The sequence below is a fragment of the Lycium ferocissimum genome, chromosome 1, assembly GCF_029784015.1.
Source record: "Lycium ferocissimum isolate CSIRO_LF1 chromosome 1, AGI_CSIRO_Lferr_CH_V1, whole genome shotgun sequence".
Taxonomy (NCBI): Eukaryota; Viridiplantae; Streptophyta; class Magnoliopsida; order Solanales; family Solanaceae; genus Lycium; species Lycium ferocissimum.
This window is the reverse complement of record NC_081342.1, coordinates 7,852,101-7,921,981: the sequence shown is the minus strand read 5'-3', so window position 1 is coordinate 7,921,981 and position 69,881 is coordinate 7,852,101. Positions and strand designations below refer to the sequence as shown.

The 69,881-nt window shown below is 34.3% G+C and overlaps 5 protein-coding genes across 7 annotated transcripts in view; 1 reads left to right on the top strand and 4 right to left on the bottom strand.

Annotated features, from left to right (window-relative positions):
* Positions 1-709, bottom strand: part of LOC132061593 (S-protein homolog 5-like) — a gene marked incomplete at its 5' end in the record, with an annotated part of 1,769 nt that extends 1,060 nt beyond the window's left edge. Inside the window, one exon of the mRNA XM_059454371.1 lies at positions 504-709. Coding sequence (XP_059310354.1) covers positions 504-709 — 206 coding nt within the window. The remainder of the gene's footprint in view (positions 1-503) is intronic.
* Positions 710-13,814: 13,105 nt separating this feature from the next.
* On the bottom strand, positions 13,815-22,121 carry LOC132045016 (retinoblastoma-related protein 1). 2 transcript variants are annotated; one of them, XM_059435639.1, is made up of 18 exons: positions 21,783-22,121; positions 21,048-21,152; positions 20,360-20,499; positions 20,172-20,268; positions 20,024-20,070; positions 18,828-19,026; positions 18,252-18,318; positions 17,958-18,134; positions 17,694-17,887; positions 16,741-17,599; positions 16,450-16,612; positions 16,278-16,350; positions 15,642-15,818; positions 15,440-15,559; positions 15,212-15,350; positions 14,981-15,093; positions 14,280-14,395; positions 13,815-14,198 (listed from the first exon to the last, which is right to left on the bottom strand). In XM_059435639.1, the coding sequence occupies exons 1-18, from the start codon at positions 21,858-21,860 to the stop codon at positions 14,045-14,047; spliced, it is 3,018 nt and encodes a 1,005-aa protein (XP_059291622.1). In that variant the 5' UTR covers positions 21,861-22,121; the 3' UTR covers positions 13,815-14,044. The 2 variants fall into 2 exon arrangements, with proteins under 2 accessions (XP_059291622.1, XP_059291553.1); XM_059435570.1 differs by having other exon boundaries at positions 20,360-20,502; positions 21,783-22,120.
* A 6,419-nt stretch (positions 22,122-28,540) lies between these two features.
* LOC132044881 (uncharacterized) lies at positions 28,541-30,344 on the top strand. 2 transcript variants are annotated; one of them, XM_059435440.1, is made up of 2 exons: positions 28,541-28,817; positions 29,354-30,344. In XM_059435440.1, exon 2 carries the CDS (start codon positions 29,398-29,400, stop codon positions 30,007-30,009), a length of 612 nt encoding a protein of 203 aa, XP_059291423.1. In that variant the 5' UTR covers positions 28,541-28,817; positions 29,354-29,397; the 3' UTR covers positions 30,010-30,344. The 2 variants fall into 2 exon arrangements, with proteins under 2 accessions (XP_059291423.1, XP_059291479.1); XM_059435496.1 differs by lacking the exon at positions 28,541-28,817 and adding an exon at positions 28,912-29,086.
* Positions 30,345-32,087: 1,743 nt separating this feature from the next.
* On the bottom strand, positions 32,088-37,224 carry LOC132044794 (probable leucine-rich repeat receptor-like protein kinase At2g33170). Its single transcript, XM_059435356.1, has 3 exons — positions 36,504-37,224; positions 33,316-36,290; positions 32,088-32,606 (listed from the first exon to the last, which is right to left on the bottom strand). Exons 2-3 carry the CDS (start codon positions 36,254-36,256, stop codon positions 32,227-32,229), a joined length of 3,321 nt encoding a protein of 1,106 aa, XP_059291339.1. The 5' UTR covers positions 36,257-36,290; positions 36,504-37,224; the 3' UTR covers positions 32,088-32,226.
* Positions 37,225-68,781: 31,557 nt separating this feature from the next.
* The window catches only part of LOC132044728 (GATA transcription factor 1), a 2,455-nt gene continuing 1,355 nt past the window's right edge, over positions 68,782-69,881 (bottom strand). Inside the window, exon 2 of the mRNA XM_059435263.1 lies at positions 68,782-69,717. Coding sequence (XP_059291246.1) covers positions 69,064-69,717 — 654 coding nt within the window. The 3' untranslated portion in view covers positions 68,782-69,063. The remainder of the gene's footprint in view (positions 69,718-69,881) is intronic.

The window sequence follows — 69,881 nt, the reverse complement described above, 5'->3', positions numbered from 1 at the left end:
CTTCTTAGTATGCGGAAGACTTGCGGCCGAGAGCTTCTCTGGTGTATTTTTTCTTCTCCTCCTCTTGGCTTTGGCGAAGACCCCTATTTATAGTTGCGGGGGGAGAGCTAGGGTTTGTATATGATTGGTTGAACTATGTCATTTGAACACTTGGCAACATTTGATTGGTTCTTCTATTGACTTGACATGTCTTTGCGTCAACATGCATGTGGCATGATTTTATTGGTCCTTGACTTGACTTGGCGCGCCCACGTCATTTGACACGTGGCATGGACCTTGGGCTAATAGAGTGGGCTCATCATGTGAAGTCCGACAAGATAGACTAGCTAGCCCAATTGAATTGGTCTTTCAATTAAATCCATACCAATTGGACTTAAGCAATTAATCCAATTATATTAGCCCATAATATTTGTTCGGACTAATATACCTTGGATTTAATATAATTCGAATTTCTTGTGAATTTACTTTTAATAAAATTTCATCATCTACAATGACAAAAGTACAAAGCTCGATCGAGAAATGACTCGCAAAACGACCAATTAAAGTCTTCGTCTATGGCAAGATATTTCTTTCCAAGTTCTTTTTTCGACGCACAGTGAACTTGCAGTGATGGAGAATTAAGAGGGAGTTTGTTAATAACATGTACCTCAAACTTTTGGGAGAAGATACATTTTTTTGCTAACGAAAGGTCAAAAGGAGTGATCAATAAAAATGTTGATGAATGAGAGAGTCATATTGGAAAGAAGATAAGTATAGAAAACAAAAGGGGGGCAGGAGATTTTGGTGTTTTATACAAACAAAAAAAAATCTGAATTTAGTTAGATCTACAAAATCTTGATTTGGATTCCAATAAATTGTACTTTTAAAAAATTATTAAATAACCATTAATGTACTTAACTTTTTTTTTTTTTTATATATATTCAGAATAATACATAATTACTCTTATTAACTTGTCCCGAAATTTTAGTTACATACTTGAATTTTATGGGAGACGTATCACCCCGGCCCCTCCGTCTTTTTGTAATTACATTCCCAAAGATCTACCCCTTGATGTAAAGTACATGTCGTTGCATGTAAAATTATTATTTTTTTGCACGGATTTCCCTTCAACGGTGCTGGTCTTTAATATTTGCCCCTGAAATTGCTGGTCTTTAATTTTGCCCTACAATTTAAAGAAGTGACAAAAAATACCCCTAGGTTTTGAGTTCGAACTCCCGCTCAGTAAGGAAAAAAAAATTCGCAAGGCAAGGCTTTGCCAAAATTCTACCATATTTTTTTTTAAGGCAGAATTTTTTTTTTTTTACTCTGCTGGAATTCTGCAGACCTAGTTTTGCTAAAAAATTCTGCCCGGTAATTTTTTTTACTGGGCTGGGGTTCGAACCCAAAACCTCAAGATATTTTAGGCGAAAGGCAAAAATTTAAGACCAGCAATTTGAGGGGCAAAATTTAAAGACCACCCCAAATAAGGGAATCGTGCAAATTGCCCCAAAATTACTAAAAAGATATGACCCGATTGAAAGTTGGTGGGAAAAGAAGAAAAAGAAAACAAAAAGTAAAGGAAAATGTAAAATTTTACTTTAAGGCAGAAATTGCAAATTCTTCCCTTGTGCAAATTCTGCCTGTAAGGCTCAAATTCTGCCTAAAGGGCAAAAGTTAAAGACCATCATTTTAAGGGATAAAAATTAAAGACCACCCTCAGCGAAGGCCAATGTTGCAAATTTCCCGACTTAGTTCAATAAAACCCGTAATGAGAAGGCCCATTACCCATACCTTCGAGTAGGGGTGTACATGGACCGGGTTGGTTCGGATTTTTTAAACACCAAACCAAACCAATCGCGTCGGGTTTTTTAATTTATACACCAAACCAAACCAATAAAATTCGGGTTTTTCAACCTCGGGTTTTTGAGTTTTTTTTTTCCGAATAGTCTTGATACAATACATATAACTTTTACTTCAAATATTTCTGTCCTAGTAAGATACAACTATATAATTAAGGTGTTTCTTAAGAAAATAACACAAAATGTGAGAAGAGTGATGACATTGTATTAAAATATTCAACAAAAACTAATAAAATCGATTAAAATAAATATTGCTAATTAACAAGCCATAAAGAAAATGACCATAATCTAAAAATACTAAGTCATGCTAAAATAAGCACGGCTAATAAGTATTAATTACATGACAAAGAAATAAAACTTAAGTTATGTATTTTCACTCTCACTAAACTAATTATGTAAAACTAAAGAATAGATATCCAACATTATTGTCGGTCACCAGTGGTAAATTGAACTTTTGTTAGCGTTAGTGTTGAGCTGGTTTTGGTTTGAACTTTATTTGAGTTACAAATATCCATAGGATATAAAACTTATTGACATTCAAAATTCTAAGTTCAAGTTGAATAATATGATAATAGATAAAAAAAAAAACTACGAAAAAATAAAAAGAAATATTTATAAATTCCATTACAAATAAATATTTTTATGTATAAAATATTTTAAAAATTGAATACATGTAATATACGGGGTTTTTGGTTCGGTTTGACTTTTTTTTAGTTAAAACCAAACCAAACCAATTATGATCGGGTTTTTTTTCTCAACACCAAACCAAGTCAAACCAAACCACTAGTCGGGTTTTTTTTCTTGGTTTGACTCGGTTTATCGGTTTGGTGCGATTTGTCGATTTACTTTGTACATCCCTACCTTCGAGTAATGAAATATGATTTTGTTGTCGAAAGGTCAAGAGGACTTATCAATAGTATTAGGAAGATGTCCCTTTGGGATTGCAACTATTTGTACCTTTGCAAAAGCATTGAATTACCATTAAATGTCCTTTATTTTTTATTTTTTTTTGTTCTCTCTTTATATTGTTGTATTTATGTGAAAATTGTTAAACCTTGGATATCGTGTACATTATGGTCAATGTTGCTAGACTCGTAAATTAGACTACATCTAAGATAAAATTTAGTAAATCAATGTCTACTTTTTAATCGTTCAAACTTTTAGACGAGATTACTTACTGAATTTAACATTGTAACAATGTAGATCGTGATCCTCGGTTCAATCTTGTTGTCCCTAGAAGTGATTGCAATCGAGCAACATCAAATTGATGACTAGGACTCCAGCGTAGTGGTCATTAAACCGTGAAGAAATCTAACTTTGCAAAATTACAAGCGGTGCAGGTAAGTATTTGCCTATTTTCGTCATTGATCATTGCCACTTGTAACTACAAGATACTCCATCCAATCATTTTTTTAGTTGTTTTGACATACCGACAAATATCATATTAATAGAATTAATCACAAACGCTATTTGACTAGATTTATCCTTTATTTCTCATCAAATTACATTTTCTCTCCTCGGGCTTTTTAGATCATATACTTGAGCAAAGATATAGTTAGAAGAAAACAATTAATTTCTATATGTGACGAGGTAAGTGCCCCGAAAGTCAAGCTGTAAAACTGATTTCTGGGAGGAAAAATGAATAGCATTATATACTATCAAGAGAGGAAGTTTATATGCCACTTTTAAGTGATATTTCATTGTTCTGAAAGTTAACGAATAAAAATACAAACATAAATGTTGGTCCATTAGTGACTACGCGCAATTTCTAGCCATAACAATAAATTTGGACCTTTTCCCTAGATAATGTAAGTCAGTTAGTAATTAAGGGAAATTTCGAGTCAAACTCATAATCACGAGAATATGGATGAGCCAAACCTATAACGAAGGGCAAAATTAAATTTCTTAGCAAAGTATAAGGGCAAATCCGGATATTTTCCCAAATTATAAAAAAAAATAAGAAAGAAAACCACACTAAATTTTTGTCTAATTCTTCCTTATTTAAACAAGAACATATATTCCAAACATCCTATTCCCTAATACCAATCATAATAGCGATCCATATAATATATTTGATTAGTAGCGTTATACTGCTCCAAATAAAAACCATCTGGCCTCACCTCCCATTTACAATATTCCAAGTAATTTCTATTTTGTCCATGTTTGACACAATAGTATGGGTCGTCAAACACATTAATAGACTTATTATATATCGAATCCCACCAAAAGTGACAAAAATATAAAGTTCTATAGAAAATTGTCTCACAAAACGACCAGTTAAAATCTTCGTCTACGGCAAGACAATGGTATCCAAGGTCATCGTTCTTCGACGCACAATGAATTTGCAGCTGTGGAGAATTAGAAGGAAGTTTGTTAATAATGTGTACTTGAAACTTATCAAAAAAGATACATTTTTTTGCTAGTGAAAAGTCAAGAGGAGTGCTCAATAACAAGAAGAAGAAGTTGATGAAAGAGAGAGTCATACTGGGGATATGATAAGTAGTGAAAATGAAATGGGGAAGGGTCGGGGAGTTTTTCGTGTTTTATAAGTATATGTATAAAAAATGAGTTTAGTCTAGTCAATAAAATCTTGATTTGGATTCTCAGAATTTGTATTTTTCTAAAATTATTAAATCACCTTTAAAGAATCTGATTATTTTATATGTTTAGGATATAAATAATTACTCTCATTCACTATTGTCCCGAAATTTCAGCTACAACAACAATTACAACATATCCAATAAAAATTCACAAAATGGAATCTTGGGAGGATAGAATATCTCGAATTTCAGCTATATACTTCAATTCTGTGATATGAAAATTCTTTGATATGACACATTCGATCTTTGTTAGCCCCACTAGTCCGTCTTGAAGGTTTCTTAGTAATAGGGGCATAAATAAGTCGATTTTTTAAGGAAAACGGCTAAAATGCACCCCAAACTATGCCCGAATTTGCTGTAAAACACCTAAACTTTAGGGGGTGGGGTGGGGGGGCTATTGCCCTCCTTGACTAATTTAAACTGAAATATATACCTCCCTGACTGGTGAGGTGACACAGAGCGTTTAGTTCACTTTCTTTGAGAGAGTGAGAAACAAATAAAAATATTTAAAAAATATTTTTTCAATATTTTTTTTTATCAAATATATCTTTTTTTAATTCTTAACTCTTTTTCTTCTTGTTCTTAATTTCTTCTGACAGAAGATGCCATGTGTGGTATAGTCCAACCACATATTTTTTTAAAATTGGATGCTTTAAGGAGCTTTGAATTGCATTAATCTTCAACCTATAAATACTCTACAATACTTTTTCAAAAATATCAAGCAAAAATGGCATCGAAATGGCTTTGGGAAATAGTTCATGAAGTGGGTTTTGAAAAGATTGAACTTTATTAATGAAGAATTCACTGGAAAAAATAGCATTATGTAAATTTCTGAAAAAATAAACTGATTAACTTAAATCTTATGGATAACAGACCACCCAACTATGTAAATCAAGAGAGAGCCTCTAAAATAACACAACATATATCTTCCCAAAATTTATTGTGTTCCAAATTTGTACCATTTTCCAGTTCCATTTCCAGGAACTTCTCATTATTGCTATTTACTTGAAAATCTAGATATAGTTTCACTGAAATCCCTTTTCTCACTGGAAAATACGAATTTTTCACATTTAGATGCTGAGGATCAAAAGCAATCCCATGCTTGTAAAATGGGTTTTTATCATAAGAAAATAATTTTATGTGGACACAAGGTATCGGGCTTTGGGAGTTTCCTGGAAAACTCGATAATGGAAAGTCAATCGGATACATTCCTACCAGTGGTGATAGTCTCTGCCGAAATTTTCACTTTACCCATAATTTTCGCCCCGAAAAGGTCATCTCATCCTTGACCCAGAACTCCAAAATACAATAAATGCAAGTGAATTAAAAAAAGGAAAAAACTACAAAACTATTTAAAATTGTGATATATATACGTGGCGGTGCGTGCACATCACCTTCTTAACTCAGATTTGGAAGTGGTCATTCAAGGAGGTAAATATTTCAGTTTAATTAGTCCAGGGGGTGTTAGGCCCTCGTCAAGTTTAAGTGTGTTGCAGCAAATTTGGGCATAGTTTGGGGTGCATTTTAGCCATTTCCCTTCTTTTAACAAGGTAAATTTGCAATTTTTTTGTGAGGATTGCCCTTCAAAGGCACTGGTCTTTAATTTTTGCTCTATGCCTAATACCATGAGGTTTGGGGTTCAAATCCCGGCTCAGTAAAAAAAAATATCATTGTAGCAAAATTAGGCCTATTCGGGCAAAAGTTAGGCCTTAAGGTAGAGTTTTGCAAAACTTCAACTGAGTAAAAAAAAAAAAAAAAAAAGAAATTGTCTTAATGCAAACCTCTACCTTAAGGTAGAGTTTTGCCTTATGCCTGAAGGCAAAACTCTGCTTAAGGTAGAGTTTGCCTTATGCCTAAACGCAAAACTTTGCCTCAAGTAGAGTTTGTAGTCGAACTCTGCCTGATCAGGTAGAGTTTGAGGTAAATTCTGCCTTAAGGTAAAGTTTGAAACTCTGCCTTGTGAATTCAAACTCTACCTTGCGATTTTTTTAATTTTTTTTTTTAATAATTTCTGACTGAGCGGAGGTTCGAACTCGGAACCAAGGGTGTTTAGCGAAGGGCAAAAATTAAAGACCACCAATTTGAGAGACAAAAATTAAAGACCACCCGCGAATAAGGGCAATCGTGCAAATATATAATAAGTTAACGGAGCATATGTTTAAGTTAATCCGTGAATGGTAGAGAAAATATTCAAAATACCCCCAACGTTTGACCAAAATCCCAACTACACACCTAACCTTTGCGTTGGTCCTATTACCCCGCTGAACAATTTTTTCCAGTATTAAAATGCCCCTTTTTTGCTGATGTGGACAAGAGCGTGACTACACCGCTCAGTGGCGCGTTATAGCCTTTAAAAAATAACATCTTACGTGTTTTAAAATGCCAACTGGACTGCCACATAGATGCCACATAGATAAATTTAAACTCCCTCCATTTTTACACCCAACGGCTACTTATCTTCTTCTTCACCCTATTTAATATCTATCTCCATTTTTTTTTGTCAAAAAAGCAAACAACTCCATAACTTCAACCACTCCAATCGTTACAGCTCCAAAAATCAACACCTTAATCGCTCCAATCGTTGAAAAGAGGTTCGTTAGTTAGGGTTTATTTCTAATTTATTTCTCTTTAAATTGGTTCATGTGAAATTTATTGTTTTAAATTTCTTGAATAATTCTTGCTCATATTTAGTCATTTTTCATTTCTTAGGGTTTGTTATGGAAAAAATTGACCTTGATCGATTGTGTATGGATAAGAGTGATCCTATGCTTAGAACCGCTGTCCAATGTCAACACGGGATTGAAAACGGTGTTGATCGTGATATTTGAGTTAGGGTTTAGGTTTTGTGACTATGAGAATTGGGGGTGATTTAATTCAGGGTAATGGGTGGGTTACAGGTCGGGTTAATAAAAAATGGGGGGAAATTAAGATGTGGCACGTGGGCCGGGCGCGGTGGACAAGCGCACATTGTTAATAATTGGGGGTTGGCATATTAGGCTAGCACATCGAAAAAAGGGGCATTTTAATACGAAAAAAATTGTCCCGGGGGTAATAGGACCAACGCAAAGGTTAGGTGTGTAGTTGGGATTTTGGTTAAACGTTGGGGGGTATTTTGAGTATTTTCTCGTGAATGGTACGTACAAATGGACTTCTTCTGTGAAAAGTATACTTTTCCGTCCCAATTTATATGACACTTTTTTCTTTTAAATCAATCCCAAAAAAAATGGCACGTTTCTTTATTTAGCAATAATTTAACACCAAAATTCTCATTGTACCCCTGATGAAATGATTTCTAATTAAAAAAAAAAAATAGTTATTTGGCTTGTTTTAGACCATAAGATTCAAAAAATTTCCTTTTTTTCTTAAAGTTTGTGCCAATCAAATACCCTTATATAAATTGGGACAGATGGAGTACAAATAAACTACAAAATTTTAACTTAGTTTGATTTTTAGCTTCTGACACGTTTCAGGAGTGTATTCACTCTTTATGCCATGTGATATTTCAGGATGACATATAAGAGATACTCTCTCTATCTCAATTTATATGGCATGCTTTTCTTTTAGTCTGTCCTAAAAAAAAGTCACATTTCTATATTTATGAATAATTTAACTTTATGAGATGATTTACAACCACACAAATATCTAAGGCTTATTTTGGACCCCAAATTGCAAAAGCCTTCCTTTCTTCCTTAAACTCCGTGCCTAGTCAAATGGTGTCACATAAATTGAAACGGGGAGCACAATTTACAAAAGAGATTAATAGGTCTCCCACAAAATTATTTAAGCTTGTAATTGGAACTTCGTGATAAGTTGAGGGACATATAGGGATGGAGTTAATTAGGTTCATCTCTAAATATCCAAACACACAGACTTCATTAGGTTTATCTTCAAATGGGTCAAACTGTCTAGTCAAATTTCACAAAATGAGCCAACTTTACTAGTCCTAACATGTTCATTTTGATGTTATTTTATCTTCAGGTTCAAATTCATACCACATCTAGTGACATAGCATGCCAAGTAGGGGGCCAAGTAAAATTGGAGATAAAAGGATTCCAAAAATATTAAAATATATTACACCTACGAGATGAATTCATAATTTGAAAGAAATTTCATTTAAGGACATTTTTGAAGAATTCAAAAATTTAATTATATTTGATCATATGTATATATACATAAACAAATTTCACATGCGGATATTTTGACAAAAGGAATTCAATTGACTTCTTGAGTGAATATGGCTCTGCCACTGATCAAATAATTAAATTCAAGGCAAATAATATTACAATGTGTCAAACTATTTAAGCGATGAGCCAATTCAGCAAAAGTAAATATCAATCAAATAAGCAAGCTAACCACTGTGAATTCTCTCTCTTTTTTTCTTTTCTTTTTCACTTGTACAAGAACAGCTCCAATAAAATTCATAATATATTTTCCCAACATAACACCTATTCGCTAAGACCAATCAGTAAATCGATACATATCAATATTTCCGTTGTCATTATAACGTCCCAAATAAAAACCATCTGATTTTACAACCCATACACATTGCCTTGAAAAATATGGGATTTCTCCACCTTTGACACAAGTTTCTGTATCATTAAAAACATCAAAAACTTTACTTTTTGCATCCCCATCCCACCAAAAGTGACAAAAATACAAACTTTTTCCAAAAAGATTCCCACAAAACGACCAATTGTAATCTTCATTTATTGAAGGAAAATATTCTCCAAAATCATTATCTCCAGATGCACAATGAATTTTTAGTGGCGGGGAATTATTAGGAAGATTGTTGATAATATGCACCTCATACTTTGGGCTAAAGAAACATTTTTTCGCTGTTGAAAATTCAAAAGGAGTGATTAATAAAAATAAGAATATGTAGAACAAGGAGTTGGTCATGATCATACTGAAAAATAATAGTAAGAATTTTTTTGAGTTTAGGCATTTCTTATAGAACCTTATGTAATTTGGATTTGAATAATTTATGCATTGAATTATTATCCCTTTTTATCAGTCTACTTATATGGGAAGATAATTAAACTTTTATAAAGCAGTTTGTAGGGAATGATTTTTCTATACCTAAAATGATAAGGATAGTAATTTATAAAGAAAATGAATCAATAAGATTTAATGAAAAGATCATTAGAAATCAATTAGTTACAGCAAAGGATTAATTTTTTTCCCACAATAGAAGAATTAAGAAAAGAACCTAAATCAGACAATAATATCAGCCTTCTGTCCCATGACTAATTGGAAGGCCCGTGACTCTTTAATGAAGGCTGATTTATGTAAATATCCTTTTTTTCAGTTCACCATTTAGATTTTATTATTATTTTTTGAAATTGTGCATATATAATCCTAAAAAAAAAAAAAAAAACTTTTTGGACATCGTTAGACTCGGATTTAACATTTGCTTATATATTGCTCAATCTTATAGATAAAACATTAGAATGTTGTCGAACATTTGCACTAATTTACAAAATTATAAACATTGTCTAATATTTTCTCATAAAAATTTCAGTTTACTCAAAAAGACTTGTAAACTGTGGTCTAAATGATCCATTAGTCGCAAGAGAAATAAGAATAAGGTCATTTACTAGACAAATTTTCCTAAAATGAGTCTATCGACGAAAAATATACGTTAATAAACAGATATTAATTTATCTTGATCCAACCTATCATGACGAAGATTTTGAAATGAATCGTTTTAGGGAGTCATTTACTCCCTTTTTTTCTCCTCACTCACATGTAACTCAGCACTCTTTTGACAGCAGACATATTTATATTTACGTATGTACTTTTGTGCGTTTGTATGTAAGACATTTGACTCGATACACTCATTTGACAGCCGACACCATTTATATCAATGTGTATCTATATTGTGTGTAGGCCCATTTCGTTACTTAAGGGTCATATTCCCTTTGGCATAGATATCGGATAATTCTATTTATCAAGGCTTAGACACATAAAAAGAAATTATTAAAAAAAAAATGCTCGTTGAGAATTAAATTTGGGACTTTATGATTCTGAACTTACTTCATTGATCACTAGGCAATAACATTATTTGTTAGGCTCTTATTTGCACATTTGAGTCAAATAGATGTATGAGGACATGACTTCTCTAATTGACATGTGGATGGATGGTCCCGTTTGTTAGAGGAAACAAAGGAAGAAAAAGTCCATTAGTTATATACCACGAAGGAAAGAGAGGCAATAAAGGAAGCAATTTTTTTTTCCAGTTATCATCAGTAACAAAGCTAATTGCATCAGCAAGAACAATGCTGATTCAGCAACACAGTTTATTGTTTTGACATCCATAAAAGATCATATTAATAAAATTAATCATAAACGATATGTGACTAAATTATTCTTTATTTCTCGTCAAATTACATTTTTTCTCCTTGGGCTTTTTAGGTCATATATTTGAGCAATGATATCTGGAAGAGAATAAATGAATCCTATACACGTCGGGTAAGTGCCCCAAAGCTTCCGTAAAACTGATTTCTGGAAGGAAAAATGAATAGCATCATATCCTATCAAGAGATAAGTTTTTTATGTCACTTTTGGGTGATATTCCAATGTTTTAAAAGTTAAAGAGTAAAAAAGATAAAGATAAATATTGCTCCATTAATGACTAAACAGGCTATAAGAACAATTTCTAGCCAAAAAGATAAATTTGGACCTTTTTCCTGTATAATGTTAGTCAGTTAGTAATTAAGGGTAATTTCGAGTCAAATCGGTAATAACGAGAGTATGAATGAGCCAAATTTACAACGGAGAACAAAATTAAATTTTCTTGCAAAAGTATAAGAGCAAATCTGGATCTTTTCCCTGAATAAAAAGACAAAGATAAATAAGAAAGAAAATCATACTAAAATTTAATCTAATTTTTCCTTATCTAAACAAGAACACATATTTCAAACATTCTATTCCCTAAGACCACTCAGAATATCGATCCATATAATATGTTCGATTAACAGCAATATACTGTTCCAAATAAAAACCATCTGGCCTCACCTCCCATTTACAATTGTTTAGAGCATTTATATTTTTTCCCTGATCGACACAATAGCATGGGTCGTCAAACACATTAAAAGACTTATCCTTTGAACCCCACCAAAAATAACAAAAATACAAAGTTCTATCTAAAAATGTTTCGCAAAATGACCAATCAAAGTCTTCATCTATGACAAGATAATGGTCTCTAAGGTCATCATCCTTCGACGCACAATGAATTTGTTGTTGTGGCGAATTAGAAGGAAGTTTGTTAATAATGTATACTTCGAACTTTTTGGAAAAGATACATTTTTTTCTAGTGAAAGGTCAAGTGGAGTGCTCAGTAACAACAATAAGAAAGAAGAAGAAGAAGTTGATGAAGGAGAAAGTACTTGGAAGAAGGTAAGTATTGAAAATGAAAAGGAGAAAAGGAGGGCGTGGGGGGTGTTTGGTGTTTTATACCAAAAAAAAAAAAAAAAAAAAAAAAGAGAGTTTAGTCAGGCGACAAAATCTTGATTTGGATTCTAAGAACTAATTTTTTTTTTTCCCAAAATTATTAAAGAACCTGATTTTTAATATTCAGGATAATATATAATTACTTTCATTAACAGGTGTCCCGAAGTTTCAACTATATACTTAAATTTTGTGGTATGCACATTATAATTATGTCAGCCCCAGTAGTCCGTCTTGAAGGGTTGTTAGTAGAGGTGCTTATCGGGCGGATAATAACGCTTAAAGGTTCGAGTTATCGGTTATTGGCCTTTAAATGTACTAATCCGCTAGAAAATAAGATATCGGTTGGTTTGGTATCGGGTAGCAATTATCGGACGCTTGTCGGGCGGTGTATCGGTTAAATTATGTAACAACTATCACTTTACAATACCTCCACAATATCTACTTCATCAATGAAAAATACCCACCTTGCAGAAAAAAGGATTTTTCGTTGTGTTAAATGCAGTGATAACGCAAATGCTCGGGTAAATTATGTATTGAGCATTTCTCGTGCATGATACATTGTTGAGAAAGAAGTCGAGGAAGTGGAGATCTACAACAAACACATTTTCAAGTGAATGAAGGACAAAGTTTCGTAGTACTTATGAAACTTCCTTGTTTTGAGCAACCACGGACAGTAAAAGGCAGCTGATGCTCTTTCAAAATTTTGCTTGAGCTGAGAAGAAATTGCAGGAAATGTTATGTAATCTGACAATAAAGAGCAAACGTAGAACATTTATAAGTTCTAGTGACTCTTAAAGTTAGTGAATGGGGCTGGAGATTTAGCTTAAGACTTTAGTGCTTTAGGTTTACAATACATATTTAATATGTTTAGGGGTAAAAATATAAATATGATAAATTCTTAATGGGTTAACGGTTTACTCGATAAGAAAATTGAGTAATCCGTCCCCGTACCGATAAGCCATAACTATAAAAATTTAATTTGTTCTCCAACCGCTAATCTGATAACCCAATACCAATAAACCAATTCTACTGTTGGGTTATCGGTAACGGTTCGGTTTTGAACAGCCCTAGTTGTTACTGATAGGGGCATACATATTTATGCCGTATAATAAAGTTAATGGAGCGTAAGTTTAAGCTAAAGTGCGAATGTAATGTATAAAGTCGGACCTTTTCCTATAAAAATTATACAAATCAGATAATAAAATTTTACCTTAGTTTGACCACCTTCTTTTTTTCGCTCTTTATGCCTTGTGATATCTCGCGATGACAAATTGAGATACAATTTAAAGAAGGGATTAATAGACCTCCCACAAAATTATTTAAGCCTGTAATTGGAACTTCATGATAAGTTGAGGGATATAGAGATGGACTTAATTAGGTTCATCTCTAAATATCCAAACACAGACTTCGTAAGGTCGAACTGTCTAGTTAAATTTCACAAAATGAGCCTACTTTACTGGTTCTAACACGTGCATTTTGATGTTATTTTATCTTTAGTTAGCCTTGTAATTCTGTAACTTTTGAGGAGTTGAGGGTCGTATTTGCACATTTGAGTCAAAATAGGCAAATAGCTATCAAGTGCAACTTCTTTACCTCTACCTTTATGGGATAGAGAAGCTGTTTCCGATAAGACCCTCGGCTTAAAAAAAATGTAATCGATGTAGAAAGAGAATTAATTATATACCACAAAGGAAAGAGAGGGAAAAAAAGAGAAAACAACTTCTTTTTTTCCAGTTATCATTAGTAACAAGGCTAGTTGCATTAGCAGGAACAATGCAGATTCAGCAACATCAGTTTACATAGTTCTTGGATTTCTTTTTTTTCCTTCAGGCAATTAGCAGGAAAAGAAAAAAAAAAAAAAAAGAAGCAAATGAACGAGCATCGTTGTTCAGAATTCAGAGGAAAAAAAAAAACACCAGTAAGGTGATGCAAAGCTACTACTCTTATTAAGAAGGCGGCCATCTATATATATTCCCAGAATCAGTGATCAACAGGAAAAAAAAAAAAAAGAAGAAGCATCGGGTTGGTGGCGGGCATTTTACATTAACTAACCGCTCATTCAACACCCCTATACATCTCTACCTTAGGATACCTTAAAACTAGGAAAAGAAATGTCCTAAACCGAAAGTTATTTACATGCAAGTTTGTGCAGCATTAGGTGTCAGGCTGCTCAGTCTTCACAGCTGAACGCGGTGATGATATGCAATTTCCGTTTTGAAGATAAAGGCTGTTGGCAACTATAGAGTCACTAACCAAGCCTGCAGATTCAACATCATCAAAATTGAGAGCGCCTCTGAGCTTCCTATTGCTGCAGATGAAAGAAGGTTTAGTATTTGACATGAAATGTACTTGGATAAAGGAATTTGCTGATAGGTAAAGAACCACATACCCATTCAAGCGGTTATTAATTACTGTCAAATCTTTTGAAGGGCTCTGATAAGCATGAGTGCTTTCTCCCACACAAGCATAATAGCTTTTAGAGCTATGGGAAATTAAGGCATCCATCTGAAATCAGAAACAAGAGATAAATGTGCGATATAATAGACAAACTCCTACCACTATATTATAAAATCAATCAAACTCAGATTGTAACGGGAAACTCTAATAGTCCCAACTGCGGGATTGAAAACTGTTGCTCCTAATATTCCTTCAGGCTAGTGAACACTACAACTAGCGTCGGACACGTAGCTTTCTACCACCACAGGGACAAGCAATAACCACAGAATTTAGCAGGCGAACAGAAAATTGCATTACCGGCTTGGAAGAAAAATCTCCTCTCCCTCCTGAATAAGCATCATCTTTCTTTCCACCAATTATTTTGCTTTTCAACTTCAAGATTCATACAGAAGCAGGAGTCCTTACTTACCCTCATTACTAATTAAAACATGCCAGGTAACTTCTATCATAGATATTCTCAGATATGAAGAAGCCAGCAATAATTAGTCAGGCATAAATCAGTATCTGAATTATGGTTTAAATTCACCCTTTTAAATTATACAGGTATATTTCATATATTTCTCAACTCCAAAACACTTGTGGTATACCGAAGTTCAAATCACGTTGCAGAAAGATTGAGAATAAAATCACTACCTTAGATGATCGCAACGGAGAGACATAAACATTATGTACAGCAGATACTTTCTTTGGAGACATGTCAGGGAGACTGGGAAATACAGAAGGTCTGGGGGATGCCGGACCTTGTCCTGAATGAAAATGAAGAACAAAGAAAAGGCCACAGGTTTAACAATTGTACATGAGAAAGGAATCAGATATAGAAACCAAACCACAAGCAAAGCAAAATGCATAATGAAGAAAACGCACCCTCGTTCTTGGTTTTTTCAACATGGTTATTCTTTTGCTCATTTCCAGCAGGTGCAAGCTCGACTAATAATGGCTTAACAGAGGGAATAAACATTTCGTTGTAGAATGTGATGATATCGACGTGATCTGAACCTGTTCTCTGTTTTAAATCCAAAAAAAAAAAATTGGTCAGTTATTCTAGAAACTGTAGGAGACTCATGTCAACAATCTAAAGACTGATCACATTACCCCATTGTGGCGTGCTGATGACCAGTCAACGAAAACACTTCGAAAAACTTGTGGTTTACACTGAGGTTGCTTTCGGTAGTTGTATATAATTTCTTTGAAGGTCAAGTTAAGTTGTGAAATCTGCATATAATTAAGAATCACGGTGAAAACAGATAAATACAGACTATCAGCTCCAATACCCCCCTTTTTCCCAAAAATTTACCTTGGCAACTCCATAGAAAGAGCAAAGGATGATCTGGTCAATATGTCGGTTAAAGAAAAGACTTGTCCTCTGACTGAGAATCTTCTGAAAAAGGCAATATACAGTCTCCCTTATTTGCTGAGAAAGTTGTAACCGTTCAATCAGGCCATTGATTCTGACAGCAGCCAACTTCACAATCTGGGTGGAACGTGACGCAAGAAAAAGAGAGGTCAACTAATCATAGCAGGCTACACCAAAGGAAATCCTAATCGAGAAAAAAAGTCTCTATAGCATATAACAGAATAATCAGAATCCAGAAATCCACATTCAGACTGCTGGATCCCATTATTTGCATCGGACATTTACAGCTTGACATTTTTACATGAAATATTATAAGGAGCTACCAGAAGAAGATTAAAATCAACCTCTCGAATGACAAGAGTTATTCATATAAAAAGTTAGCTGTTACAGAGATGCAAGTTTTTTCCAAAAAGAAGTTGAAATTGCAGACCGTGAAGAGCGCTTTTGGTTCTAAATGGCTAACAGGCATGTGAGCATTCAAACAAAGGTTAAATGTGCCAATACAACTACTTCAAAAAGCGATTGACACCGCACAATCAGCATACAAACTGATAGAATGCTTTGACAGTTTTATACCTTGCCAAAGAATACATTGATTGATGTCTCAGCACATGTTTCCCCTCCACCACCAGGGTTTGGTCTGGTTGGACTGTAAAAGTTCAAAAGATTAACATTTTATAGCAAAATACAAAGCCATGGATTATAGAGCAAATAAAAGTTTAAGAATCCAACTATAAATCGAAAGTACCTTGCGAATGCGGACTGCAAAGGAGGAGGGGGAAACTTTGACTTTATATTTGTGAGGGCCAGAAAACGATCCTTCACAGGTGAGGTGAAGGAATTCCGCTCAACCAACACACTGCGATATTCAGTACACAATCTCTTTGGTGACCGGATATCACCAATATGACCTAGTAAGATTAATAATTTAAGATAAAGTTAGGTAAGTTTTCCTTCTAACAATTTAAAAAGGCACATAAGTCGGGATTAAACTGTCATGGAATTTACGAAGATTTGAGACTAGGGGCAAACAGGATACCATTAGGGGCCAAGTCATGCTTCTGTAGAGATGGCACTGGTGGTAAACTTGCTGAAGATGGGTTAATGTGCATTGCAATTGCATCCAAGGATGGCATTGGTTCAGCCAACAGGCCCTGGCGATTAATTTCTGCAGAAAGTGATGGTTTTGCAACAGTCAAAGAGTTGTACATTGAAGAGCCCTTTTCCCAAACCATGCTCTCCAAGAGTCGTTCTTCAAGTGAATTCAAATGGCGTCTCAGTTCTCGAGGAAGACTTTCTTCATGCCTGATGAAGCTCTCTATCACCTTACTGAGATCGAAAGATGTGATTCCTGTTCTCTCCAAAACAGCTGGAAACAACATAGTGACTGTCTTGTGAGTGGCTAGAACTAGTTCAGCTGAGCAGGCGAGCATACATCTATGAAATCTCTCATTGGTTAGCAACGAAGTTAAATTGGTCGCATGCAAAATCTGGGACTCTGCAACGCACATAGTCTGCAGAACCCTATAATACAACTTCAAAGCCTCAGATCTACGTTGCTCTGCCCATATGTTGTCCATTAAGCATGTGCTTTGAAGGCTCCCAGCTGCATAATGCTCCCCAGGACCACTACTTGGAAATATAGCCTCCAGAATAATATGAGCCCTCCGGATCACGTCAGCTGACACATTTCTGTCACAGGCAGACAAGAACCTCTCCAGCTCTGCTGAAGGTTTTGGCTGTAGTGGAGCTATGACAGTACGCAACCATCTGGCAGTTGTCATCGCTGTGCTTACAGGTGTAGCTGCCATCTTTGAGTTACCACAATTTGGAGAACGGTAAGGAGAGAGTGGACTTGTAATCGTCTTTGTTGGGGAAGCCATTGCATCAAATTTCTTCTGCACAACAAAAGATGAACACAAATGGTGTAACAGAATGTTCAATTTACTGCATGTTGGCTTAATAAAATCAGGAGATATACTGAGAACAAACCTTGACTCCATTCATATTTACTGCACCGCCGGACAAGCTTCCTGACCCCAGCAAGCTATCCTCCTCGTTGATAAAAATCCTCTCATCCAATTCACCCTTGTTCTGAATTGCATCATTGTAATCCTTCTCCAGTATACTTATACTGGAAGATAAAGATGATTCTTCCATTAAATCTTCAAAATAGGTCAAACCATCTGCAACAAACATCCTAACTTTCAGAAAAAGCAATTACTAAAGCAAGAGATTGCTGATATCGAGACAAACCTGTGTCGATGTTGTCTAGGTTCTCTACCCTGCATTCTGAAGCCAAACAGGGTTTCTTCTTCAACTTTCCTATTATTAGATTATTAACTTTGTCCATGGTCTCCCTTAAGTCATCTATTGAGGTCTGATAAATGCTGCTTAATGAAACAAGCAAGTCCACTTTGTCTCCTTTCTTTACTGTAATGAAATCAGCTTTAGTATAAGGTCAACACTATCACAGATCTCCAGAAAAGTTGAAGAGGTAGTGGACCGAAACCTCTACTCTTTTAAAGCAAAATATAAAAAGATAATTACCAAATCGCGGGGAGTCATTGATGCTGAAATTTCTGAAGCGGACAGGTACATGGATTATTAAAATTGCCTGCACCATGATTTATGAAGCAGTAGTCAGACATGTCACCTATTTCGTAAGAGCAACATGGTATCATCCAATCCATAGCATTGCAATGGGAAAGATGATTAGATGCATCGTGTTCAGTTCTTGAATAAATAAATATCACGCCAGTTATCTCAAAGACAAAAAAAGAGTATAATGTGCCAAGCTCAGCTTGTTTAAATGCAAAGTATAGCTGAAGTATGCATTTTGGTGAAGAAAAGGTGCAGATAAAAAACGAACCTATGGCCTCATAATTTATCAAAAAGAATTTCAAAAAAATGATGTTCCCATTGATGTCCACCTTAAGCACCATTGGTGCCTGTACTAAACAACACCAGTCATGCTAAGTACCTAATCTAAAATCACCTACACCTTTACATCATTGCACACAAGTTATACAGAGTCTATTGTCAGCATGTCCAATACACCATGCATATATAACAAGATAAACCACACAGAACCCGAGCAATCAACTAGATGGTATAGAAACTGACCAGCACAGAAACTAAACCATTTGTGCATGTCACGAGGTCCTTGAAGCGGCTGAATACATTTTCACGAAGTGAAAGAAAAAGCAACCAGCCAAAACGATAATATTGTGGCAAGAGGATGGTAGCATTCACAGTAGCAGGGTTCTTGTCTTCATTGCTACCGCTGCACAAAAACAGTTCCTGGTACGCACGCTTGTAGTACCTAAAAGCAATAAATATGTCATCAAATGTACCACAAAAAGCTACACCCTGAGTAGTAAAGGAATGAATACCAGGATCATGTCAGACATAAAGAAACAACAAAAAATTCATTAAGTGGGGCACAATACAATCAAACAGAAATACATTTTGTCTAGACTCATCCTACCAAAACAACTTTAAAAGGCATAAAACAAAGACATAAGAGCATAGCCAACAATTTGGCAAAAAAAATTTTTGATACTGATAAAGTACAATTTGGCAAATTCCACTATAATAAAACACAAGATTCAAGTCATTCATGATCATAAATATTAATAAAGCATCCGCTGACTTGAAACCATAAACACATTACTAAGTTTCTCAATCAAGACAGTTAGTCTCCTAAACTGGTGTTGTGATCTACAGCCAGGAAGATTAAGGCGATTAACTTGTTTGCTGACACATATCATTATTCCAAAAAGGATCACAGATCTGACTCTTTTTTTTTTCTAGCCTGAAGGAAAAAAACAATAAATAAAGGCTGAAGAATTAAGTAGTGCAGCATTCGTTGATAGCAGAGTTGACAACCTAATGCATTAGGCCACTGGTGTAGCTTACGAAATTTAAAATGCTAAAAATTACAAATCACAGAGTTCAACAATGCTCAACATGGTTTAATGAATTGGAGGTCAGCTTGGTTTCAGATATCTGCTCATTCATATTTTAGTCATCGGGGCATGTTCATTACAATAGAGAAGACGCAGAGATGGGAAAATACCATCATTCCCCTCAACAAATACATTTTCTAAGCAACACGAAACCAGACAGGATACTTGACGTACTATGGCAAATATGATGTTCAAGTACTACCTTACTACTGAAGTAGGATAAATCAAAATGTTTCTTATATTGAACTTTGATTAAGATTATAATGTTGAGCAGCAGAAATGCATATAATATGATAAAATATCACAAAGCATCATAAGTAGAGGAAACTAGTGCTTGAAAAGAATACTCACTTGCTTAAAAGGCTCAAATGCACAAAGTTGGTCTGCAATTCCTTTGCCTAGTACAAGAGTGCACATTAATTAAAACCCATGAATAAATTTAAAACATAAAATACTACTAACACATGATTGATTTCAATTGAGCCAACGACATTATTACCTGAAGTCTCTTCTCCCAATCTGAACCATATAGGTTGCTTAATATTGGACCGACTTTAACAATAAACTGTGGAAGTTCTTTGAAGAAGTCTAGGACACTATAACAAACGAAACAAAATTCATAAGAACTAGCTAAATCAAGACTTTTACAAGAAACACAAAGAACATGCGAAAATTAGATAAACCCACTTGAGTTTCGCCCCTCGCAGAATTTGGCATAGATCAAATCCATTTCCTTCATTCCCATTACTCGAATTTCCTGCTTCATTCGCACTTAATCTCTTCACCGAGAAGAGAACAAATGCAAACCAATACCGTTCAACTTCCTCCTGCTGATTAAGAACTCAACTAAATCAATTCTAGTCCATATTAAGACCAACTAACTTAATATTTCATATTGAAGCAACAAACCGCGTATTCATATAAAATCAAGGACCCATTTGATCATGAGAACTATTCACTTTTTTTGAAGGAAAAAAAATTACTTTATTTGAAAATCAGCGTTTGGCCATCAAAATGCCAAATACAGCTTGTATTTATAAAACACTCAAGGGCTCGTTTGGTACGAGGGATAAGGGATAAATAATCCCGGGATTGTAATGTTATTTTATCCTTGTGGGAGGGTGGGATAACTAATCCCAAGAAACTTGTTTCCCAACCAAACGACCCCTTAAAACCCTGTTTTCACTTTTTTCACTTGCAGCACATTCAAACAACCAAATATTCCTTGCAAAAACTATAACTAAACACAACTCCATCTTCAACTCCAACTTCAAAAATTCCAAATAAAGTGAAAAATATTTGGTTTCTATGCCTAAACGCCTACTAAGGCGATCAAACAGATATGGATAACAAAAAGTGCATCGAAGGGCATTACCGTAATAGCTCCAATAGCAGCATTATTTGACAGTAAAAGATGTTTACTGTCCTTAAACAGCTTCATTGCTTCTGTCATAAAGCTCTCACCTATGGATAATCCATTCTGTAAATCAAACAACATGTTAAAAATAATAACACCCCACTTAAAGAAGAAAAAAATTAAAAACACCCATACCACAAAAAGAAAATGGAAAAGAACAAAATTCACATACATGGTAATAATATGAGCTTCAATTAAAGAATGCAGAATACAAGAAAAAGAAAAAAAAAATTGAAAGAATAAAATAACCAAAGCAGTGTTTTTTCCTAATTAGTAAAAAAATACAGATAAAAGGAACATATTTGTAAAAGAAAAAAATTAATTGCGTGTATGGGGTTTTCTTGAAATTTGATCACAACACAAAATTTAAAAAATGAACAATTTTGTAACAATAAACAACCAAATAGAAAAAAGAACAATTTGTGTTCTTTTTAACTGAAGCAAGAACAAATTTTGTATCTTTAAGTAGAGAATACAAAATACAAGAAAGAAAAAAAAAAGTTGAAAGAATAAATAACCAAAGCAAGGTTTTTCCAAATTAATACAAAGTAAACATACAAAGAACAATTTTTACCAAAAAACAAATGTTGTAAGTGAATTAACAAAGGGATTTTTAGCTGAAACATATTAAAATTAAAGAAACTGAAATCAAGAAAACTAAACTACAAAATATTAAAGAGAAAAAAAAAATACCTTGCAGAAATCTGTGAATCTAACTTCAAGAGTATCCACGTCACCAGAATTACAAGATTTATTATTAAGCTCTTCCATAGAATTGCTAAAACAAACCCACAAATCTTGAAATTTGCTTTAAAAAGTCAACAAATTTATCAGATCTGAACAAATTAGATCCAAATTCCACAAACCCTAATTTTTTTCCCTCTTGTTTCTCTCTCTAATTTGTTCTTTCTATCACTATCACTAATTTTACTTTTTTGCTTTTCTTTTTTTGTTTTGTTTGTTGTATTGTAGCTATAAACCCTAACTTTCGGGCGGGAAAATTACACATGAGGATGTCATATGGTTATGTACATACATAGCCGACAAAGGGCCGGGGATCAGCCAATGGTAAATGGACACGTGTCTTGTCTGTTAGGTTTTTTACCGCCAAATTCCGTCGTTAGTTAACGAGTCTCCCGCTCTAAAATCTAACGCCTAATTCTATGTGCCCGTTAGGATTCTGTTATTATGATATTACCTTCTTTTTTTTTTCTTTTTTTTTTAGTTTTTGTGTAAATTATATTATTTTGGTTACTTTTATCTGAAAAGATTTGTTCCCTCCGTCCCAATTTATGTGATATAATTTTACTAGGTACGAAATTTTATTAAAAAAAAATAATTGAAATTTGTAGTCTAAAACAAGATATGGTTAGTTTTTAGTGGCGGTAAATTATTTCATTAAGGTAAAAATGGAAGTTTTAAGTTAAATTATTCCTAAATATAGAAATGTATTTATTGTTTTTTTAGAATGGACTAAAAAGGAAAGTGTATTACGTAATTAGAGACATAGGGAGCAGCTAATATAATTAGGATCTTCAAAATTTGTTTTTTGTTTCTTTTCTAAAGCTTATAATTAGGAGAATTTTTCTTATTATATTTCCTAATGAATCAATAAAAGGAATCATCAAATTTCTGAAAAAGTTTCCTAATGTCAATTGAATAAGTTTTACAACAAGAAAATATAAAACTAGAAATGCACCAAAAGAGTATTATAATTATATGGTCTAGCTCTTATATGATTTGTTGTACGGCCTACGGGCCTAGGACAGATTTGGACTAATATTCCAGGCCCATAAATGATCTGGACTGAGCCTGGTCATTGATCCAATCCAGCAAGGCAAGGCCTACTAAGAGGCATATTTGCAGAAAATGACCAATTAGATTTATTATCGACATGGTAAAAAAAAATTGTTTTACTAATATATAGCCCTAATGAGATACAAATTAGTAGAGTTAGACTAGTACAAAGCTATAAAAAAAAAAAAAAAAAAAAAGTCATCTATGTCATTCAAGCTCCAGCGCAAGATCAATATTTTTCAGTAGAAACAACATTCACCAGTCAATTTTTGGACATGTCTTCCAAAAATAGTCATAACCAGGAGTTTCACACGTAGCATTTGAAACTCGATAACAGTAATTATTTTTCAATAGCTGGGTATGAAAAGTGGCTATTTGTGAATTTATCCTATTTTACATGCTACGAGCCTACAATTTGACACTCATTCGCAGTTCAACCTCAATTTGTCTTGCACAAATATAAAATGTGTCATAGTCTTTTTAACAGGTCTTGACATATTAGGAAACAAAATTCATTTTTCAGAATTAATTGATGCATATATAGCAATATATATATATATACCCTTAAACTAAATTAATGATTTAACATCTAAAAGTTGCACCCCAATCGTCAAGTGTGCCTTTTTTGCTTTTTTAGATGCATGAATAAGAGACATTATCGTTTCTACGAAAAATTGTTATGTGTTCCTCTTCCTCCTTCCCATGCACCCTCGTGCTCCAGAACCAAGTTATTTTCCCCTTTGAAAATATCTTGGGCTGTACAACCTTTTTTACTTAGCATATATTTGAGATTTTCTTGCTTAAGGATAGTTTATTGTAGCATAAGTCACATCATATACCCATTGTAAAACTCATACAAAAATATGGCAATTTTAACTTGAATTCATTTGTTTGTGAAGTGCTTAACATAAACGGAAAAGGGTCGGATATACCCTTCTTTTTTCATTTATTGTTTAATCCTATCCCCGTTATCATTTTTGGATGTTTATACCCCTGTCGTTGGGCAAAGTTCTAAATATGGAATATCCCTAAATATGCCCCTCATTTGACCGAACCGACACGTGGCACATTCTGGACAAAAGACTCAATCCACCACTTAAGAAACCCCATATCCGACCCAATTACATAAAGCTGGATCAAAAGACCAGATTTATTAGCTACTGTATCAGCTTTTACCTTAGCAATCGCGTTATTACAGAAAGCAATGGAAGCAAGAATTACCAATAACACGATTTCTCCTATAATTCTCAAAGGATTCATCACAGGTTATCCATCAAACTCAATTGAAGAAGGTGGTGGACAAAGTAATAATATTTCAAGAACTATTGGTTTTGGTTTGTCCGTATGTTGGGAATACTTTAGAAGTACCTTTTGAGAAGATAATCATGGGAATGAGTTGTGGAGACCCTAATAATAATATAACACAAGACGGGGTTTTTGGTTCTTCTTTCCTTTTTAAAGTTAGTCTCTATCAAAATGTATCATATAAATTGGAATAGAAGTCGTATAAGGTAAGCTTTTTGTTAGTACTTTGAAATTTTTCTAGTCATTTTGATCTTGCTCCATGAATTAGAAAAGAAACTTGAAGTGTGCTCAAGACTAATGATAATTACCATTGGCAAGTAGCTTTTTTGATAGCTCTTACATCACTGACTTCTTTTTCTTCTGTTTTCGCATCTTTTTTTTTTTTTTTTTTTGGGTTTGTTTTTTGGGTTGGACTATTTTCACATCTTCGATCAGGTAAACGTTTTTTTCATAATATTTAGTCGTCAGAGTTGAAAATTATGCATAAGAACTTAATCAATCAATTACAGCTCAAACTCAAATTTCTTAACTATTTCGAGTAAGTGAGGAGGAGATGCACGGATGCCTCAATGCGGAGGTGTGAGAAATTGGCTATGAACGATTTCAAGAGAGATAGAGGTAGGCCGAAAAATTATTGGGGAGAGGTGATTAGACAGAACATAGCACAGTTCCAGTTCACCGATGACATGATCATAGATAGGAGGTTATGAATGGCACGGATTAGGGTAGAAGGCTAGTAGGTAGTTGAGCGTTGTCAAGCTTATCTTTCCATACTTGTAGTCGTAGTATTACTCTTGTAGTTTCTTGTCCTTCAATTATCGTATGATTTTATGGCAGTTGTGCTGTTACTCCTTTTTCTTAGATTGATTTTCATTATTATCTGTTGTTTCTTTACTCTTGTTATTTGTTTGTCCGAATTGCTTTTGTTTGCTTTTCTTTGAGCCGAGGGTCTCCCAAAATAGTCTATCTACCTCCCAAGATAGATAAGGTCTGCGTACACTCTACCTTCCCAAACCTCACTTAGCTTGTGCGATTACGCTGGGTGTGTTGTTGTTGTTGGGACCAATAGTAATTTTATATAATCGAGCGAAAATTCCTGGTTACTTTTATTTTAGAGTTAAGACCGGTTATATAAAATTCATAAAAGCGGATGCATACGAAATCATTTCTAAAACCATTAGACAGTGGAATAGAAAAAGATTTGTTATAAAAATTTGAATTTTCCAATAAAAAAAGGAAAAAATAATAAATGTTAATCAAAACGCGCCTCTTTTTAATTATTTTTATATTTTGTGCCACATCAGCTCTTAGGGAGACATTAAATTCACTTTTAAGATGGTCGGGGGTAATAGGTCGCCCGATTAGTTGGGGCGTAACCTAGACATTTCGGGTATAGTTCAAGGTGCAATCTATGTATTTTGCTGTAACAATTTGTTAGTAACAAATAAATCAAAGAGGGTTAGTCATATGGTGGAGAAGATGTCCTCTAACAGTTTTGTTATCCTTTTTAAATTTCTTTTTTAACAGCATCATCAGTAACAACAGTAGTAGAACTACCAGCAGTGTTTGAAACATCAGTAACAACGTTTGGAACATCAACAGGTGGTTCGTCAAACAAAACATAATTAACTTTGAGACCAGTGTTTAAAATTGTTTCCATTTTTTCATAATTAACTTTGAGACCAGTGTTTAAAATTGTTTCCATCCAAATTAGGTTCAAGCTTTGACAGATCCGGAAGACTTTTGTTCGAAGAAGCAGCTATCTGATCAGTATTGTATAAAATCGCGTTCAAATTGTTAGTAAAATTGAGAACAATATAGATCAAAAGAACAAGTAAAACAAGAAAACAACTTATCAAATCACTGTTGTTACTGATTATGCCGCTAAAAAGAAAATAAAGACTTTCCTCCACCTATGTGAGACATTTGCACTTCATATAGGAGAAAAGTTAATTAAGGAAAAAGAACCCACAAAGAAACTTTGGCTTTGTATTACCAACAAAGAATTGATTAGAATAGTAATACAAAACTCTCACAGTTCAAGATGCAATCTATGTATTTTGCCTTAACAATTTGAACATTCATAAACATCAATTAAAGGAAACCAAGAAATAACTTTAAAGGAAAGAGAAGTAACAACCGAGACTTGTTACAAAATTGACATTGGTCAGGCTGACGCAGGCAGTTGATTCCTATAAGTTCATTTGATAAATCAAGATATGTGATTTCTTGAGTACTCGATTCACCTTCACTAGAGAAGATGGGACCATCAACATCCCATTGCCAACAGAATTTTCTCTAGAATTAGTCCTAAATTTTGTTGTATGTAGACATTAAGTTTGAGTGTATACGTACTGAAATTCTTGTAAGGTAAACTGTAACTGTTAGCAGAAAATAAACAATGCACTCCATACAATGATAGACAGGGAACTGCTTCCACATAACCGACTCGAAAATAATGGATTTCATGGCATCTGCAATATTTTTATGGTCACCATACAATTGCTCCAATTTTTCATGTTACGTACGACATAAAGGGGATGTGCGTTTTGAAACTTTTTGAGCTTTGCAGGCAACGCAAGCTGCCCGACTTGTCACCTTTTAGTGTCACTTTCAAAATGAAAAAAAAAAAAAGGGGTCATCCCATTAATGTTATCTTTCAAGTTAAATTTGAAGAGATCTTATAATTACAAACATGGACCTAAAAAATACAAAAGTTATGTCACTTAGTAATTCCCATTATTTGTATGTCGACCATCCAATTGCAATTAACTCTTTTCCAAGAGAAGAGGCAAATCAAAATCCTAAAATGAATCACACCGAAGGCTATTGTCATTAATTAATACGCATTCTTACCTTTGATTTAAAACTTAATTATGGTGAATTAATATGGTTTAGTGTAGAAATCGGGTGTGAGCAACAAGAATAGACAAGAACAATGCATGCCTACCCACGTGAACTCTCAATTTCGAAGATATGTCTATTTAAGATGTTGATAGAATCGAATCTTTTGGCTTAAAAAGAAATAAAAAAGAGTTAATGTCCTCCATTAAAAAAAAGTGATAACTAAGCTTTAATTCTGATATATAGGTTCATCACTAAGCAAAGAAAAGGAAGAGGGGGGTCGAGGGGGTGGGGAGGAAACGAATAGCCAAATAGGGGACTTCACAATTGAGCATTATATATCTTTTTAGCATGTGTACGAAACTGGAAATTTTATCTAATGCACTATAATATTTCTTTTTTTTTCATATACAAAATGTATATAATCATATAATTTGTGTTCATTAGAGTCTACTTATGTTCTTGATACCAAGTAGCCTTTGAAATTAATTATGTATCTTTTTAGCATGTGTACCAAAGTGGAAGTTTTTGCTAATGCATTTCCTTTTTTATATACAAAATTGTCATATAATTCGTGTTTATTAGCTTCTAATTATATGTTTGATACCAAGTGGCCTTTGAAATTAAGCCTTTAATTTGCACTTTATCCCGCTTTAGATAAAGCAAGAATCTTTCTCCTTTTATTTTTGGCAGTGAGAGTCGGTGCTATACTTTTATAGGTATGGGCATATGTGTCAACCAATAAGAAAACTTATGAGATTTAATTTGAGTTGCTTCATGGAAAAGTTATTGATATGACTATGCCATAAAATGTGTTTTTTTTTTTTACTTGATGATGTGTAGTGAAAGGAGAAAAGATACTGCTTTTGTTTAAGCAAAAAACAAATAATGGAAAAGTTGCTTTGTGGGTGAATTAGCTAGATGCATAGCATGTGGTGAGAAAGTAAAAAAGTGGATGAAACTAATTATGCTTGTGAAAGGTAGCGAGTCGCCAATAAAATAATCGAAATACGCATAACCTGACTCGGAAACTAGTATTATCTAAAAACAAGTAGAAGAAGCTAGGAATTGAAGAGAAAAAGAGTTGTAAAGTATAGTTTTAACCCTATAAAGAGTGTATGGTGGTGAGGAAGTTGAAGATTACGTACGGAAGTTGAAGATTACGTACTTTCCATGAAATATCAAACTAACTATGTATATATTATGTGTTTGTAGAACGCCGGGGCGAAAAGGTAGCCAAAAAATTACAAGTGTATATATAAAGTCAAAATTATGTTTATGAATAAATAGTAGATAGTAAATTCCCAATTTATGAAAATCCTGACTCTGTCATTGAATTGAAGGCAGCAATTAGCCGATGAAATAATCAAAGTACATGCAATGTGACTTAAAAACTAATGTTATCCAGAAAAAATTAGAAGAAGCTACGAAGTATAAAGAAAAGAGTTGTAAAGGATTAGTTTTAAACACTATAAAAAACTAAAGTGTAAAGTGGTCAGAAAGTTGAAGGTTACGTAGTTTCCTAGAAATATCAAAGTTAGCTAGTTATATATTGAAGTTGAGGCGAGCATATACAGTGTCCTAGAAATACTTTTGGATGTGACATAAGAAGAAAGGGAAAGTTGCTAACTAAGTAAAGTGTGAGGCAAGTGGTGAAGAAAAAGCAAGAAGATTTGACTGTTTAAACCAAATCTAAGTGTGAGGTCACTTCTAATTTTGGCAAGTATAAATTGATATTCAAAGGAAGTTTGCTCTTGGGTTGTTGCTGAACTATTTCTTAAGGTAACATTTGTCAAAAGCTCTTCTTATTCCATGCTTTTTTGATGTTTTGCAGTGCTACTTCATCATCGCATGTTCGTAAAAACAGGAACTCTGTGTTGTCTACTTCATCATCGCATGTTTGTAAAAACAGGAATTAGCTACAAAGTTCGTCGCTAAATAGTCAGTAGCTAACATGATTTTTTGGTAATCCATCCTTACATAGGATTAGCGACGGATTTTTGTTGTTTAGCGGCGGAAGTTGTCTGTCACTAATTCCTGTTTTCTTTTAGGTAAGCTCCAAGAATTAATGTCATTTTCTCCCAAACAAGTACCCAACTTGGTCCCTCCCTAGTTGCAAAAAGAGCTTTTGTAAAGGTTGTATCATAGTAGAAAGTTTTTAAAGTTCTTGAAGAAATGGCCACTTACTCCACAGAATATAGCAAAATAATCATATATAAGATCCTCTTACTTCACAAAATAGAGTTATGAGTACGTAATGTTTTTCATATACTTCTTTATATCTTTGACTAAACCTGTTTCATATGGATAAATTTCAGATCACAACTGGTGTTTGATTCCAAATTGAAAGACAAGAGTACACATGAAGAACAATAAAGCAATTAAATTCCTCAAGCATGTCATGTCAGTACTATCCACAATGGCCAAATCAAAATCAACAGCCATCAAAAGCAAAACGGAGGCCATAAAAGCTAGGCTAATGGTCCTATCATTGCTCAAATCCAAGAAACTCTCTCTAGCTGGCCTAGGATCTAAGGCTATTTCTCACAAGATCCATTCACTATTAGGCCATAAAGAAGAAGATGCTCAAGATCGCAAAGACGAAAACAATAAGGCCATTGTACTCTACAACAACGCCCCTGAAACCAGTGAAGATTTTTTACACTATCAGCATAACGAGGCCAATGAAGAGATACTACTATTAAGCAATGGGGAAAATTATGATTATGATGATAAGTATCCGGATTTGACACACTCGTTGTTTGATGAAGAGGACGAGTACTTAGGCGATCCGAATGCATCAGCTATAGACATGGTGAGGAATTGCAAGGAGGAAGAAGGGGAGAAATTTGTGCTAGAAGACGAGATCGATAACGTTGCGGACTTGTTCATTAAGAAGTTTTACAAGAAGATGAAATTGCAAAAGCTTGAATCTTTCAAGAGGTATCAAGAAATGCTTCAGAGAAGCACTTAATTAAGGAGATTGTTGATTATTAATTGCTAATTAAAGGTTGCCTGTTATACTTCTGCATTATTATTATCATTATTATTGAAGCAGTCTTCAAATAGCAAAAATAGATCTAGTTATTTCAACTATGAGTCTTTTTTTGACTTTTGTTGAATAAATTTTCATGTCCCTCGTTGCCTAGTAGCAAATGAAAAGGAAAAAAAGGACTCTTGAACTAATAAGTTGGGATCTTTTAAAGGCAATGGGCATGTATGAATCAAGATTTTGTACAAGTTTCTAACTATGTAAATTTGATTTCGATTATGGGATCTGTATGAGTAATCAAGTTGGAAGTTTGGTTATTTGACTCTCGTACTCTGAATCCCGCCATTCTTTTGCAGAAGGAGGAAGTAATAGTTTTATAAGTAAAACAGTATTACTTGAATAACCAACTTTGTTCTGCACTGTATAATCATTATTTCCTGTACAGAGTAACATTAATCTCTAAAAACCTGTTTATACTATTGTCTATTTATGTTGGCATGGAATTTATGTTTCTTTACATACGTAGGTAGTCTTCTATTTAGGTTTTCAAAAGCTTGGAGAGGTACTTTTACTTGCAGGACAAAGGTTGATGTTTAAATTAGTCTATGACATTAACCTCCCAGTTTCAGCTGAACTTCAGATCTTATTACAATCACAACTCTTTTGCATTTCTTCACATGCAAATTTCTTCAAGATTAGAATTTCAATTTCTCTATAGACCTATGTTGAAACTGTAAGGTCAAAGAGATCTAACTGCCTTTACAAGAAAATGGTGACTAATACAAAAGAAATTAGCTATGTTGCTCAAACTCTTCATAATGCCTTTACAAGAAAACGGTGACTAATACAAAAGATATAAGCTATGTTGCTCAAACTCTTGATAAAAATCGTCGGTGTGTATCGGATCCTCCAAAACCTATGCAATTTTTGGAGGATCCGACATGGGTACGGAGACATTTTTCGATGATCCGAACAACATAGGTTGCAAGCAAGTCAAAGAAAACTGTAATTATCATGTACATGCAGGAAACCTCAAGACTTGGGGGCTAATTGGGAGTGCAACACATCTAGGAAGGCAATAGTTAAGGCTACTAACCTTTTTTTTCACAACGGTGGTATTAAGACTAGCTCCCACTAACACAAGTACCGGGTCCACCAAGGCTGATGTTGATAGAAAGAGATCATCTAACGGTTTTTTGTCTCTACTCAAATTTCAACCTAATCTCCTATGATTTTCATCCACTTCATTGAGCGTCTTTTTTACACATCCTTGGGCGCTTGAATTAGCTACATGCATGCTCCTATACCACTACACTGAACTCTTGGACAACAGCCAAAGCAAATTCATTGAAAAATCAACTTTTAACTTATCCTTGCACACCACTAATAAGGTGCCACAAGTGCTAGAAGCCTAGGAGGTTCAAGACCACCAAAAAGCCACTCCAAAGATCAGTACTGATTTGAAGCAGATCAGTAATTTTGGCGACTCCACCAGCTGAAGCAAATTAACTAGAAATAACTCACGCATAACTGAACTTCAACCAGAGATCTCGGGTTCAAGCCCTGGAAATAGAGAACTTATTGATAGGAGCCGCTTTACTCCCTTAGTGGGTCCACCCAGCGCGAGTCCCGATTAGTCAAGGTAAGTAGGGTTCGGATACCAAATGGTTAAACCAAAAAAGTTTAGAAATAGAAACAAAAGATATTAAGTTCTATAAAACACTGAGGAGAATTTGGAAAAAACACCTAAAAAGATGGGAGTCCAAAACTCAAAAAGCATAGGTGTGCTTAGTACTTTACAACAACAACTATTACGCCTCAATCCCAAATATATGTCAGTACTTATCAGGAAAAAAAGAGGGGGGTGCGTGGGGGGTGGGTGTTGGTTGTTATATTTTCTTCAAAACAACATCATCCAGAAACTAGAATGTAATTATGGTAGATGGATCTAGGTAGCCCTCAAAATATAGTTGGTCCTAAGAGAACAGTGTAAAACATAGTATTATTTTCCATAACCTTCAGATGGAGAACTATTGAAATAGCATCAATCACCTCCAAACTAGTCCTAGAAAGTGAGTTATGAAAGTTTCACTATAAGAAATATACATGGGAATATCTATAATTAACCATAAGAAAAAATACAAGGAGAATTAGCACTAAAAATTTTAAAGTTAATTGAGATATGCTTCTTACATGCATCTAGAAGGAATTATCTTTCAGAGGGAGTTCATAAACTGGCGATGAGAGGAAGTTCCCTTCTTGCTCATCAGATTCGATCAGCATCAGTACAACCTCGCGCATTGAAGGACGATCATGCGGGGACATACTAGTGCACATTAAAGCAACTTTTAGAACTGTAAGCATATGACTAACGGTAGCTTCATCTTCCAAATCCAATCGGCTATCAAGTATTCCCGATGTCAATGAATGGTCCCTAACATAATGCTTCACCCATGTGACGAGATCACCTCCTTGTTCTAGGGGCTGAACGGGTGCTCTTCCGGTTAGCAACTCCAAAAGGACTACCCCGTAACTGTAGATATCACATTTTTCCGTAACTTTCATGGTGTAAGCATATTCTGCAAAAAAGAAGATATCCATTTCATATCACAAAAAGAAGAATAGACTTTCAAAGCGAACAACACACTGTCGAATATCTAAACTGAACATAAATATGTGGGAACAAGAATGATCCAAAGTTCGCCGTAGATACATAGAGCGGTTTGTACGGCATCTCTTGGCATAGAACACATATAAAAGAAGAAGTATACACAGATAAAAGTTAATAGCAGTTCATTATTCATGTCTTGAGATAATCGAAGAAATAGACGTTGTATACAATTCTAACTATCTAATCTCAACAAGAAAATCCTATTCATATCAACAAAAACAGGAAACACTTTCAGAGTGAAGGTACAGATAAACATGTGGGATTAAGAAGGGCCCAGTGTATTAAAAGGAGTTCCATAGTTTACCTTAAATAAAGATACTAAATTTTATCAGAAATTGTATGACATCTCTTGGCCTAGAACAAAATATTATATGGAAACAACAATACCATCATGGATATTATACAAGGAACAAATTACTAGTCTATTCCCTCTGAGCATATATATCAACTAGTCTCATAGTTTACGGAAGGATATTTTCATGTAACACTACTTGTAAGCCCATTGATATTTGCATGACATTTAAACTGATGCAAATAGGAAATATATAGAGCTTATAAGGATCAAGTGGCAGTACATTTCACGACATATTTGTGATGGAGAAAATAGAAGTACATACCAGGGGCTATGTAGCCATATGAGCCAGCAACTGCAGACATAGACTTAGATTGAGGCATATCAACAACTTTCGCCAAACCGAAATCACCAACATGAGCTTCAAACTTCTCATCAAGCAGAATATTATTGGACTTTATATCACGGTGGATGATCCGTGGCTTGCAATCATGATGTAAGTAAGTAAGTCCTTGAGCAGCCCCAACAGCCACCACAAATCGAGTCGGCCAATCCAATTTACAAGATTCACCATGAAGCAATTCGCCCAAGCTACCTCTGGCCATATACTCATAGAGAAGTAAATTAGAACCCTGATGATAGCAAAATCCATATAGCTTTACGATGTTACGATGCCTTATCTTTCCTAGAGTTAAGATCTCTGCACGGAAGCTATTGTCAATATTATTACCCTCTCTGTTAGAAGCAAGCTTCTTGACTGCAATTGTTTGTCCGCTTTGCATGACCGCCTTGTAAACCGTTCCAACCGCTCCTCTTCCAAGAACATAACTATCATGAAAATTGTTTGTAGCCTCAACCAAGTCCTGGAAACTGAACCCCTCTTTAGGACGGAAATAAATATCCGGATCTGAAGATGACACGTCTTTATCCTCGGTTGCAACCCTCTCAACTGGATGCCGCTTCATGTAAAACAAAATAACCGCAATCAAAACAAGAGAAACTCCACCAATTACACCGGCAACAACAGTAACAATCTTTCCTCGAGGAGAATCTGCATTCTTGACTCCAGGAGGATTATTGGGATCGTAAGCTGGAGGTGCATTACATCCACCTAGGGGCCCGCCACAAAGACCTTTGTTTCCGATGAAGCTGCTGATGTTCATGTTCCGAAAGAGTGGTATATCTGGAAGTGGTCCAGTTAGGTCATTGTATGAGAAGTCAATGCCCAAGAGACTTGTCAGGTTTCCAAATGTGCTAGGTATTTCACCACTTAGATGATTATTGTTGACATAGAGGTACTCTAATAGGATAAGATTACCAAGGTTAGGTGGTATATTACCAGAGAGATTGTTGTTGCTAAGATCCATTGCGATTTGTAAGCCAGTAAGATTTCCCAACTCTGATGGTATTTCGCCTGACAATAAATTCCCGCCCATCTGCAGCTCAGTCAAATGAGAGAGGCTCCCCAAAGTTGCTGGTATCTTTCCGGATAACTTATTCTCTGAAAGCAAAAGGCGTTCTAGCTGCGACAAGCTACCAATGTCATCAGGTATAACATCAGTAAATCTGTTTTTGCTGAGATCAAGTCGTTGTAGTGCCTTGCAGTTTAGAACTCCTGGAGGTATCGGTCCAGTGAACAAATTTGCTGAGACGTTGAACGTTACAAGCCTGGTAAGATTTCCTATCTCCCTTGGCAACTGGTTGAAACTATTGCCTGAGAAATCAAGCCTTTGCAACTTCTGGCAATATCCAATTTCAGGAGGTATTGGACCAGTGAACTTGTTCTGCGCCAGTTCAACAGCAGACAGGTTTACCAATTTGCACAACTCGGACGGAAATTTACCTGTTAGCTTGTTACCGTTCAGACGAAGTTGAACCAATGAATTACAATTAAGAACACCAGATGGAATATATCCGTGTAATTTATTCGACGCAAGATTCAACAAAATCAAATTGGAATTCCGACAAACGAATGGAGGAATTCTTCCTGTGAGGTGGTTGTTATTTAAATCAAGCACCCAAAGTCCACTATAAACGCCAAGACCTTGTGGTATAGTACCAGTTAAAGAATTCTCAAAAAGCTGTAATTGAACCAATTCAGTTTGATACTGAAATCCAAATGGAATAGGGCCTGTTAGGTAATTAATTGACAGATCAAGCCTCCTTAAGTACTTTAAAGTAGTAAGTTCATCTGGTATAACACCTTTGAGCTGGTTTTGGAAAAGATACAACAAGTTCAGCCACTTTATTTGGCCAAACTCAACTGGAATTTCACCTGTTAGAAAGTTTTCTGAGAAATCAATTTCTGTTGCCATAGAAAGATTTCCAATCTCCCTTGGAATTGTACCATTTAATCCATTCCGGTATAGGTATAACTTTGTCAAAACTTTGAGTTTCCCTATTTCAACCGGAATTTCTCCAACCAGGCTGTTCTGATATAAAGCAAGCAATTCAAGTTCTGTACAATTTCCAAGTTCCTTTGGAATATAGCCAGAAAACTGATTGTCCCAAAGTACAAGTTCTTTCAACTTACCAAGCTTGCCAAGTTCTTTCGGTATGTTTCCTCCCAGGCTATTCTGTGCTAAACCAAGAGATTCCAAGCTCCAACAATCACCTATCTCTGTGGGTAAACTTCCAGAAAGTGTATTCTGCCCAACTCGAAATATTGACAAGTTTTTCAAACTTCCAATAGATCGAGGCACTGGACCGGTAAGATTATTGGTGTATGCAACGAAAGAAACTAGAGACGATAGTTTCCCAAACTCCTCAGCAATAGGACCAGAAATCATGTTGTTGCACAAGTTCACATCATCCAAATTAGACAGGTTATACAGTTCGTTAGGAATCCCATAAAAAGAATTATCATGGAGATGGAGATACAATAATTTTGAACAATTTCCAATCTCTTTGGGAATATTCCCGGTGAATCGATTGAAAGACAAGTCAAGATTAACTAAATTTTCAAGACCACCAATGCTAGGACTCAAAGTGCCTGAAAGATTCATAGAGCTAAGGTAAAGAGATTGCACAACTGGATTATAATCAGAAGTGCAATTCACACCTACCCAACCACATGGAGTTTCATCCTTTGGATTCCAATTCCACAAATGGTTAAACTGATCCCAAATATTCTTCTTCAATTCAAGAAGATATATTCCTTCCTGATTCAATCCTTCTATAGGAGAAACCAACAATACAGCAGCCACCAAAGCACTTATCCACAACAGAACCAAACCACTTCTTGATTCCAAAATTCCAGACATCATAAGAAGTTTCAATAATTCAAAGTCTCAGCTTGACCTGTTAATCCAACTATGTGTCAATACTTATAAAAAAAAATAGCTTAGAATTTATCAAAGAACCCTCAGGGTCAATTATAACTAGATAAAGCTGATGAACTAGACAAACCAGAAATAGTTCTATGCATACCAATTCAGAAATGTCCAGAAACTCAACTAAATAATGAATCAAGAATAAACAAGAAACTCAATAAAGATATAAGCTTTAGCATACCTTTAGGCTATTGAGTCCATCACCTTGTCAAAAAGAGTAAAGACAACCAAGAATACTCTCAAGTAATTCCTTTAGATGATGACAGAGCAAAGACCATGAAATTCATGAACTAGAAAAGATAGAATCAAAGATTATACTATATCTAAAACCAAGTATCTCCAACCTTTATCCAATAATGGTGGGGATCTTCCCATATACATACAAGATTTTGTAAAGGGGTTGTTAAAAAGGTGAAAAAGATTCAACCTTTATTTAAGGACAAGCCGTAAAAAGGACTGGAAAAACTCAAATACACTGAATCAAGAAAGCCCTTTATTTTAGTCTATAGTATTATTGAAGAAAAATATAACATAAAAGCCAATTCTTGAGGGTATAGAGATTTCTTCTTCAAAATGGCAATGATGGTAATGAGTTCTTCATTGAAGCTTTAATGGCAGACAAAGCATGCTTTCACTAAGCTTTAATTTGTTTCTTGACATATATGATGATGAGGACTTTGAAGTTTTGTTCAATACAAATAGTTTGATGTATTTACTCTATGTGTATAATCTTTGATTCTCTTTCACTCAATCTTAAAAGTCCTAATCCCTTTTGGCTTCTCTATATCTTAAAGTTAGCCTTTTTGAGTGCTTGAAAAAGTATTATAACTGTGAACTTTTTTAGGCATAACAGTTAATAAATGCATATGATTTATTTATTGTGGAATTCTGGGATTGGGACAGGTTTTTTATGAGGGGGTTCTTTTTTTTTTTTTTTTTTTTGTAAAAAGTTTTGGGTTGGTAGGCACTGAAAATTGTGTATACACTAGAGAAAATGAAGTCAGGTGATGTTTGCAGTGGTATCATTTTCTGTTATCATTTTGGATTTTTTATTCTTTTGTTTTGGATCCATTATGCTACTCAAATCTCTCTATTGGCTCCTTTCTTTTGGATATATCTACACTTCTTGATTTTTAGGTTTTTCTAATATTAGTATTACTTTGCTGCTCTTTTCTTTTTAGCATAGATTGATATTATTTCTTTAATCTATTCTCATCTATTAGTGGAATGAATAGGATACTTCATTTTTATCTAGAGATTCCGATTTCAAGTTTGAATATGAAAAAACTCACTATAATGCTTTCTATGAAGCTCAACTTTGTTTTTATTATTAGGATTGATTTGATTTCATACCATTTTTTTTTATTGAACCATTCTGTATCTAGAGCCTGCTAGTTCGACTAATTCGAATTCGGTCGCTTTATAGAAAGATCACTATAAATGGATTAGCACTTCTTACTTATAAGATTTTTATTCATAAAGCTTGAATTTGAGACATCTGGTTAACAACAAAGTAAAATTTACCATTCATATTTTTCCATGGTGGTTTTATGTTAGGATTGACTTGACTTCATCCTCCTTTTTGCTTGTCATGAGACTCACAAGTCACAACTAAACTAAAAGAAGATTGGATTCTGATATTTTACTCAGGCAAGAAGCGTATAAACCTTATTCAAGCAGAGGTGTTAGCGTTACTGCAAGGTCTTAAAACTAGTCCCCAACAACATAAACTAATTCCTAATTCCTACCTTGATCGAATTGGACATTATTGAGACTATACAACTACTAGAAAGTGGCTTTGAAAATTTTAACAACATTAATTTTGATTGCAGGTTGTTGATGGACCATTTGGCCACTTTTAAGAGTTTAATACAATAGATGATGTTTTGTCGAAGAAGGAACCATGCAAGGAAACTCTTTTATCTTCATTTATCTAGTAGAACCTTTATTGTTTATTCAGCTAAAATGGCAGATAGAATAGGAATTACTTTTGATAGAAACATCTCGACCAATATGAATAATATTTTGGCTAGACTTGATAATGCGAGTATCTGAAATGGTATTCGTATTGATTATGTAATGTATTTATTTAGTTATTAATAGTAGGAACTACTTTTGATAATAACATCTCGACCAGTATGTAAAATATTTTGGCTAGACTAGACTTGATAATGAGAGTATCCTATATAATATTCCTATTGACTATGTAATGTCTTTCTTTAGTCATACTAGTATAATAATACAATCTTCCAACTAAAAATCTTAATATCTCTTCTTTCATTTTGGTCTTTAATACCCATTTCAAGTGGGACCTCAATTTTTTGGCAACCAAATATAAGGTAGGGCCCACCAAACTCAAAAAGAGGTGGACCAATGGACCCTTGAGGATTCAAGTTGATTGCATCTTAAGCTGTCCAAGCACTTACTTTATACCTAAATCAATATTCACAACCTGTGGGTGTTAGTCTTGGCACTAATGATTTGATCCTTGAAAAGATTGGTAGAATTCCATTTTTGGTGGGCAATCAAATGCATTTATTAATAAACTATAGTACAATTTTATGCCGGATCGTTTGATTCAAAATAAGATTATCTCAAGATTATACTTAGAATAAATAATTTTACATTTTATTTGGAATATATAAGTATCTTAGTTACATAGTTAATTTCTTATTCGAACAAATGCATCATTTTAGGGGAAAATAAAACTTAATTGTTTTGAAAAAAATAATAATTAAAATATCAAAATTGATGGAATTTTTCCTTCAAAGTAGTAATATTGAAAGAAAAAAAATTGAGAGAGAGACTGTAAAAATTCTTCATATACTGCTAGTTAATATTATTGTTACGAATAAACTTTAAATTTTATATCATACATAAGACATGATAGATTCTTCACGGGTATGTTTTTGTTAAATGAGACATGATATATTATAATTAATTCTCATCGCGACCATCAAAAGTTGTGGTGGGATAGACATAATCCCTTTACTCTTAACTAAAGTCCCAAATTTGAGCTCTGTAAGTGAAAAAATTCTAATAAGAAACGTTTTTCTCTTTTATAAATCTTATACGACATAAATCTAAATTAACCAGCACCCTTAAAAGAAAGCCCCGATACTGAATAAAAAACCAAGACGGATGAACCAAATAGCATGTGAAACTAAAGAGGATATAGGTGTGGAAAAAGACGTAAAAAAAAAAAAAAAAATAGTACTATATATGATGGAGGTGTCATATCATGACTAGACTTTCATTTTGTGAGTGAAGGAGTCATCCGCCAACGGCTTTTAGTGCTTGCATCTCTCCCTATGTTGATTTTTTTCTCTTCCCTGGGTTTGGCTCTTTTCCACTAAAAACTTCCAAACTCTCTCACACTAATAAATAAATTACACTTGCCACAGCCTTTTTGACCTTAATAGTTGAGTATTTGATGACTTGTACTCCTCCATCTTAACAACGACGGTAAAGTTTAACTTTAATTAAAGATCTCGAATTTTAAAAGCTTTATCCCTTAGTAAATCTGTTTAATATAGATTCGAACTGCTAGCAAGTAATACAACTGATTAAATAGATAACAACGATGGTAAAGTTTAACTTTAATTAAAGATCTCGAATTCTAAAAGTTTTATCCCTTATTAAATATGTCTAACACGGATTCGAACTGCTAGCAAGTAATACGACTGATTAAATAGACAAATGATGAAGTTTGATGCATCTTATTTTTGTTGTGAATTTAAATTTTAAAAAATATCAAACTACTTCGGAATAGGATTGTAGTGTAAGGCCTTTGGTAACTCTAAATTTGGTATAAATTGGAAGTAGTCAGGTCAAGTCGAAATTTGGCTATTAAGTTTTTTTTTTTTTCTTTTTTCTTTTTTCAATTCGGTGTTTGCTACTCATATATGCGCCAAATTCAAAACTTTTAATTAAGAATGAAAAGATAATATTTATCTCACCACAACCGCCGAAGATCTTGGCTATCAAGGTTAACACCACATATTCAGTCAAACAACTAGCTAGTTTAGGTCCTCCACAAGTAAGTAATAGCCCTGACCTGAAGAGAAAAAAATCTACGAGCTAAGCATGCATTTGAACATTGAATTGTTCTTGTGAGATTCACCATAAATTGGTAAAATTCAAAATAACCCTGATAAAGTAAGAGTTACCGTATAACAAGATTTTACTGCTAAAATGTAGCAGTCAATAACTATTTTTCCACAAATTTTGTCATAGACACGCATCGAATAAACATACTACTAGATCATAATGTTTAGTCAATTAGCCCCTAAAATAAAGGTGGGATGGTTGATAAGGGTAAAATTCGCACTCTAAATCCATATATATGACATGTAGGTAAACATTTACTTGCACCACATATTTACATCAAATTAAATATGTTAACTTTTGTTGTTGAAAACTAAAGTGAGAATACATACTTAACCATAATTAAGTGACGAATGTGTATATAAAAGACACATGTTATCTTGCATTCATTAGTTTGACATAGTACACCAGATATTGATAAGTGTGTTTACTTGATATGTATCTACAGATAGACTTTATCACTCAATCAAGATTATTTCATAGTATATAGTTTAACCCAATTAAATTATTTAATCATAATAAGTTGATATAATTAAGTATAAATCCAATATCGAGCGAAATTTATTCAAGACCATATAAGGAGACATGTTTATTCCTCATGTAATTTCAACTTAAGACTTGGTTAATTTTTCAATATGGGCAGATAACTTTCAATTTAAGATCATTGGATTTAATTGTTTATATATATATATATCATAATAAGTTGATATAATTAAGTATAAATCCAATATCGAGCGAAATTTATTCAAGACCATATAAGGAGACATGTTTATTCCTCATGTAATTTCAACTTAAGACTTGGTTAATTTTCAATATGGGCAGATAACTTTCAATTTAAGATCATTGGATTTAATTGTTTATATATATATATATATATAGTGTGAGATAATTTTACGCTATCAAATTACTCAAAAGTTCATCATAAGCATGAATTAGTAACAGAGAACGAGAGTATATATACTTGGTACAACTAATTAAGTTATATTTATGTTTGGTGCATATAACTATATTTATGTTTGGTGCATATAACTTAATCATCTAAGATTTTGATATAAATATTCTTCGCAAGACCTAAACCACTCGAGGAGATGAAAATTTGTCTACCTTAATGGGCAAACTTATCTAATGTACATGTTATTACGATATAATAGATACTCGATAGAATAATCATGTCAAAGTATTCACATAAATTAATCAGGACACCATCATAAAAAATAAAAAATTAAAAATTAAAAAAATTAAAAACCTATCTAAGAGGTAAACGATAGAGAGAAGTCAGAGAACCAAAGAGAATAATTTTCACCTTAGCATCATTATGAGCACCAAGGTCGAATTAGGCAAAAGACGTGAAATCCAATACCTTTCCCACCTTATCATGTGAAAATAATGAATATTAAAAACAAAAAATAAAAAACTTATCATCATGGCCATGGCAAAATGTTAGCCTACCCAAGTTATTCCTAACTCTTTTAAAATGAATAATTCAATATCATATCTCGAAAATATTCAAAATCGACTGACACCCGTTTTTGGATCTTGTTTCATACGTTATTATCTTGTACTACGACACATAAACAAATGGCTTATGTATTCAAAATTGTTGCGCAATTACTCTTTTATCCTTGGTAATGTAATTATCCTGTAAATTAAACAAGGGTAGGAAAGTCATTAGAGAATGCAGCGGAAATCGAGCTGGCGGAAGTTGACAGCGTGGTCAACTCTGAATAAATGAACTAATAAATATAGTCAATGTGAAACCAAATTAATTACTAGTACTAATTACATTAGTTAATTAATTTAGATAATTAATAAGATATTTAATGTACCTAAACTCCTCCGACAATTGCATCATTAACGCGGAGAAGATCGAAATAATTATTGCTTTGAAATTGTTTTTTAATCTTTGGAGAGTTTTAAATATTTCTTTTTGGATCAAGATAAAGTGGTCCATGAATCACCAAAATCAAGGTGGATCCTAGTGCAGTAGTATTAATTTTGAACTCGTGCCTTTGTTCATGGGTTGTAGATCACAAGTTATCTGTGATGATCCATTAAATGGGTTTCGGCCAAAATTATTCAAATATTATCACAATATGTGCCATAATTTTTTAAATTCTTTTAAGCATGTGCAAAAGTATTTTTATCTATTCTATATTCATAATCTAGCTTTATACCGGAGAAAATGACAAAAATAGTTCCTTGTATTTGCCGATCGGTTTAAATAGTCTTTAGATGAATATTTGAGCAATTTTAGTCGTCAATGTTTACTAAAAGTGAGCACTTAAAATAGCAATGGTAGTTATATTTATGAAATTGGATCATAAGTAGCATGTGAACTGTTTATCACTCCCATCGCCGATACCAATAAATGATAATTAAACATCAATTTCAAATCATTTCTTAGGTTTGCTTGTACTTTTCTAAATTGTCATTTTACCATGACAATTGTGAAACTATCATAATCTCACACTTTTGTGGAAATTCGGCAACTTCAAACTCTATTTCCTGGTATTATGGTTGTTGAAGGGCCTTTCTTAAGCTATTATTAAGTCAAATTGAAAGTATTTTAAGTGGAATTGGTAATTTCAATGTGAAGTGTTAATGTCCCTTCTATATATAAAAAATAAGATTGATTCACGAGAAGGAAAAGAAATCACCCAACAATTAGTTTGAGAAAGTTAACACTTAGCAACCTACTCAACTTAGATCTTGACCTCTCAAGAAAAAAACTGATGACTCCATAATGAAGCAAAGGTTTCAATTTTTTTTTTTATAAGTATTTGGACTATTCTACCTTGTATATTAGTTTTTTATCAGCACAGATTTCGATTAACTCTACAATTAAGGTTTAAGTAAATTAAATGGGAAAAAAATCGATTAATGTTCTTTTAGCTCATGTATTGGAATTCAAACGCTGGTCTTTTACATATGATTATTACGACAACTTTATCAACTAGTTGGCAACACCATTAAGAACCAGATCTCAGTAATTCTAAACGCAAAATCCTAAAAGAAAATAGGAGACAAGAGTAGGCTATAGTAAAGCATCATAAGAAATAATGTTTCGGGATCCAATAATAATTATTAACCAATCATCACAATACATAATGTTTCACAATCTAGTTGTGAATTATATATTACAGTAGTACTTGGTATAAAAGAAAGGGAAAATTACAGTCCAATATCTTTGATCTAGTTTACAAAATAGCCAGCAAATGAATAGATATATTTAAACTTTTATATATATATATATATATATATATATATATACATACTATAATTTCAATAAACATATACTATACGTATAATACGATTTTGTATATTTGGCCTACTGCCGATAATTAAGTTTGGGCGAAGCGACATAAACAAAAGTTTAGGTAATTATGTTTATCTTGTTCTTATTGGGCCTGTCTACTTTTCTCTTGAATAAAAACGTGGCCCAAAATTCAAGGCCCAAAAAGGCCCAGTGCGCACACCTGACTTTAATTGTCCATTTATTGAGTTATAGAAATGGTCATATTTGCCCTTACACTGTCCGAAACTAAGCAATTTGTCGTTTCACTCTTGACCCCTAACTAAGCTCTAATCTAAGGGTAATTTTAAACCATAATCAAACGTTGAGAAGTAAATTGGAGGAAGAGAACTAAAATGTGCATTGAATGATTGAAAGACTCTACTGAGACAAAGATGAACTCTCAAGAATGTAAAGAGGGTGAGATGGACAATTAAATAGATCTAGTATGGAACATTCATGAACATTAGTTGGAGCTAGTAAGGGTTTTTCTCAAGTAGAAAACTCGTTTGCTTAGTTTAAGTATGTGTAGAAACAATAAGCATGAAAATAGTAGCTAAGACATCATTTGCTAGCTGTAAATATATGAATGAACCAAAGATATAACAAAATGTATAGGCAAAATACATCAAATCCCACTTAAACTATACCCAAAATGTCAAGTTCACACTCAAACTATACAGGCGACCTATTACACACCTGAACATCTAAAAAGTGAATTTAATACCACCCGACAGGCTGATGTGGCACAAATTATAAAAATAATTGAAAAATAGGCGCATTTTAATTAAAATTTATTTATTATATTCTTTTTTTAATTACAAAATACATATTTTTATAATCCCCACCCACCCCATCCCCACGCTTCCTCACCAAACTCATCTTCTTCGTAGAATAGCTATGGTTAAACCCAACCAAATACATCTCAATGCTCAAAACTGACCTAAAATTTCATGTTTCGAATTCCACTCGTCGATTCGGATCTTTTGAGATATTACCCATTTAAATAGGAGTTTGTTTGTGGCAACCCGAAAATTCGAACTCGAAGCTTTGAGCTTCAAAAATGGCGGACTGTTTTTCTTTGAGCTTTCTCAACCTTAGATTCAATGGTTTACATTTTTCAGTTCCAAATATCCTTCTCCTAAAATCAGCAACTAATCACGAATTAGCTTCAACAATTTTTAGCAAACCCAATTGACTTTCTGAAGCTCCATTAACGGTGGACGAGAAGCAGATGTTCCAATGGGATGATCGAATTAGCTTCAACAATTTTTAGCAAATCAAATTGACTTTCGAACTCCTTCGTTGTTCAAAACCCCAAAAAAAAAATCCAAATATATATGTAGCAAATTACTAATAGTTTCAGCTATGGTTCTTTTTGACATGCTCAAAGGACACTATCTAGAGAGAAACAATGGTGGGATTTTCTGGGTCATCACATCAGTGATGAATTTTCGATTATCAAATCCAAGTGGTCTTTTGACCACTTTCCCACTTCAATTTTCGGTGTCCTCACTCTCCACCACAACTTTGGACTAACGTCGCGGCAACCTCCAACACCACAACTTTGGACTAACGCCGCGGCAACCTCCAACACCACCTTTGTTTTCTTCCGTCAAAATAAATTTTTAGTTTGGTGGGTCTTTTTGATTTTGTGGTGGAGGTGTGGGTTTGGTTATGGTGTGGTTTAATGGTGGATTGATGGCGTACAATGAAGGAGAAGCAATTGGGATGACATGGGTTTTTTTTTAAATGATATAGTATATGATGTGGTGGTGACGTGGCAATGACGTGGCGATGATATGGCGCGATTGTAAAACACCCTCCATCGTGTGACTTGTTATTTGTGTGTTAGGGTGGTATTAAATTCACTTTTTAGATGTTCAGGTGTGTAATAGGTCGCATGTATAGTTTGAGTGTGAACTCGACATTTTGTGTATAGTTTAAGTGTGATTTGATGTATTTTGCCAAATGTATATTAATAAAACATTACAAAAATTTGAACCTTTTCTCTCAAGTTATTATAACTTCGCCAATGCAAGAGGAAAAATGCATGTGCTTGCATATAAAGGGGAGGAAAAAGGTTATTGGCTTTGGAAGCAAAAGCAAAAGAAAGTAACTTTATGTAAATGATGAGAAAGTTTTATGGTCTAGAAAATAGTTATTAATCGAATCAAGACATAAAACTTTTTCCGAAGGAAAGTGCAAAATCTTTGAAGATAGTGATTGATAATTTATCTCTATATACTTTTTTCTCTTTTCTTTTCATTAGATTAAATCATAAAGAAAGTTAGTACTGCGGGTTGAATAATTAGGTATGTGGTGATAACAGTTCTAGATTCACAATTAGTGCTGTGATATTTAACACTACACTAATTGGAAAAAGGAAATATTTGAAGAAAAATGAAATAAATGACTTCTTATGTTTCTTAAACTTCAGTTATTTTGATTTTTAAAACAAAATTGTGGTGTAAATCATTTTTACCCATTTTAATAATATATTTGCTCCATATTATCTATCTTTTAGGGGTTTTACATACCCCATAAAAAAGATATTCAATAACCTCAATCATAAAAATATTTGTCTGTGCTATTTATTTCTCCCTTATACGTCTTACTTAATAGAGATCAACACAGTAGAGAAATAAGGGTGGATCTTAAAAAGAAAGAAAAAAACAGCTTCTTGCTTTATTTTAAACGTTAAATATTTCGAAATAAATTTAATTTGCCAAAAGACACTAAGAAATTTCATTTATCATTACTCTTAAATTGAAAGCAATTATTTTATTATGTGATATGGTGGACGTTTCCGTACAAGAATCAATTGAAGGTTCGGTTATTATATAAAAAAAATTCTAAAGGAAGAAATGCATTAGATGCAATGCACTAAATCTTTTTAAATTAAATTAGCAAATTTTCAGTGCACAAATGATTACTTGTCTTGCCTGTTATAATTATGATTACCTTTGTTTAATTATACCAAATATCTATCATTTTGTTCCATGTGCTATGCATGTTAGGGCTAACCGACCAAAGAAAATAAACAAAAATATCTTTAATCATGTGCTTGTGATATTTTTTATTTATGTGTTTGTGATGATCTTGTCTAACAATTCTTATTAACCATAATTATTAGGAGGTATAATTACACTTATGGTCCCTTAATTATGAGCAAATCCTGAATGTTACATAAGCATATTTATCTTTTAATCAAGCTTTTGGTCCGTCCCTATCAAATATCCATGAATTTAATGAAATATGAGTTACTAAACCATGTAAATACTTGTTTTTTATTTTTTATTTTTTATTTTTATTTTTTATTTTTTTGGTATAGAGAAAATGTCTTTGGTACTTTCACAACTTAGATAAGTTAAAAATCATTAATTTGCGAAAAGTTGTTAGTCAATGAAATAAAGTCACAAAACATACTACTCCCTCCATTCCATATTATGTGACCTTTTAGGCTATTTATTTTGTTTCAAAATAAGTGACGCTTTAGAATTTCAAGAATATTTTGAATAGATTCTTCCAAAAGTGCCCTTGTTTAAATAATCAAGATTCATTAATTACTACTCAATACCCAATGTTAACTTAAAATATAATTAGGGGTAAATTGGTAAAAATACTCCTAATTTTCTAGGAGTGAGCAATTTCTTAAGGGGTGTGTATGAGCTAAAAGAGTCACTTATTATGGAATGGAGGGAGTATTAATTAAAGGTTAAATCAGCTTAGAGATGAGGAAAGAAAAAACTTAAATGTGATTAGATTGAATCGGAAAAGTCTTTGTGCCACACTAATTTTGACCACAATGGCCAAATGAGGGTAGTTCAATAAATACACATGAATATCTAGGTTAAATTAAATAATTTATGCTTGGTCTATGTCATTTCTACCCTTTCCTCCCAAAGTTCATTAATTCAAAATTTGCATGGAATCCTCTCTCGTCAATTCAATTTTGGGTTTTTTCCCAATGCATTGAGAATCTCAAAAGATGCACACACACTTTTCTTTCTTAATTACTGGAAAAAAAAAAATTCGGTATTAAAAAAAAACTTTTAGAAAATTTTCATACATGGATTACTTAGTTACTTGTAACTTAAAACTAATTCTTACAGTTATAACTTTAAAATAATCACATATGTTAGTCATTTTTCCTCTAAAAAAAAAAATTTAAAATGAGAAATTTCAAGAGTTTAAGATATAAGTTGAATGTAACTTTATTGTTCTTTCATCGCCATCGCATAGGAGAATTCAAAATTTGACAGTCACGAGTGGACTATTACATTTATAGTAAATGAGTAAGTAATTTAAAAATGACAATAACATTTATATCCAAACGGTTCGCGATTGATTCAATTATTATAATAAATTTTGGTTTATAAATATTTAAGCAATCAAGAAACCGAAATTTGTTGAATTTATTAGAAAATTCTCTCCCCTTTTTTTTATAATGAATAAAATTCGAAGATAAATGGTAAATAAATTCTTTCTATTTTTAAAATTGTTCATATTAATAAGACAAGTTGATGAAAAATCTATAGCTTTATTTTGATATTTTTTGTTAGATTTAATTGATTACTTTATTATTTTTAATATCTTATGGTATTAATCTATTTTTGTTAATATTATATTTTAAAAATATTAAGATTACCAAAAAGTACTCAAAGGTAGGGCTGTTCACAGTTTTGGTTAAAACCAAAACCAAACCGAAAATTTAACCAAACCGAATAAAAAAACCGACATTTGGTTTGGTTTGGTTTTAAATTTGAAAAACCGATAATATTTGGTTTGGTTATGGTTATAGTAAAAAATAACCGAATAAATAACCGAACCAAACCGATAATTATATACATAAAATTTATAATTATTTATATGTATAATATTAACTTTTCATAAATAATTAAAGATATTTTATACCTTTTAATTATTAATTTAATTTTGGTCTACTTATTTTTAAGGCTCATGTCTTAAAAGAATATGTCCAAGTCCAACAATCCAAGCCCAACTCTAATAAGTCGTAAGCATAAGGGTAAAAAGTAAAAATTCTACTATCTCTTTTCATTTTACATTGCCATCAGCATGTATTTCCCTCAATATGCAGCAAAGTTCGCCCTTGTGGGCCGTGGGGAAAAAAGAGCTTCATAAGAAATTTGAAGAATGTAGAGAGAGAATATTTGAATTGTCACGGCTAGTCATAAATTGAAAAATCGAACCAAACCGAACCAAACCGACAATAACCAAACCGGTGGTTATTATTTTACTTGGTTTGGTTATGGTTTTAGACATTTAAAAACCGACTAAATTGGTTTGGTTATGGTTTTAACCAATAACCGACCCAAACCGAACCATGAACACCCCTACTCAAAGGCATTTTTGACAGCTATCACATTTTTACATAATCAAATCAGAAGAAAATAAATGCACATTAACTAATTAAAATCACTAGAACCATTAACAAGTTCAATTAAAATTTTCAACTCTTATTCTAAATTAAGGGTGAAAGATAACTTGTAGTATAAAAGAATAGAAGCACAAGAGGAAAAAAACATTATGGGAAAAAATAAAAAGAATAATGTAAATGAATAAAAATGTAAACAAAATAAAAATAAAAGTATGAATGACTGAGAGGGTAAAAAGCTTGATACGTAAAAAGCAAAATTATATTAGCCTTACGAAGTTAAATTTGGATCTCGCTAGTGGAGAGACACTTTTTCAAAATTTAAGGCATCGGTAAACCCTCACCTTTACATGTGAGACCGTCTTTGTGTTAACAACGCTTAGTTTATTTTTCTTGACTTAATATCTTTTTAATTATATTTATCTAATTTTCTAGAATATTTTCTAAGATTTATTTTATATTTTTTAAGATAAATAACTTTGCATATATAACAATAACAGAATAACAAGAAACTTACTTTTACTATTTATTTTTTGTTTCAATGTGTAGTATTCAAATTAAAAAATGTAACTCTACTTAATTGATGTATTATCTAGATCGAATACTTACTTTGAAATAAATTAAAATTTTCAAACAAAATAATGAGTCTTTTTTTATGTTTTCTCTTCTATTTCTTCTTAAAATTTTGAGTTGTTAATCTTGTTGCAAAACTTTAAGCTTTGGTAAGTGATAGACTTACCAACATTTGAAGTGCGAAAGAAAATATAATCATAATGTTCTAATTCGACCGTCTGATGCTTAACTAATTGAATTACATATTTACATTCATTTTTCAAGACATATTCAAGTAATATTGTAAATATATTAAATTAATTTTTCTCTGATAATTATTTATACGTATTCAACAGATTTTATAATACAAATATAATGACAGAATTGTTGCGTTGCGGCAAAAAATCTTTCTTTATACAAATTATCGAATAATGTTTTTAAGCAAAACTTCAATAGGCGAGATGTGATATTGACCAGAACTATATATTAACTTCTGCCTGAATTTATAGTTAAAACTCTAGTTTCGCTTTTTGCCAAGAAATTTTTGGTGTAGTAATAAATTTTTTCTTTGGTGGGAGGACTGGGAGTAATTTTAATGAGGAAAAAAGTTAATGATATAATTAATCATTTTTCATTGTTTTTTTTAATATATTCTTTTAATATTAGTTAGTCTTACAAGATAATTATTACCGTCATAATTAATAAAGGAAATAAAATCAATTGCAAACAAATATTGGGATTTAACATTTTAAAGTATACTTTTTTTTCTTCAATTATGTATGCCAAAAAAATCTAGTAAAAGTTCCTAGAATGTTTATAAAGTATCTGATTTCTTTATACAATTATATAAAATTTGGACCTATTCATGTTTTCATATTACCTCTGACGAGGCCAAAGTGTATAGGAAAATTCGCTCGTACCCTGTCAAATTCTAGTATAGTTTAAGATATCGTCCCACAAAGTTTAAGATATCGTCCCACAGAGATTGGAACCACCTAGGCTACATATGCGTATTGTCTTGGGTACTATTTGAGAGAATCAAATTGATGAAAGGAGAGGTTTTGAAACTATAAATTACTTAAAATAAAATAAACAACTTATTAGAAAATTTAAAAAGAAAAGAGTTGGGAGTCGTTGAATCCACTTGGTACAATTATAATAAAATCCTATTCTATTAAATTTCACAAAAGAATAGAAAAACTTATGTGACTTGATTTGTGTTATGAGGAATAAAGACCTCTTGCGATTAGCCCTTAAAATCACTAAACTTATTTGAGACAATCTCTCCGCGAGAATTAGAACTGAAAGAAATAAGATAGAGACCCCTCAAATCATTAAACTTATTTGAATCAATCCCTCCTTGAGAATTAGGACCAAAAAAAATAAGATAACAATTTTAAACCAACAAAATTATTTGAATTAATCCCTCCGTGAGAATTAGAACTAAAAGAAGCAAGATCAAAGATTTGAATATCAAGACATGAAAAAATTAAAGTAAAGATAATATTATAACATCATACCAAGCTTCTTCAACTATCCCAACAAAAAGAAACTACTCCATTAAGGAGTATGTGAGAAAGAAATTAAAAATAAAATACTACTCCTACAAATATAAAATAAAAAGAAGAGAAATAGAGCAAAGACTATTTCTTATGTCTTTCTCAAGATTGGGTTCTATCATTTCTAAGCAAAGTGATGCCTCTATTTATAGGAAAATATAGTGTCTCCCCCTGCGAATGCATTCCTTGAAGTAGTGCTCACATCCGTGACCTTACTCGACGGGTGTGAGTATGAAAGTGGCGATCACATCCGTGAATTTCAACACTTGACAGGTGTGAGTATGAAAGTGGCGATCACACCCCTGGATTTTACAACTTCTTTCTTGATGCCAATACTTTTTTTTTTTTGGCAATTAAAGGAAAGTTTATTAATCACCAAGTGTCGGAAATACAAAACCAAGGGTGAGAATCCTCCTCATCCCTTCTCAAACCAGATCCATATAGTTCTAGATTACCACTATTTACAAGAGAAACACAGAAACTTGACCTAAGTAAACTGGTCAATACAAGTCATCAACCTACAGTTATTTCTAGCCTGTATGCAGATTGCAAGTTTGAGCTGATGGAGTAAAATTTCCAGAGGTTTGTCCTTCTGCTGGATAATTCTTGCATTTCTTTCAGTCCATATAGCATACAGCAGCAGCAAAGCTAGTCTTTAGTATTAATTCTCTTGCATTCTTACTCCTGGCCATTTATTTCACCCACTTCCATTCATCCACCCACTGCAGAATTTGCCTATTCCAGTTTCGCCATTCCAGTAGCTTCCTCCATATGGAATAAGTATAATAGCATTCAAAAAACATTTGAGCAGCTGTTTCAGGAACATTATTACAAAAGATACAAGTGGCAGTAACAGGTATTCCCCACTTCAGCAGCAAGTCTTTAGTTCTCAGCCTTCCATGTAGTTGTAGCCATAGTATAAACACATGTTTTAGCTCAGCAAAGTTATGGCATATCAGTTGTTTCCATGCGACATTTGGGACAACCCCTCTCAGTCTATTGTATGCTGCAGATATGTGAAATTTCCCTCTGTGCAGCGATGTGTTTTGGTCCCCTAGTACACTCCAGTGCTTCCTTATTTGTATAACCTTTCTCACCACCCATGATGCTTGGGCTGGTATCTTCATATCATATAAGTTCTGCTGCTTGATGTAATAGGTATGGACCCAGGCAATCCATAATTTATCCTTCTTCAAACTGAGGGCCCATAAGAGCTTACATAGTGCAGCTTGGTTCCAAATTTTCAGGTTCAAGAGATTTAGTCCACCTGTTCCTCTAGGCAAGCATATATTTTCCCATGGGACCAGGGCCCTTTCAGTAATTGTAGCTTCTCCAGACCAGAGGTAACTTCAACATGTAGCTTCAATTAGTTTGATCACCTTCTGAGGGAGAAGGAACAGTTGCGTCCAATATGCTTGAACCCTAAATAGTACAGCCTTAATTAGCTGCAATCTGCCTGCATAGGACAAACATTTTGCCATCCATGTTGTGACTCTAGCTGTTATCTTGCTAACTAGGGGTTTACATTGTAATACAATTAGATTCTTTGTGGACAGAGGGACTCCTAAGTACTTGAAGGGCAACTCTCCTAGCTCATACCCCAATAAGTTTAAAATATGATTTTGCTCTTGGAGTTCAACTCCTCCAAAGTAGACCTGGCTCTTGTTTAGATTTTCCTTTAGGCCTGAAGCCTCAGAGAATAGTGTAAATTTATCCTTAAGCATTTGAACAGATTGTTCATCACTTCTGGCAAACATTAAGAGATCATCTGCAAAAAAAAGGTGGACTATACCTAGTTTTTGGCATCTTGGATGGAAATTAAACTCAGGTTCCTATTTTAGTGAACTGAGGCACCTGTGCAGATACTCTATGACTATGACAAAAATGTATGGAGACATTGGATCCCCCTGTCTAAGCCCTCTCCTAGCTTGAATAGTATCAGTTAAGGTCCCATTTATTTGGAAAGTATAGCTGACAATTTTAATGCAGGTCATTATCCACCCCACCATAATACAAGGAAATCCAATCTCTATAAGCATTTGTTCAATAAAGTACCATTCTACTGAATCATATGCTTTTTGAAGATCCACCTTAATCATGCACCTTGGAGAGATGTGTTTCCTAGTATACCCCTTAACAAGCTCATGACTGAGTATAATATTATCAGAGATTAGTCTACCAGGAATGAAAGCTAATTGACTAGTTCCCACTACACCATCTAGCACTCCTTTAATTCTAGCAGATATGATTTTTGAAATTATCTTATACGCTGTTGAGCAGCAAGCTATAGGCTTGAAATCTCTCACTGTTTCAGGGTGAGAGCCTTTGGGAATAAGTGTAACCACAGTGTTGTTCACAGCTCTCAAAAGTTTATTCTGATGGAAGAATTCCTGAATAGCTTTGTATAAGTCCTCCTGGATAATCCCCCATGCTTTTTTGAAGAAACTTGCACCAAACCCATCAATTCCTGGTGCCTTGTTGTCATCAATATCAAACAATACTGCTTTCAGTTCTTCCTTGGTGATCTCTGCACACATACCCCTCTGTTGCTGTAAACTAAGTCTTGGCCCTTGTCTCGTAATGGTTAGATCAATAGTTGGGACCCTATCATCTGCTGAACCCATCAACCCTTTGTAAAATACTATCATCTCATGTTCCATGTCACTGTGCTGTACATCGTTCTCTACCATCCACACTTTTGATTTTTGAGATGTTTGAGCTAGCCCTTGATTTCATACAGTTGAAGAAATAGGAATTGTTGCCACCTTCAGAGAATATCCAATGTGCCTTTGATTTCTGCCTGAAGATCTTTTCCTGAGTATGCATCCATTTGTTCATATCCACCATAGCCTCCCTTTCTATTTCCATTAGTTCAGGAGTACTGGCAGTTGTGATGAGTTCTTGAATCTCTTGCAGCTTATTCCTAGCTACCTTCACCCTCATATCCACACTGCCTATGTTCACCTATTTGAGTTGTTTTAGTGGCCCTTTACATAACTTCAGTTTACTCCATACCTAGTACATATAGCTGCCTGCTATTTCCTGTTGCCAGACATGTGCCACAATTGGTATAAATCTTTCATCCTCAGTAAGCACATTAAGGAATCTGAATGGTTTCCTTCTATGTGTGTCAGCAGATGAGATCTCCAATTGAATAGAAGAGTGGTCAGAAAAATGATTTTCTTTGTATTGAGCAGTTATATGGGCATATGCAATCACCCATTGTGGGTTATAAATGGCTCTGTCAATTTTGCTCCAAACATGCCTATTGGTCCATGTGTAAAATCTGCCAGTAGATTTCATTCAGTTAAACATAGCCTATCCATAGTTTGTTGAAATTCTCTAGTTTTTGCCTCAACAACTACTTGTCCTCCAATTCTGTCCTCAGGGTTAAGTGGAGAGTTATAATCACCACAAATACACCATGGCAGCTGTATGGTGCTCCCAATCCTGCATAGACTATCCCATAATGATTGTCTCTCCACTTGGTTATTACTACCATAAACTACTGTCAAGAAGCTGGTAAAATTAGTATTCCTATCAGTGACAAGGCAATGAATGAACTGGCTATGAGCTTCCAGATTGGTCACGATAACATCAGCCTCCTTCCATATTAGCCAAATAATTCTATTTAAGGCATGTGTATGATTATTATTGAATTTCCATCCCTTTGCCACTCTTGTCACACTTGCAAAGAAACTTATGCTCTTTTATTTTAGTCTCTAACAGTCCAGCCAAACTTATTTTATGTTTTCCTAAGTAATTTCCCATCTCCCTTTGTTTGGAGGGGACATTTAAGCCCCTCACATTCCATATAAGCCATTTTATTTAGATACTATAGATGCCCTCCATCTGGAGGCCTTCCAAGCCCATGTGCACCCATCGGTTCCCTTGTGAGTATAGTGAACTTACTCTGAGGAGCCACAATATTAGGTTTTAATTGCATAGTCCCCTGCTGCACTAATGTAGAGTAGGACATACTTCTCATTGCGCCACTGTTAGGGTAAGAGTTACTATTTTTAGTCTACTTGGGTGTAGTAGTTTTAGGATATGCCTCAGCTGGCTTTGGCTCCTCAGTTATAGCAGGCATTACCATATCATTTGCTATTGAATTCGTCACTTCACCAGCTAAAGGTACAGTAGAGACCAGCAGCTGCATTAGCTGGTTGTGCTTGGGTAGTAGGTGCATCTACCTCACCTTGTGTATAATTTTTGTTCCTTCATTGCTGAGCTGCTGCTCTACCCCTCTGTCCTCCTCTATATGCCCTTTGTCTCTGTGCTGGTTGTGTAAGTGGAGTTGGTTTTGGGGGAACCGTCTCTTCCTTACATTCATGTCCATATGAGACACTTCTTACAGAATTTGGGTTTCCACTCGTATACCACAGCTTGAGTGAACTGTTTACCAGATGGTTCAGTGATGTCAATAACTCGAGGTAGCTCCTGCATTACATTCTTGCCAGTTTACTCCATACTTGATGCCAATACTTAACGGTGTGAGTATGAAAGTGGCGGTCACATCCGTGGATTTCAACACTTGACAGGTGTGAGTATGAAAGTGGCAGTCACACCCGTGGATTTTACAACTTCTTTCTTGATGCCAACACTTGACGGGTGTGAGTATGAAAGTGGCGGTCACACCCGTGGATTTTGCAACTTCTCCCAATATTGTCTTTATGTAATTCCCACATGTGAAATTTCACGGTTGTGAACATGGACTTATGGTTCCACCCATGAAATATTTTCTTATCTCTTTGGCATTTGCTTATTTTTCATTCTTCCGAGATATTCTTTTTCCTGCAAGATTCTGTCAGAAAATATGCGAGAATAAGATATAATTATTCATGTTTTATTTTAAAACTTATTTTTTTATGTATAAAATTACATGAATAATTTACACCCATCGACCTCCAATTATTTTAAGTGCTAGGAGACAATAACATATATAAATGAGCTAATTATTTTAATAATGATGACTTTTCTTTGATTAAAGTTGGCGAAAAGGATCAAGCAAGAAGAACATTCCATACATTTTGTTAGTTCAATTTTTCTATTTATTTCTCCTTGAAATTTTCAAGTTGAAATCTACAAAATATTTTGACTTGAATAAGCATAAGTTAGTGTATTTAATAGTATGTTTTGGAGGGAAAATTATTGGTGGGAAATTGCTCGTAGCAAAAATTCTACAAGTAAAGGTTATGGTGGTCTTTTTATAGGTGTGGCCAAATTTGAGCCAAATTAGTGTGGTAGTTTAGCAGCTCTCTGAATGAATATCACGAGCAATGATGACAATTTCAACCCAAATTTCTTCAATCACCGTATTCACTCAATGTGTCAAAAAAAAAAAAATTGCTCAATTTAATGAAAAATGTATTTTTGATAGATTCAAAATGAAATTATAAGACAATCCAAAGCCTTTCCTTGGAAACCAATAGTTCGTTGCCGTTGGATGTACATTGTACATTTTATTTTCAAGTTGCAATCATGATGCTTTTCCTTGCTTAATTTTTCCTCGTTTTGAAATTGGTACACAAGAATTGACAGTTAAATTTGGAATAGGCAGAAATTAAGTATCAATAAGCTGCTTGCTCAATTCAAAATGAAAAAGATATGTTTAACTTGAAATTAAATCAATAATTTCTTAACTTGATGGTGAAAGAAAAAGGCTGAAAATGAAATGGATTGAGTAAGACATTCTTCCAACATAAAGACATTTTCTCAAACCTACAGAATAAATATGGGTAAATTATTGGCCGACTCATGCCTCCATTACTTTCCCTTCCTTTTTACGAATATAATAATATATATATAACTAGTATAACTTGCTTGAAAGTTATTTTTCAAAAGAAAAAAAAAAGCCAAGTTTGTATTATTCGTAATTGAGTAATTTTACTCTTCCTGTTTGAGACTTTTGGTCTAGTATTATTCTCGTCGATACGAAAAAGTCTTGCTTCTGCCACTTACTCTTAACGTAGCTCCAAATTGAGGATATCATAGTAAAAAATTGAGGGATAAATTTGGATCTTTATTTTCAAAAATTTGAGCATGTTGGAGTTCACCGATTTCAAGCTGGAATTTTGAGCATGTTGGAGCTCTTTTTCAGAAAGGTCATAACGGATTTATGTGACATTCATTGAACATTGAAGAAGCTCGTATTTATGGCTTTGGTTGATTATTTCAAAGTTGAAGCATTCAAGGCATTCTTGAAGTAGGAGGGCATAATATATGTATACTAGAATACTTTGTTTGGCCATAAAATTTTGATAGATTTTGAAAACAAATTACCAAATCCCAATTTCTAGCTCGAACTTATTCTTGAGCCAAGATCTATGTTTTGACCTTTTCAAAACTTTTAAAAATTACTCTAAACTTTTGTATTTTATAAAAAAAGCCCCCTCTATTTATGACCCAACTAATTCTATCTACCATGGTGGAGTCTGGGGAGGGTAGAGTGTACGCAGACCTTACCCCTATCTTGGGAGGTAGGAAGGCTGTTTCCGATAGATCCCCGACTCAAGAAAAGGTGCCCAAAAGTGAAATATGTTTTGAAAAACTATGGCCAAACACATTTTCAAGACTTGAAAAACTTCACCCAAGTCAAGTTTTTCAAAAAAATTTGGGAATCTATGGCCAAATGCTAGAGCCCGTTTGGCTTAGCTTATAAGTTTATGAAAGGGGAAAGGACACAAATGGTCGCTGGGCCATAAATAATCTCATGCGTTGGCCCATCTATTTCCAAACCCAAAAATTATCCCATAAACTATTCCCATCCGGTAGCCAAAATCTGTCGCAAGCCTTTTGTGGTGACCAAAAGTAGCCACAAAAGATTTAAAAAGTCGCCACTAAAGGCTGGCCGATCCAACAGCCCCATTGCTTTTTTTTTTTTTTTTTTTTTTTTAAAAAAAAAAAAAGGTCGGACTTTTTGTGGCGACTAAAAGTCGCCACTAAAGGGCTGCTACAGAAAAATCAGGCTTTTTAGTGGCAATTAAAAAAGTAGCCACTAAAGGTTAAATATCTCAAAACATGTATAATATGTGTATATTTAGTAAGAAGTATCCCAAAAAACTCTGAGGCGATTTTTGTATATAATATGTATCGTTTGTGTATAAAAATATGTATCAGTACCTATCTGTAATGTATAGAAACTGTATAAAATATGAATCACTAAGGTATGTATCATTTTTGTATATAATATGTATCATTTGTGTACATAATGTGTATTATAGAATAGAAAATTGTATCATTTTTGTATATAATATATATCATTTTTGTATAGAAAGTGTATATATAATTCCAGCATGTGTATATAAACTATATCAGTCTTGTATAGAAAGTGTATCATACGTATAAAAAATGTATCATAGAAACCGTATCATTGTGGTATATAATATGTATCACTATTGTATATGTTAAAAATAAATATCATATCATTATTGTATAATATGTGATGACCCGCCACATCATCATGCCACCTAGGCACCACGTGGAACTATTTTTGCTATGTAGGAAGCTTATGTGGATGCTTACATGGAAAGGAGGCTAACTTATATGAGAAGGTTCTAGAGAAATATGGAGATTTCTCAAGCAAGCTACCCTCTTTGCCACTTTCAAATCAATAATAACGATGTCATCGATATTCCAATCCGATCTTTTCTTTCTTCACCCCGTAGCCCTAAAATCGAAAAAAGCCCATGGTTGAGTGAGCATGGAAGACCTTAGAACCTTATGGAATTGCATGGAAAGTCCTTAGAATAATCTAGTTGTGTAGAGATTTCTAGAATAGGGACTTATTAGTAAATATGTAGGGACTTGTATAATAATTATTATTTACATATTAGTCCCTAGATGAGTAGTATAAATAGGAGGGTCATTCATTTGTAAAATCGTCAAGCAAAATCAATTAAGTCTTCTATAATAAAAAGCTTCCTTCTAGCAAATTTCTCTTGTCTTTCTCAATTACTATTCCCTTAGCGATCTTGAGTGTAGCAAACTAGGCTGACTTGGCATAGCAAGATCGTGAGCAAGTTGTGCAAGAACGTGAGCGATTTGTCAAGTGCCGCACGTGCGCTTAGTTGAAGACTAAGGACGTGACAACGTGGTATCAGAGCGAAGGTTACGACTGAGGGAATGACAAACGACGGAGAAATCAACGCTGCTAAAACCCAAGCCAATGTCATCCAGGATGCTGCTGGCAAGAAGGGCCATAACAGAAAGAGGAAGACGCCAACAAGAGCCAGGAGGTGCCGCCAGAGGTTGTGCCAAATGAAAGGCTTACATTCCAAGAACCATCTACCACTGAGGCGAGCGAGGATGACGTGGAGGTCCTGTCCGAGGACGTCTCGCTAAGTAAAGAGTGGGTTATGAAGGTTAACGTGGGGATGGACGCCATCGACATATTTGGCCAACGTTTAGGCAAGGTGGAGGGCACTCTTAGCGTTCTTGAGGGGCATACTCTTGAAGAGATTGAAAGCATCCGAAATGACTTGGAAGGGCACATACAGGCTGAGATTGAGGTAAAGCAAACCATCACTGCCTTAGAGTGCAGACTCATCGAGGCGTTGAGTACTATCGATACCATGAAGGCAAAGATAGTGACACTCGAAGAGCAGATCAATGTTGGAGTGACCGAGGCAGCCAACAATGTTGTTGTGACGAGGGAAGCTAAGATCGAGGCTCCCAAGCCACCAGTGTTTAAAGGGGTTCGTGATGCACAAGAGGTGGAGAACTTTCTTTGGCACTTGGAGAATTATTTCAGGCATGGAAAAGTGAGGGACGATGAGGCCAAGATCAACACCGTTGTGTTGTACCTATCAGAGATTGCCATGCTATGGTGGAGAAGAAAGGTCGCCGATGTTGACAGAGGCCTATGCACAATCAATACGTGGGATCAGTTCAAGAATGAGTTCAAGCGACAGTTTTTACCAAGTAATGTCTTGTACGAAGCAAGGCGCAAACGTAGAGAGTTGAAGCAAACGGGGAGCATACGGGACTATGTTAAAGATTTCACCACCCTTACGCTTCAAATTCCCTACCTCACCAATGATGACTTATTGTTCTACTTTATAGACGGGTTGCAAAATTGGGCTAAGCAGGAGTTACAACGTCGTCAAGTCGCAGACATAGACCAAGCCATAGTGGAGGCCGAGTCTTTGATGGACTTCAGGCATGACAAGCACGACAAAGGCCAAGGCAATGAGTCAAGGGGTAGCGATGCCAAAGGTGGGGGAGACCGTGGCGAGAGCAAAGAGTCGCAACAACAATACTCTAAGACTCAAAATGCGAACAAGTTAGACGGCAAGAAGTCAAGTGGTTGTCAGGGCTATGCCGAAAAGAAGGTGCAGAACGAGAAGAAGGGATGCTACCTATGCAGAGGGCCGCACAGTTTAAAAAATTATCCTGACCTGAAGAGCCTTAGCGCTATGGTGCGTGAAAGTCACGGGCAAACGCAAACACAGAGTACAGGAATCGCACAGTTGGGGATGATTAGACTATGTGGCGCTGTCACGAAGCAAGAAAGTCAAACCAACGATAATAAAAACCAGTACGTAGATCTCACTATAAACAACAAGCTCGCTCGTGCATTGGTGGACACTGGAGCGACTCATAATTTTGTGACCGAGGCCGCAACAAAGAGACTAGAGTTGAAGCTCACTCCAATTAACACCTGCGTCAAGACCGTGAATGCTGAGCCAGAAAATGCTCGTGGTGTAGCCAATGGTGTTGGTGTCAAATTGGGCAATTGGAAAGGTACGACAAACTTTACCTCCACTACTATGGATATCTTTGATATTGTTCTGGGGCAAGAGTTCTTTAGACATTGCCACGCGATGATCGAACCCTACCTCCAACGTCTCTTGGTCATGGAGCGAGAAGGCGCTTGCATGGTGCCTACAGTGACTATGTCGCATGGACAGGGCCATGCAGAACTTTCAGCTATGCACCTTGTCAAGGAGCTCAAGAAAGAGGAGCCAACAATATTCATGGCAACCATTACAAGTTTGAAGGAAGATAATGGTACTCAAGAGACACCACCGCGTTGGATAGATAATTTGCTCAAAGAAAACAAAGATGGTATTTCCGAAGAGCTACCTAAACACCTGCCTCTTAGGCGTGAGCTGGATCACAAAATTGAGTTGGAGCATGAACTGGAAAAGGGTCAAGTGATACACCGATTACCATCACCGCCTCACACAATAGGGAGATTGAAGCTATCATTGACTATCAGGCCTGGCGAAAATAAGGGCAAGAAGCCACCGCCATTTCCCTCATCCATTGGAAGGGGCAATCACCGAAAGAGGCCACATGTGAGCGATACGAAGACTTGTGGCAGTTTAAAAACAAGAGTCGAGAGTTTAAGCAGCAGCAGTGCGCCGCGGTCGTCGCAACATCAGGTGGGGGAGAGTGTGATGACCCGCCACATCATCATGCCACCTAGGCGCCACGTGGAACTATTTTTGCCATGTAGGAAGCTTATGTGGATGCTTACATGGAAAGGAGGCTAGCTTATATGAGAAGGTTCTAGAGAAATATGGAGATTTCTCATGGAAGACCTTAGAATCTTATGGAATTGCATGGAAAGTCCTTAGAATAATCTAGTTGTGTAGAGATTTCTAGAATAGGGGCTTATTAGTAAATATATAGGGACTTGTATAATAATTATTATTTACGTATTAGTCCCTAGGTGAGTAGTATAAATAGGAGGGTCATTCATTTGTAAAATCATCAAGCAAAAACAATTAAGTCTTCTATAATAAAAAGCTTCCTTCTAGCAAATTTCTCTTGTCTTTCTCAATTACTATTCCCTTAGCGATCTTGAGTGTAGCAAACTAGGCTGACTTGGCATAGCAAGATCGTGAGCAAGTTGTGCAAGAACGTGAGCGATTTGTCAAGTGCCGCACTTGCGCTTAGTTGAAGACTAAGGACGTGACAAATATGTGTGTAATAAATGTATAATTAACGTATAATTTATGTATAATAAATGTAAGATTAATTCCAGCATATGTATATAAAATGTATAATTCTTGTATATAAAGTGTATATATAATTCCAACATATGTATATATGCTGTAGCAGCCCTTTAGTGGCGACGTTTTTGTGGCAACTTAGTCGCCACAAAAAGTTTTTTTTTTTTTTTTTTAAGTGCTAGGCCGTTGGGCCAGCCAACCTTGGCATTATTTTGGGCCGACCGACCATTTTTTGGCATTAATTTGGGCCGACCGGACACCTAGTGGGATTAACCCCAAACAAAGGGTTAAATGTGGGATTAGTTTGGTTGAGTGGACACACAGTGTCCTTTTCCCTTTCTGAAAACCGCTTATAAGCCATTTTGTACTTAAAATAAGCCCAAAAAAATAAGTTGGCCCGTTTGGCTTAGCTTAAAAAAGCAGCTTATAAGCCAAAAAAAAAAAAAAGTTGGGCCCCAACATTTTTTTTTTTTTTTTTTTTTTTTAAAGTTGTTTTCAGCTTATAAGTTACTTTTTTTAAGCTCATCCAAACAGGTAGGTCTTTGGAGACAAAAAAAGACGGAAATTAAAATTTTAAAATCCTCCAATGAACTTTAAAACCAAATTCTAAGAAAAATTTAAAGCAATATCACAATTAAGTACTAGAGATTAAATAAACAGTCGAATATCTACGCTTATCCGGAAAAAAAAAAAGTTACAAAACTCATTATAATCATTAACAAAGTATTTCAATATGGTATAAGACTAATGATTAATGAACTAAATCAACCAAAGACAGAAAAAAAAAAATCCAATACCATGACATCTTCCTTTTTTTAATACTTATCATTAGAATAAAAAGGGGATAATTTCTTGATGCATCTTGTGGCTCGAATATTACTCCTATGTACTGAAGTGACTCTAGATATTCATAGTCCTCATCGTTTCTCCCAAAAAATTTCTAAGTTCTAATCATGTTTCTTTGTCAAATACTTGGATAAAATCTTAGTATTCTTCTTACAATAGTTGTATGAATAAGCATATAGTTTGCAGAGAAAAGAGAGAGGGGGGGGGGGGGGGGGTGGAATGGATAATTTAGACATTTCTCAAATATAGCTTCTTACACTAACCTTCATTGTTATTTACGATATTCCGTTTAAGATTTTCTTATATCTTAATTGTTACTAGAGTTATTTTCTGCTTATACATATAACATACAGGGACAACCTTTAATTATTGATGGTGCAAGAGCCTTCACAAAATTCAAACTACTTTCTATATTATTGAATAAATCTCTCGTTGATTTCAGGAAGACAATTCACTAGCCAACAATAGAGCTGGCACAAAATTGAAATTAGTTCTCTATCCGACTTGTCATTAGTGTATTATTATTGGGCCATAGGCCCTACCCTCCATCATATTAAGTCTTTTCAAATGAGTGAGATTGTTATTTAGATGAAATATAATTGTTGTATTCTACCTCGAAAATTTATACAGTATGTCAGATCATTTTTAAGTGTTTTTGGAAACAAAAATACGTCGGCATATAGTAGCAGTGGAAGATAGGAGATAAGGTATGAAAATAATGTTTTGTTCTTATAGTAATGGTGTTCGGATTAGTTACCGTAATCTTCAACTATTTTTATCGAATACCTACTGCCTCTTACAAACACAAGCATCGGTTAACTCTAAGTTTTTAACCAACAAAGCTAATACTAATGGAAAGAAACGCTTTTTTATCCTTGTTGAAATTTGAATCCTGATTTTTTTGGTTATATATCAAAAGTAGTAATATATTTGTGATGGTTACGTATATTTTCAGCAGTGTAAAGGATTCAAACATATGCAAGTAATTTCATTAAAAGTATTTTTGTTTTGTGTCAATAGTTTATGCCATACCAATCATGCTAATATTAGAAAAGTAGGAAGTACTTTAACAAAAAAAGAAAGAAAATGTCCCCTGTTTTGTTTTGAAAGAAACCACCACTAAAACCTAAAAGAAAATCTTCACAAAGATCGCATGATGCCCTACATGTTGTATTGCATTATATTTGGTAGTTTGTGAATATTTCTTTTGTGAACATGAACATGGGACACCTGTCTCACTTATTCTCTCAAAATGCATTTGGCAACCTCTAATGAAACCAAAAACATGGACAAACGTGAATAGACCCATACATTCATTGCACGCAAGAAAATCCTTAGTCTAGTCATGGAATATATGTATTATTGTCTTAGGCCCTATCACAAATGGTCATAACACTATTCACACAATTTAATATGGTATCTTAACACACAAATATTCTGGACTTGAGTCTCAGCCCCTCATCAATGAAAATATTTGTTTGATCAAACTAAAAGATTAGACCCACGCGTGAGGAGCATGTTGCAAACCTAAAATACATAAATAGCAGTGTTTTTTCCTTAACAAATTAATTTAAGATGAAGCAGCTAACAAAAGCTAAGGAATTGAACCATGATTTGACATACAAAAGCTAGCTAGCATGTTACTGAATTACTACATATGAAATGAAAGTAAAGGCATTGGGTTAAAAAAGGGTGCACACATTGCAATAGAGAATATCTCTTATATGGGTAGGGCTGTTCACGGTTTTGGTTAAAATCAAAACCAAACCAAAAATTTAATCAAATCGAATAAAAAAACCGACATTTGGTTTGGTTTGGTTTGATTTGGTTTTAAATTTTAAAAACCGATAATATTTGGTTTGGTTATGATTCTATTAAAAAATAACGGAATAAATAACTGAACCAAACCGATAAATTATATACATAATTTTTATAATTATTTATATGTATAATATTAGTTTTTCATAAATAATTATAAATATTTTATACCTTTTAATCATTAATTTGATTTTTGATCTACTTATTTCATATGATTGTTTAAGGCCCATATTTTTAAGAATATGTCCAAGCTCATGTCTTTAAGTCTTTTAACTCTTTTAAGTGTTAATTGTAAACCTGCTAACAGAAGTCACGTTAGAGTCTAATGTCTTTAACTTAAATTTTTAGCCTTTCTTTGTCCGCCATTTGATTTTCGGTTGTTTCTTCTTCTTCTTTTTTCGAATTTATACCTTTCTTTTTTCTTGTCTGAATGGGTCCTAAATTTATAATATTTTTCATATGAAAAGGACAGAGGTTGTAGATTTGGAGGTTCCTATAGAAGATACTTCGATAACATCGCATTCTTTGCAACTCAAGCACATGGTAATGCCCTAATACTTCTTCCGTGGGTAATCCTCCTAAAAAGTAAAAAAGAACAACTCCTTGTAGTCGAGACCCTAGCCTTGGGGATAACGATAGAAAAACGTTTGAAGTTTGGGATCATTACACAAAGGTTTTTTTTAATAAAATGGGAGAATTGAGGGCAACATGCATGTACTGCCCCAAAGTTTGGGATCATTACACAAAGTTTTTTTATTTCATATATTTTCATTTTAATTTTAGGTAGACTTTATGTTTAATTAATATGTTTGTTTGTAACAACAACTAAAAGCTCCTACGCTCTACTTTATTTCCAGGTATGTGTATTAAGACGACAAAAATGGTGCAGCCACTACTAAGTTAGTTTTTAGCTCTATATGTAATAGTTTAGCAACTTTGGGTAACTTGAGTACTACACTATCACTAATAGTGAAAATGTTTTTATGATGTATGTTTCACCTTAAATTATAAATAAAAGTTATCGTTTGAACCTAAAAAAAGACATGTCTTTTTCAACTTTTTAATGTTTTACTGATAAGTCTCATACTGCTTCATAAAAGCGAAAAATCGAACCAAACCGACAATAACCAAACCGGTGGTTATTATTTTATTTGGTTTGGTTATGGTTTTAGACATTTAAAAACCGACTAAATTAATTTGGTTATGGTTTTAATCGATAACCAACCCAAACCGAACCATGAACACCCCTAATATTATGGCTATATCCACAAGAGCCGGCCTATGAATATGCTTTTTATTATAACCACTAAGTGTGATTCCCAGCAGACAGATTCTAGGAGAGTTGCCTCCATATTCACTCTAGGGCCGTGATCGGCGCTTAGGGGCAGTGGCGTATATAGAATTTTTCGAAAGCTGTATCAACATTTGAGGAATTGAATGAATGCATAAATAACTATAATGGCAAATTCTACATACCAGCCGGATAGACAGAGAGCGGTGTGATTGGCTATATAATGGAAATAATGGATATGCCCTATGGTAGAGCTTCACTAGCAGTGTTGAGCTTTTCTTGCGATTCGACTGGAACTCCGTTTTTTATAATTATACCCAGCATTTTCTTTTTACTTATTTTCGATATACACACATTTAGTAAAAAAATTCGACGAAGCTCTGCCTCTGCTTAGGGTAAAGTTATCAAGCAAGAGTTGGATTTTATTGGAAATCGAACAAAGCACGTGTTAACCTTATCGTATTTTGGGCAACTATTTTGTTACAAATTGTGGATAGTTATGGTTGTGACTAGTTTTAACAAGTGCTTGTCATGCTATATGATTTACTAGAGACATGAAAATTTAATAGAACTAGAAATAGGAGAAACTCTATCCAATTTTATCAATTTGCATGGGAGCCTTACCCTAAGCGTCGTAAAATTGTTTTTGTGTGACCTGTAGGTCACAGGTTTAAGCTGTGAAATTAGTAATTGATTGTGTCAGGATAGGCTGCCTACATCGCAACCCTTGGGTTTCGCGTATAGCATATTCTCAACCCGAGGAACATAGCTAGAGTTCTGAATCTGCTCTGCACTTGCCACATAATATATTCTTACAGACTGCAAAGCAAACTATTCGAACAACAATAAGCTATATTCAACTTAAAATAGTAACTTAATTCAAACCAAACTCTTCTGATGACAATAGATTATATTCAACATATACTTAATTCTGCAATACATGGAAGCCAATGAACTAGTTTCTTTGGGAAATTAGTTATTGACCTTGAAACTATGCATGAGTCTGAGTCAAGCAAGTAAATAATTTATAACCACTCATTACTGTCATCATATGTAACCATAAACTAGTGTGCATTATTAGTAACCAGCACACATATTAGTGACACCATGAGAAAATGGCAGCCACTCATAAATATTTATCAGTGCAGCCGCCTTTGACTAATATATAAAGAACTATAAAATTGATATAATTCACAAAGAAGAAGCTTTAAAAATGCAGAACACAACAAAAGTTCAATGTCATGTACAGGAAGTGACTTAAAGCAAATGTGAAGCCATCAAGATCAAAGAAAAACCAGTCATGATCACTATTAAAAGGATAGGATCCAAGTCACTGAAATGCACAAAGCAAGGAAAAAAAAAAATATCACCACCACTTTGTAATGTCACTTCTACTCTACCTAACTAGTGAGCTAATAAACAGATTAAAAAAAAGGTGACATTGTCAAACCTTGTCCCAAAAAAAAAACTTGACTATTTTACTTGATAGCTGACACCTGCTATCTCGCACCAACACAGTTACTGAATAGCTCGGCCCACCAAAGCTAAGCAAATGGAAGGAAATCACCCAAGGCTCGTTATCTCTATTGCAATTTGAACCTTGATCTGTTGTAGATTCTCGTTTTTACTCACTCCATTGATTGCTAGGTCACACACTTAGTTGCACTGAGCATGAACAAATTTGAAGCTTACAAATATCTTCAATTGACAACTTCTGCACAAAGGAAGGAGATTTTCACTCAGATACAAACTATCCAATTTGGTGGACGTTGTCATATCTTGTCCAAACAAAAAACATTTGAAGGTGTAGCCAAGCAGTCAATGAAGTGGAGAAGATCGCGGTAGACCGAGGTTCAAATTAAAAGGGTGAATAAAAAACACTAGATAATTTCTGTCGTTGGTAGATAGAATTACCGATACTTGGTGTTGGTGGGAGGTAGAGATACGTTATCACCAAAATACATCTGAAACAAATACCTACAATTGTCTAACAATGTGAGCCTCCAAGACATTAAGAATGTCCATGCATATTAGCAGAACTTGTAAAGTAATACAGATTATACTGCTAGGGACAAAGTCAGTGTCTACATTCCAACTCAACACATGATATAATAGTCCTATAGCATTAAAAGCACAGGACAAAGAGGAGGCAGATTATCAGCTAGTCACAAAAAAACCTTTCTTGGAACAAGAAAAACCAGCCAGTTAGTCAAGAAATCTTCATTCTCTTAAACTCACTGCTTTTTTCGTCGAACAAGTTAATGTAACACGACAAAGAAAACTAAGATAGTCCTCAAATCTGAGTTTCAGATTTGTTGAGCAAACAATTCTTCAGCTTCAATAATCAAGACGAAGTCTGCTGAGACTATAATCGTTCACCAGCCTGTTCAACAGCCACTATATATATCATGAGAACTCTGCATATGAGTTCCATCTTCGTCTTTTCTTCACAAATAAACAATACATTGCAGAATGCTTCATAGGCAAAAGAAGTATATTACAAGACATTCATTACATAAAGGGGTAAACCAAAGTAAGATGATCAAACCCCTCAAACAATTAGAACACTTAAACCTTCAAAACTTCTATCTTGAGCAAACAGCAGCTTCTGCAATGTTAAAACATTTCCAGCAACTACCACAAACATCATTCTCAAGATAAAAGTATCATTTCCAATTCATGCAAATGACAAGGTAAGTAGATGGAACTTAAAAAAAAACAACCAAATCTTTGTTAGGAGCTCTTCTTTCTGGATTTCTATCTTAAAAGCATAATAAAAACACACTAAGTTCAAAATTCCTAGAGGATTTTGATGGAAAAACCAAAAGAAATCACTGACCATCAAGACCATTACAACAAAACCCTAGAGTCTATGCTAACTATAGTAAAAGAAGAAAAATGTCCTGCAAATGACTCACTACGGTTCTACCCTATATCCACAAGCTTCATGAATCAACATTCCTCCCACTCCAATCTTATGCTTTCTCATCTCCAACACCTTCCGGTGCGAATTGGAATGCACAGAAGCCGAGAAAGTAGGGCTATTCGCCGGGCGATACTCTGGCAACAGCCTGCCCGACTTATAGCGGACCCCACAAGCATTACACAGCGTTTTCGGCCCAAGAGGACCTGCCCGCCATTGTGGGGTCTTATCAGCTCCACAATGTTGGCACCTCCTCCCAATGCTAGCAGCACTCTTAGCTGAATTCATCGGTAACGAAAGCAATGGCTCACGTTGCTTAACGTTCTTGAAACTCGGCTGATTCACCGCCAGACAACGCTGGGTTGGCATGTCAGCAAGCCCGCCTCTTCGTCTTCTGCGTCTTCTCTTGCTCCGTGCACGAACAGGGTAATTAACCGGGACTTTCAAGTTGCCACAGCAACTCATATACGCGTTTCCAGCAGCAACACCATTGCCACCACTGTGGCTGGTGCTGCTGCTATTCTCCAGCACCGAAACCGGGCTATGGCGATCAAATACAATGCTCGGGTTATCGGAAAGTATGCCAAACTCTATTGCTGGAAATGCATCCTTGTTTGACAGCCATTCCAATTCTTCCTCTACACATTCCTGCAAAATGCACTATGTTAATAACCTCAACTGAGCCAAACAATAACGACAATACCATACCCAGTGTTATCCCACAAGTGGTGTTACGCAAACCTTACCCCTACCTTTGTGAGGAACTGAACCAATTATTTCAAAATCATAATCTGTAAATCTCCACAATTTTA

Bases quoted from the DNA above. Each gene is read 5' to 3' on its own strand.
- LOC132044881 (XM_059435440.1), top strand. From the start codon at position 29,398: ATGAAGAACAATAAAGCAATTAAATTCCTCAAGCATGTCATGTCAGTA.
- LOC132044794 (XM_059435356.1), bottom strand. From the start codon at position 36,256: ATGATGTCTGGAATTTTGGAATCAAGAAGTGGTTTGGTTCTGTTGTGG. The intron at 32,607-33,315 runs GTATGTACTTCT...TCTTTTTTGCAG, and splicing joins ATATGGCTACATAGCCCCTG to AATATGCTTACACCATGAAA.
- LOC132045016 (XM_059435570.1), bottom strand. From the start codon at position 21,860: ATGGAAGAGCTTAATAATAAATCTTGTAATTCTGGTGACGTGGATACT. The intron at 16,613-16,740 runs GTATCCTGTTTG...TAATCTTACTAG, and splicing joins GCATGACTTGGCCCCTAATG to GTCATATTGGTGATATCCGG. The intron at 15,351-15,439 runs GTAATGTGATCA...GATTTAAAACAG, and splicing joins CATCAGCACGCCACAATGGG to AGAACAGGTTCAGATCACGT.